The following is a 72,089-nucleotide window of genomic DNA, read 5'->3' on the forward strand; positions in this document are numbered from 1 at the left end:
TGTATCTTCAGCTGCTGCTCTGATCGGTCTCTGACCTTATATACACACAAGAGGCATGTTCACTCGCATGGAATCCCCGCCCGTTTGGCCCCGCCCACACACACGCGGTGTGCACCGTCTTCCCGCCATTTACCCACTATGATGGACAGCTCACTCAAGGGACCCCTGCGCACTTCGGCGAGATTGCATAGTAACACACACATGGTCGCTGTAGACAACTCTCTGGCACTTTAGGCAGCTGTAGTGTAGTAAAAGCACTATACATTTACCCAACGAGGTAGCACTTACTGATTATCCAGTAGAAAGTACTCCAGTTGAGTAGAGGTATAGCACAAAACGGTGGCGTCTTCTTGAATAAATATGAAGGGCAGGGTCCATTCTGGCACGATGGTCCTGGCACAAAAATTAAACCTCAACAGGAAGCACTTACAGATATCATTACAGCATGTGCCCTAGTTGAAGCTTAAATTCAGTGACTCATTCATCAGCCCAAAAACAATCGTGAGCGTCGTGGAGGCTGGGCAGGTGTGCCTTCTTCCCAAATATACCATCGAAAATCAGCTGTGATGCTGGACAGAGGCATTTGCATCCTCGACTTTCACGAGCGCAATCCCTGTGCTGTTCCTGTGACCTCGAGCTTCTGTATCTTCAGCTGCTGCTCTGATCGGTCTCTGACCTTATATACACACAAGAGGCATGTTCACTCGCATGGAAGCCCCGCCCATTTGGCCCCGCCCACACACGAGGTGTGCACCCTCTTCCCGCCATTTACCCACTATGATGGACAGTTCACTCAAGGGACCCCTGCGCACTTCGGCGCGATTGCATAGTAACACACACTTGGTTGCTGGAACTAGTTGAAGCTCAAATGCAGTGACTCATTCATCAGCCCAAAAACAATTGTGAGCGTCGTGGAGGCTGGGCAGGTGTGCCTTCTTCCCAAATCTACCGTCGAAAATCAGCTGTGATGCTGGACAGAGGCCTTTCCATCCTTGACTTTCAAGAGCGCAATCCCTGTGCTGTTCCTGTGACCTCGAGCTTCTGTATCTTCAGCTGCTGCTCTGATCGGTCTCTGACCTTATATACACACAAGAGGCATGTTCACTCGCATGGAAGCCCCGCCCGTTTGGCCCCGCCCACACACACACGGTGTGCACCCTCTTCCCGCCATTTACCCACTATGATGGACAGCTCACTCAAGGGACCCCTGCGCACTTGGGCGCGAATGCATAGTAACACACACATGGTCGCTGTAGACAACTCTCTGGCACTTTAGGCAGCTGTAGTGTAGTAAAAGCACTATACATTTACCCAACGAGGTAGCACTTACTGATTATCCAGTAGAAAGTACTCCAGTTGAGTAGAGGTATGGCACAAAACGGTGGCGTCTTCTTGAATAAATATGAAGGGCAGGGTCCATTCTGGCACGATGGTCCTGGCACAAAAATTAAACCTCAACAGGAAGCACTTACAGATATCATTACAGCATGTGCCCTAGTTGAAGCTTAAATTCAGTGACTCATTCATCAGCCCAAAAACAATCGTGAGCGTCGTGGAGGCTGGGCAGGTGTGCCTTCTTCCCAAATCTACCGTCGAAAATCAGCTGTGATGCTGGACAGAGGCCTTTGCATCCTTGACTTTCACGAGCGCAATCCCTGTGCTGTTCCTGTGACCTCGAGCTTCTGTATCTTCAGCTGCTGCTCTGATCGGTCTCTGACCTTATATACACACAAGAGGCATGTTCACTCGCATGGAAGCCCCGCCCGTTTGGCCCCGCCCACACACACGTGGTGTGCACCGTCTTCCCGCCATTTACCCACTATGATGGACAGTTCACTCAAGGGACCCCTGCGCACTTCGGCGCGATTGCATAGTAACACACACTTGGTTGCTGGAACAAGTTGAAGCTTAAATTCAGTGACTCATTCATCAGCCCAAAAACAATCGTGAGCGTCGTGGAGGCTGGGCAGGTGTGCCTTCTTCCCAAATATACCATCGAAAATCAGCTGTGATGCTGGACAGAGGCATTTGCATCCTTGACTTTCACGAGCGCAATCCCTGTGCTGTTCCTGTGACCTCGAGCTTCTGTATCTTCAGCTGCTGCTCTGATCGGTCTCTGACCTTATATACACACAAGAGGCATGTTCACTCGTATGGAAGCCCCGCCCGTTTGGCCCCGCCCACACACACGAGGTGTGCACCCTCTTCCCGCCATTTACACACTATGATGGACAGCTTACTCAAGGGACCCCTGCGCACTTCGGCGAGATTGCATAGTAACACACATTGTCGCTGGAACTAGTTGAAGCTCAAATGCAGTGACTCATTCATCAGCCCAAAAACAATCGTGAGCGTTGGGAGGCTGGGCAGCTGTGCCTTCTTCCCAAATCTACCGTCGAAAATCAGCTGTGATGCTGGACAGAGGCCTTTGCATCCTTGACTTTCACGAGCGCAATCCCTGTGCTGTTCCTGTGCCCACGAGCTTCTGTATCTTCATCTGCTGCTCTGATCGGTCTCTGACCTTATATACACACATGGTCGCTGTAGACAACTCTCTGGCACTTTAGGCAGCTGTAGTGTAGTAAAAGCACTATACATTTACCCAACGAGGTAGCACTTACTGATTATCCAGTAGAAAGTACTCCAGTTGAGTAGAGGTATGGCACAAAACGGTGGCGTCTTCTTGAATAAATATGAAGGGCAGGGTCCATTCTGGCACGATGGTCCTGGCACAAAAATTAAACCTCAACAGGAAGCACTTACAGATATCATTACAGCATGTGCCCTAGTTGAAGCTTAAATTCAGTGACTCATTCATCAGCCCAAAAACAATCGTGAGCGTCGTGGAGGCTGGGCAGGTGTGCCTTCTTCCCAAATATACCATCGAAAATCAGCTGTGATGCTGGACAGAGGCATTTGCATCCTCGACTTTCACGAGCGCAATCCCTGTGCTGTTCCTGTGACCTCGAGCTTCTGTATCTTCAGCTGCTGCTCTGATCGGTCTCTGACCTTATATACACACAAGAGGCATGTTCACTCGCATGGAAGCCCCGCCCATTTGGCCCCGCCCACACACGAGGTGTGCACCCTCTTCCCGCCATTTACCCACTATGATGGACAGTTCACTCAAGGGACCCCTGCGCACTTCGGCGCGATTGCATAGTAACACACACTTGGTTGCTGGAACTAGTTGAAGCTCAAATGCAGTGACTCATTCATCAGCCCAAAAACAATTGTGAGCGTCGTGGAGGCTGGGCAGGTGTGCCTTCTTCCCAAATCTACCGTCGAAAATCAGCTGTGATGCTGGACAGAGGCCTTTCCATCCTTGACTTTCAAGAGCGCAATCCCTGTGCTGTTCCTGTGACCTCGAGCTTCTGTATCTTCAGCTGCTGCTCTGATCGGTCTCTGACCTTATATACACACAAGAGGCATGTTCACTCGCATGGAAGCCCCGCCCGTTTGGCCCCGCCCACACACACACGGTGTGCACCCTCTTCCCGCCATTTACCCACTATGATGGACAGCTCACTCAAGGGACCCCTGCGCACTTGGGCGCGAATGCATAGTAACACACACATGGTCGCTGTAGACAACTCTCTGGCACTTTAGGCAGCTGTAGTGTAGTAAAAGCACTATACATTTACCCAACGAGGTAGCACTTACTGATTATCCAGTAGAAAGTACTCCAGTTGAGTAGAGGTATGGCACAAAACGGTGGCGTCTTCTTGAATAAATATGAAGGGCAGGGTCCATTCTGGCACGATGGTCCTGGCACAAAAATTAAACCTCAACAGGAAGCACTTACAGATATCATTACAGCATGTGCCCTAGTTGAAGCTTAAATTCAGTGACTCATTCATCAGCCCAAAAACAATCGTGAGCGTCGTGGAGGCTGGGCAGGTGTGCCTTCTTCCCAAATCTACCGTCGAAAATCAGCTGTGATGCTGGACAGAGGCCTTTGCATCCTTGACTTTCACGAGCGCAATCCCTGTGCTGTTCCTGTGACCTCGAGCTTCTGTATCTTCAGCTGCTGCTCTGATCGGTCTCTGACCTTATATACACACAAGAGGCATGTTCACTCGCATGGAAGCCCCGCCCGTTTGGCCCCGCCCACACACACGTGGTGTGCACCGTCTTCCCGCCATTTACCCACTATGATGGACAGTTCACTCAAGGGACCCCTGCGCACTTCGGCGCGATTGCATAGTAACACACACTTGGTTGCTGGAACAAGTTGAAGCTTAAATTCAGTGACTCATTCATCAGCCCAAAAACAATCGTGAGCGTCGTGGAGGCTGGGCAGGTGTGCCTTCTTCCCAAATATACCATCGAAAATCAGCTGTGATGCTGGACAGAGGCATTTGCATCCTTGACTTTCACGAGCGCAATCCCTGTGCTGTTCCTGTGACCTCGAGCTTCTGTATCTTCAGCTGCTGCTCTGATCGGTCTCTGACCTTATATACACACAAGAGGCATGTTCACTCGTATGGAAGCCCCGCCCGTTTGGCCCCGCCCACACACACGAGGTGTGCACCCTCTTCCCGCCATTTACACACTATGATGGACAGCTTACTCAAGGGACCCCTGCGCACTTCGGCGAGATTGCATAGTAACACACATTGTCGCTGGAACTAGTTGAAGCTCAAATGCAGTGACTCATTCATCAGCCCAAAAACAATCGTGAGCGTTGGGAGGCTGGGCAGCTGTGCCTTCTTCCCAAATCTACCGTCGAAAATCAGCTGTGATGCTGGACAGAGGCCTTTGCATCCTTGACTTTCACGAGCGCAATCCCTGTGCTGTTCCTGTGCCCACGAGCTTCTGTATCTTCATCTGCTGCTCTGATCGGTCTCTGACCTTATATACACACATGGTCGCTGTAGACAACTCTCTGGCACTTTAGGCAGCTGTAGTGTAGTAAAAGCACTATACATTTACCCAACGAGGTAGCACTTACTGATTATCCAGTAGAAAGTACTCCAGTTGAGTAGAGGTATGGCACAAAACGGTGGCGTCTTCTTGAATAAATATGAAGGGCAGGGTCCATTCTGGCACGATGGTCCTGGCACAAAAATTAAACCTCAACAGGAAGCACTTACAGATATCATTACAGCATGTGCCCTAGTTGAAGCTTAAATTCAGTGACTCATTCATCAGCCCAAAAAAAATCGTGAGCGTTGGGAGGCTGGGCAGCTGTGCCTTCTTCCCAAATCTACCGTCAAAAATCAGCTGTGATGCTGGACAGAGGCCTTTGCATCCTTGACTTTCAAGAGCGCAATCCCTGTGCTGTTCCTGTGCCCACGAGCTTCTGTATCTTCATCTGCTGCTCTGATCGGTCTCTGACCTTATATACACACAAGAGGCATGTTCACTCGCATGGAAGCCCCGCCCGTTTGGCCCCGCCCACACACACGCGGTGTGCACCGTCTTCCCGCCATTTACCCACTATGATGGACAGCTCACTCAAGGGACCCCTGCGCACTTCGGCGAGATTGCATAGTAACACACACATTGTCGCTGGAACTAGTTGAAGCTCAAATGCAGTGACTCATTCATCAGCCCAAAAACAATCGTGAGCGTGGGGAGGCTGGGCAGCTGTGCCTTCTTCCCAAATATACCATCGAAAATAAGCTGTGATGCTGGACAGAGGCATTTGCATCCTTGACTTTCACAAGCGCAATCCCTGTGCTATTCCTGTGACCTCGAGCTTCTGTATCTTCAGCTGCTGCTCTGATCGGTCTCTGACCTTATATACACACAAGAGGCATGTTCACTCGCATGGAAGCCCCGCCCCTTTGGCCCCGCCCACACACACGAGGTGTGCACCCTCTTCCCGCCATTTACCCACTATGATGGACAGTTCACTCAAGGGACCCCTGCGCCCTTCGGCGAGATTGCATAGTAACACACATTGTCGCTGGAACTAGTTGAAGCTCAAATGCAGTGACTCATTCATCAGCCCAAAAACAATCGTGAGCGTTGGGAGGCTGGGCAGCTGTGCCTTCTTCCCAAATCTACCGTCAAAAATCAGCTGTGATGCTGGACAGAGGCCTTTGCATCCTTGACTTTCAAGAGCGCAATCCCTGTGCTGTTCCTGTGACCTCGAGCTTCTGTATCTTCAGCTGCTGCTCTGATCGGTCTCTGGCCTTATATACACACAAGAGGCATGTTCACTCGCATGGAATCCCCGCCCGTTTGGCCCCGCCCACACACACGCGGTGTGCACCGTCTTCCCGCCATTTACCCACTATGATGGACAGCTTACTCAAGGGACCCCTGCGCACTTCGGCGAGATTGCATAGTAACACACACATTGTCGCTGGAACTAGTTGAAGCTCAAATGCAGTGACTCATTCATCAGCCCAAAAACAATCGTGATCGTTGGGAGGCTGGGCAGCTGTGCCTTCTTCCCAAATCTACCGTCGAAAATCAGCTGTGATGCTGGACAGAGGCCTTTGCATCCTTGACTTTCACGAGCGCAATCCCTGTGCTGTTCCTGTGCCCACGAGCTTCTGTATCTTCAGCTGCTGCTCTGATCGGTCTCTGACCTTATATACACACAAGAGGCATGTTCACTCGCATGGAAGCCCCGCCCGTTTGGCCCCGCCCACACACACGAGGTGTGCACCCTCTTCCCGCCATTTACCCACTATGATGGACAGCTCACTCAAGGGACCCCTGCGCACTTGGGCGCGAATGCATAGTAACACACACATGGTCGCTGTAGACAACTCTCTGGCACTTTAGGCAGCTGTAGTGTAGTAAAAGCACTATACATTTACCCAACGAGGTAGCACTTACTGATTATCCAGTAGAAAGTACTCCAGTTGAGTAGAGGTATGGCACAAAACGGTGGCGTCTTCTTGAATAAATATGAAGGGCAGGGTCCATTCTGGCACGATGGTCCTGGCACAAAAATTAAACCTCAACAGGAAGCACTTACAGATATCATTACAGCATGTGCCCTAGTTGAAGCTTAAATTCAGTGACTCATTCATCAGCCCAAAAACAATCGTGAGCGTCGTGGAGGCTGGGCAGGTGTGCCTTCTTCCCAAATATACCATCGAAAATCAGCTGTGATGCTGGACAGAGGCCTTTGCATCCTTGACTTTCAAGAGCGCAATCCCTGTGCTGTTCCTGTGACCTCGAGCTTCTGTATCTTCAGCTGCTGCTCTGATCGGTCTCTGACCTTATATACACACAAGAGGCATGTTCACTCGCATGGAATCCCCGCCCGTTTGGCCCCGCCCACACACACGCGGTGTGCACCGTCTTCCCGCCATTTACCCACTATGATGGACAGCTCACTCAAGGGACCCCTGCGCACTTCGGCGAGATTGCATAGTAACACACACATGGTCGCTGTAGACAACTCTCTGGCACTTTAGGCAGCTGTAGTGTAGTAAAAGCACTATACATTTACCCAACGAGGTAGCACTTACTGATTATCCAGTAGAAAGTACTCCAGTTGAGTAGAGGTATAGCACAAAACGGTGGCGTCTTCTTGAATAAATATGAAGGGCAGGGTCCATTCTGGCACGATGGTCCTGGCACAAAAATTAAACCTCAACAGGAAGCACTTACAGATATCATTACAGCATGTGCCCTAGTTGAAGCTTAAATTCAGTGACTCATTCATCAGCCCAAAAACAATCGTGAGCGTCGTGGAGGCTGGGCAGGTGTGCCTTCTTCCCAAATATACCATCGAAAATCAGCTGTGATGCTGGACAGAGGCATTTGCATCCTCGACTTTCACGAGCGCAATCCCTGTGCTGTTCCTGTGACCTCGAGCTTCTGTATCTTCAGCTGCTGCTCTGATCGGTCTCTGACCTTATATACACACAAGAGGCATGTTCACTCGCATGGAAGCCCCGCCCATTTGGCCCCGCCCACACACGAGGTGTGCACCCTCTTCCCGCCATTTACCCACTATGATGGACAGTTCACTCAAGGGACCCCTGCGCCCTTCGGCGCGAATGCATAGTAACACACACATTGTCGCTGGAACAAGTTGAAGCTTAAATTCAGTGACTCATTCATCAGCCCAAAAACAATCGTGAGCGTCGTGGAGGCTGGGCAGGTGTGCCTTCTTCCCAAATATACCATCGAAAATCAGCTGTGATGCTGGACAGAGGCATTTGCATCCTTGACTTTCACGAGCGCAATCCCTGTGCTGTTCCTGTGACCTCGAGCTTCTGTATCTTCAGCTGCTGCTCTGATCGGTCTCTGACCTTATATACACACAAGAGGCATGTTCACTCACATGGAAGCCCCGCCCGTTTGGCCCCGCCCACACACACGCGGTGTGCACCGTCTTCCCGCCATTAACCCACTATGATGGACAGCTCACTCAAGGGACCCCTGCGCACTTCGGCGAGATTGCATAGTAACATACACATTGTCGCTGGAACTAGTTGAAGCTCAAATGCAGTGACTCATTCATCAGCCCAAAAACAATCGTGAGCGTTGGGAGGCTGGGCAGCTGTGCCTTCTTCCCAAATCTACCGTCGAAAATCAGCTGTGATGCTGGACAGAGGCCTTTGCATCCTTGACTTTCACGAGCGCAATCCCTGTGCTGTTCCTGTGCCCACGAGCTTCTGTATCTTCATCTGCTGCTCTGATCGGTCTCTGACCTTATATACACACAAGAGGCATGTTCACTCGCATGGAAGCCCAGCCCGTTTGGCCCCGCCCACACACACGAGGTGTGCACCCTCTTCCCGCCATTTACGCACTATGATGGACAGCTTACTCAAGGGACCCCTGCGCACTTCGGCGAGATTGCATAGTAACACACACATTGTCGCTGGAACTAGTTGAAGCTCAAATGCAGTGACTCATTCATCAGCCCAAAAACAATCGTGAGCGTTGGGAGGCTGGGCAGCTGTGCCTTCTTCCCAAATCTACCGTCGAAAATCAGCTGTGATGCTGGACAGAGGCCTTTGCATCCTTGACTTTCAAGAGCGCAATCCCTGTGCTGTTCCTGTGACCACGAGCTTCTGTATCTTCAGCTGCTGCTCTGATCGGTCTCTGACCTTATATACACACAAGAGGCATGTTCACTCGCATGGAAGCCCCGCCCGTTTGGCCCCGCCCACACACACGAGGTGTGCACCCTCTTCCCGCCATTTACACACTATGATGGACAGCTTACTCAAGGGACCCCTGCGCACTTCGGCGAGATTGCATAGTAACACACATTGTCGCTGGAACTAGTTGAAGCTCAAATGCAGTGACTCATTCATCAGCCCAAAAACAATCGTGAGCGTTGGGAGGCTGGGCAGCTGTGCCTTCTTCCCAAATCTACCGTCAAAAATCAGCTGTGATGCTGGACAGAGGCCTTTGCATCCTTGACTTTCAAGAGCGCAATCCCTGTGCTGTTCCTGTGACCTCGAGCTTCTGTATCTTCAGCTGCTGCTCTGATCGGTCTCTGACCATATATACACACAAGAGGCATGTTCACTCGCATGGAATCCCCGCCCGTTTGGCCCCGCCCACACACACGCGGTGTGCACCGTCTTCCCGCCATTTACCCACTATGATGGACAGCTTACTCAAGGGACCCCTGCGCACTTCGGCGAGATTGCATAGTAACACACACATTGTCGCTGGAACTAGTTGAAGCTCAAATGCAGTGACTCATTCATCAGCCCAAAAACAATCGTGAGCGTTGGGAGGCTGGGCAGCTGTGCCTTCTTCCCAAATCTACCGTCGAAAATCAGCTGTGATGCTGGACAGAGGCCTTTGCATCCTTGACTTTCACGAGCGCAATCCCTGTGCTGTTCCTGTGCCCACGAGCTTCTGTATCTTCATCTGCTGCTCTGATCGGTCTCTGACCTTATATACACACAAGAGGCATGTTCACTCGCATGGAAGCCCCGCACGTTTGGCCCCGCCCACACACACGCGGTGTGCACCGTCTTCCCGCCATTTACCCACTATGATGGACAGCTCACTCAAGGGACCCCTGCGCACTTCGGCGAGATTGCATAGTAACACACACATTGTCGCTGGAACTAGTTGAAGCTCAAATGCAGTGACTCATTCATCAGCCCAAAAACAATCGTGATCGTTGGGAGGCTGGGCAGCTGTGCCTTCTTCCCAAATCTACCGTCGAAAATCAGCTGTGATGCTGGACAGAGGCCTTTGCATCCTTGACTTTCACGAGCGCAATCCCTGTGCTGTTCCTGTGCCCACGAGCTTCTGTATCTTCAGCTGCTGCTCTGATCGGTCTCTGACCTTATATACACACAAGAGGCATGTTCACTCGCATGGAAGCCCCGCCCGTTTGGCCCCGCCCACACACACGAGGTGTGCACCCTCTTCCCGCCATTTACCCACTATGATGGACAGTTCACTCAAGGGACCCCTGCGCCCTTCGGCGCGAATGCATAGTAACACACACATTGTCGCTGGAACAAGTTGAAGCTTAAATTCAGTGACTCATTCATCAGCCCAAAAACAATCGTGAGCGTCGTGGAGGCTGGGCAGGTGTGCCTTCTTCCCAAATATACCATCGAAAATCAGCTGTGATGCTGGACAGAGGCATTTGCATCCTTGACTTTCACGAGCGCAATCCCTGTGCTGTTCCTGTGACCTCGAGCTTCTGTATCTTCAGCTGCTGCTCTGATCGGTCTCTGACCTTATATACACACAAGAGGCATGTTCACTCGCATGGAAGCCCCGCCCGTTTGGCCCCGCCCACACACACGAGGTGTGCACCCTCTTCCCGCCATTTACACACTATGATGGACAGCTTACTCAAGGGACCCCTGCGCACTTCGGCGAGATTGCATAGTAACACACATTGTCGCTGGAACTAGTTGAAGCTCAAATGCAGTGACTCATTCATCAGCCCAAAAACAATCGTGAGCGTTGGGAGGCTGGGCAGCTGTGCCTTCTTCCCAAATCTACCGTCAAAAATCAGCTGTGATGCTGGACAGAGGCCTTTGCATCCTTGACTTTCAAGAGCGCAATCCCTGTGCTGTTCCTGTGACCACGAGCTTCTGTATCTTCATCTGCTGCTCTGATCGGTCTCTGACCTTATATACACACAAGAGGCATGTTCACTCGCATGGAAGCCCCGCCCGTTTGGCCCCGCCCACACACACGCGGTGTGCACCGTCTTCCCGCCATTTACCCACTATGATGGACAGCTCACTCAAGGGACCCCTGCGCACTTCGGCGAGATTGCATAGTAACACACACATTGTCGCTGGAACTAGTTGAAGCTCAAATGCAGTGACTCATTCATCAGCCCAAAAACAATCGTGAGCGTTGGGAGGCTGGGCAGCTGTGCCTTCTTCCCAAATCTACCGTCAAAAATCAGCTGTGATGCTGGACAGAGGCCTTTGCATCCTTGACTTTCAAGAGCGCAATCCCTGTGCTGTTCCTGTGACCTCGAGCTTCTGTATCTTCAGCTGCTGCTCTGATCGGTCTCTGACCTTATATACACACAAGAGGCATGTTCACTCGCATGGAAGCCCCGCCCGTTTGGCCCCGCCCACACACACGCGGTGTGCACCGTCTTCCCGCCATTTACCCACTATGATGGACAGCTCACTCAAGGGACCCCTGCGCACTTCGGCGAGATTGCATAGTAACACACACATGGTCGCTGTAGACAACTCTCTGGCACTTTAGGCAGCTGTAGTGTAGTAAAAGCACTATACATTTACCCAACGAGGTAGCACTTACTGATTATCCAGTAGAAAGTACTCCAGTTGAGTAGAGGTATAGCACAAAACGGTGGCGTCTTCTTGAATAAATATGAAGGGCAGGGTCCATTCTGGCACGATGGTCCTGGCACAAAAATTAAACCTCAACAGGAAGCACTTACAGATATCATTACAGCATGTGCCCTAGTTGAAGCTTAAATTCAGTGACTCATTCATCAGCCCAAAAACAATCGTGAGCGTCGTGGAGGCTGGGCAGGTGTGCCTTCTTCCCAAATATACCATCGAAAATCAGCTGTGATGCTGGACAGAGGCATTTGCATCCTCGACTTTCACGAGCGCAATCCCTGTGCTGTTCCTGTGACCTCGAGCTTCTGTATCTTCAGCTGCTGCTCTGATCGGTCTCTGACCTTATATACACACAAGAGGCATGTTCACTCGCATGGAAGCCCCGCCCATTTGGCCCCGCCCACACACGAGGTGTGCACCCTCTTCCCGCCATTTACCCACTATGATGGACAGTTCACTCAAGGGACCCCTGCGCCCTTCGGCGCGAATGCATAGTAACACACACATTGTCGCTGGAACAAGTTGAAGCTTAAATTCAGTGACTCATTCATCAGCCCAAAAACAATCGTGAGCGTCGTGGAGGCTGGGCAGGTGTGCCTTCTTCCCAAATATACCATCGAAAATCAGCTGTGATGCTGGACAGAGGCATTTGCATCCTTGACTTTCACGAGCGCAATCCCTGTGCTGTTCCTGTGACCTCGAGCTTCTGTATCTTCAGCTGCTGCTCTGATCGGTCTCTGACCTTATATACACACAAGAGGCATGTTCACTCACATGGAAGCCCCGCCCGTTTGGCCCCGCCCACACACACGCGGTGTGCACCGTCTTCCCGCCATTTACCCACTATGATGGACAGCTCACTCAAGGGACCCCTGCGCACTTCGGCGAGATTGCATAGTAACATACACATTGTCGCTGGAACTAGTTGAAGCTCAAATGCAGTGACTCATTCATCAGCCCAAAAACAATCGTGAGCGTTGGGAGGCTGGGCAGCTGTGCCTTCTTCCCAAATCTACCGTCGAAAATCAGCTGTGATGCTGGACAGAGGCCTTTGCATCCTTGACTTTCACGAGCGCAATCCCTGTGCTGTTCCTGTGCCCACGAGCTTCTGTATCTTCATCTGCTGCTCTGATCGGTCTCTGACCTTATATACACACAAGAGGCATGTTCACTCGCATGGAAGCCCAGCCCGTTTGGCCCCGCCCACACACACGAGGTGTGCACCCTCTTCCCGCCATTTACGCACTATGATGGACAGCTTACTCAAGGGACCCCTGCGCACTTCGGCGAGATTGCATAGTAACACACACATTGTCGCTGGAACTAGTTGAAGCTCAAATGCAGTGACTCATTCATCAGCCCAAAAACAATCGTGAGCGTTGGGAGGCTGGGCAGCTGTGCCTTCTTCCCAAATCTACCGTCGAAAATCAGCTGTGATGCTGGACAGAGGCCTTTGCATCCTTGACTTTCAAGAGCGCAATCCCTGTGCTGTTCCTGTGACCACGAGCTTCTGTATCTTCAGCTGCTGCTCTGATCGGTCTCTGACCTTATATACACACAAGAGGCATGTTCACTCGCATGGAAGCCCCGCCCGTTTGGCCCCGCCCACACACACGAGGTGTGCACCCTCTTCCCGCCATTTACACACTATGATGGACAGCTTACTCAAGGGACCCCTGCGCACTTCGGCGAGATTGCATAGTAACACACATTGTCGCTGGAACTAGTTGAAGCTCAAATGCAGTGACTCATTCATCAGCCCAAAAACAATCGTGAGCGTTGGGAGGCTGGGCAGCTGTGCCTTCTTCCCAAATCTACCGTCAAAAATCAGCTGTGATGCTGGACAGAGGCCTTTGCATCCTTGACTTTCAAGAGCGCAATCCCTGTGCTGTTCCTGTGACCTCGAGCTTCTGTATCTTCAGCTGCTGCTCTGATCGGTCTCTGACCTTATATACACACAAGAGGCATGTTCACTCGCATGGAAGCCCCGCCCATTTGGCCCCGCCCACACACGAGGTGTGCACCCTCTTCCCGCCATTTACCCACTATGATGGACAGTTCACTCAAGGGACCCCTGCGCACTTCGGCGCGATTGCATAGTAACACACACTTGGTTGCTGGAACTAGTTGAAGCTCAAATGCAGTGACTCATTCATCAGCCCAAAAACAATTGTGAGCGTCGTGGAGGCTGGGCAGGTGTGCCTTCTTCCCAAATCTACCGTCGAAAATCAGCTGTGATGCTGGACAGAGGCCTTTCCATCCTTGACTTTCAAGAGCGCAATCCCTGTGCTGTTCCTGTGACCTCGAGCTTCTGTATCTTCAGCTGCTGCTCTGATCGGTCTCTGACCTTATATACACACAAGAGGCATGTTCACTCGCATGGAAGCCCCGCCCGTTTGGCCCCGCCCACACACACACGGTGTGCACCCTCTTCCCGCCATTTACCCACTATGATGGACAGCTCACTCAAGGGACCCCTGCGCACTTGGGCGCGAATGCATAGTAACACACACATGGTCGCTGTAGACAACTCTCTGGCACTTTAGGCAGCTGTAGTGTAGTAAAAGCACTATACATTTACCCAACGAGGTAGCACTTACTGATTATCCAGTAGAAAGTACTCCAGTTGAGTAGAGGTATGGCACAAAACGGTGGCGTCTTCTTGAATAAATATGAAGGGCAGGGTCCATTCTGGCACGATGGTCCTGGCACAAAAATTAAACCTCAACAGGAAGCACTTACAGATATCATTACAGCATGTGCCCTAGTTGAAGCTTAAATTCAGTGACTCATTCATCAGCCCAAAAACAATCGTGAGCGTCGTGGAGGCTGGGCAGGTGTGCCTTCTTCCCAAATCTACCGTCGAAAATCAGCTGTGATGCTGGACAGAGGCCTTTGCATCCTTGACTTTCACGAGCGCAATCCCTGTGCTGTTCCTGTGACCTCGAGCTTCTGTATCTTCAGCTGCTGCTCTGATCGGTCTCTGACCTTATATACACACAAGAGGCATGTTCACTCGCATGGAAGCCCCGCCCGTTTGGCCCCGCCCACACACACGTGGTGTGCACCGTCTTCCCGCCATTTACCCACTATGATGGACAGTTCACTCAAGGGACCCCTGCGCACTTCGGCGCGATTGCATAGTAACACACACTTGGTTGCTGGAACAAGTTGAAGCTTAAATTCAGTGACTCATTCATCAGCCCAAAAACAATCGTGAGCGTCGTGGAGGCTGGGCAGGTGTGCCTTCTTCCCAAATATACCATCGAAAATCAGCTGTGATGCTGGACAGAGGCATTTGCATCCTTGACTTTCACGAGCGCAATCCCTGTGCTGTTCCTGTGACCTCGAGCTTCTGTATCTTCAGCTGCTGCTCTGATCGGTCTCTGACCTTATATACACACAAGAGGCATGTTCACTCGTATGGAAGCCCCGCCCGTTTGGCCCCGCCCACACACACGAGGTGTGCACCCTCTTCCCGCCATTTACACACTATGATGGACAGCTTACTCAAGGGACCCCTGCGCACTTCGGCGAGATTGCATAGTAACACACATTGTCGCTGGAACTAGTTGAAGCTCAAATGCAGTGACTCATTCATCAGCCCAAAAACAATCGTGAGCGTTGGGAGGCTGGGCAGCTGTGCCTTCTTCCCAAATCTACCGTCGAAAATCAGCTGTGATGCTGGACAGAGGCCTTTGCATCCTTGACTTTCACGAGCGCAATCCCTGTGCTGTTCCTGTGCCCACGAGCTTCTGTATCTTCATCTGCTGCTCTGATCGGTCTCTGACCTTATATACACACATGGTCGCTGTAGACAACTCTCTGGCACTTTAGGCAGCTGTAGTGTAGTAAAAGCACTATACATTTACCCAACGAGGTAGCACTTACTGATTATCCAGTAGAAAGTACTCCAGTTGAGTAGAGGTATGGCACAAAACGGTGGCGTCTTCTTGAATAAATATGAAGGGCAGGGTCCATTCTGGCACGATGGTCCTGGCACAAAAATTAAACCTCAACAGGAAGCACTTACAGATATCATTACAGCATGTGCCCTAGTTGAAGCTTAAATTCAGTGACTCATTCATCAGCCCAAAAAAAATCGTGAGCGTTGGGAGGCTGGGCAGCTGTGCCTTCTTCCCAAATCTACCGTCAAAAATCAGCTGTGATGCTGGACAGAGGCCTTTGCATCCTTGACTTTCAAGAGCGCAATCCCTGTGCTGTTCCTGTGCCCACGAGCTTCTGTATCTTCATCTGCTGCTCTGATCGGTCTCTGACCTTATATACACACAAGAGGCATGTTCACTCGCATGGAAGCCCCGCCCGTTTGGCCCCGCCCACACACACGCGGTGTGCACCGTCTTCCCGCCATTTACCCACTATGATGGACAGCTCACTCAAGGGACCCCTGCGCACTTCGGCGAGATTGCATAGTAACACACACATTGTCGCTGGAACTAGTTGAAGCTCAAATGCAGTGACTCATTCATCAGCCCAAAAACAATCGTGAGCGTGGGGAGGCTGGGCAGCTGTGCCTTCTTCCCAAATATACCATCGAAAATAAGCTGTGATGCTGGACAGAGGCATTTGCATCCTTGACTTTCACAAGCGCAATCCCTGTGCTATTCCTGTGACCTCGAGCTTCTGTATCTTCAGCTGCTGCTCTGATCGGTCTCTGACCTTATATACACACAAGAGGCATGTTCACTCGCATGGAAGCCCCGCCCCTTTGGCCCCGCCCACACACACGAGGTGTGCACCCTCTTCCCGCCATTTACCCACTATGATGGACAGTTCACTCAAGGGACCCCTGCGCCCTTCGGCGAGATTGCATAGTAACACACATTGTCGCTGGAACTAGTTGAAGCTCAAATGCAGTGACTCATTCATCAGCCCAAAAACAATCGTGAGCGTTGGGAGGCTGGGCAGCTGTGCCTTCTTCCCAAATCTACCGTCAAAAATCAGCTGTGATGCTGGACAGAGGCCTTTGCATCCTTGACTTTCAAGAGCGCAATCCCTGTGCTGTTCCTGTGACCTCGAGCTTCTGTATCTTCAGCTGCTGCTCTGATCGGTCTCTGACCTTATATACACACAAGAGGCATGTTCACTCGCATGGAATCCCCGCCCGTTTGGCCCCGCCCACACACACGCGGTGTGCACCGTCTTCCCGCCATTTACCCACTATGATGGACAGCTTACTCAAGGGACCCCTGCGCACTTCGGCGAGATTGCATAGTAACACACACATTGTCGCTGGAACTAGTTGAAGCTCAAATGCAGTGACTCATTCATCAGCCCAAAAACAATCGTGAGCGTTGGGAGGCTGGGCAGCTGTGCCTTCTTCCCAAATCTACCGTCGAAAATCAGCTGTGATGCTGGACAGAGGCCTTTGCATCCTTGACTTTCACGAGCGCAATCCCTGTGCTGTTCCTGTGCCCACGAGCTTCTGTATCTTCATCTGCTGCTCTGATCGGTCTCTGACCTTATATACACACAAGAGGCATGTTCACTCGCATGGAAGCCCCGCACGTTTGGCCCCGCCCACACACACGCGGTGTGCACTGTCTTCCCGCCATTTACCCACTATGATGGACAGCTCACTCAAGGGACCCCTGCGCACTTCGGCGAGATTGCATAGTAACACACACATTGTCGCTGGAACTAGTTGAAGCTCAAATGCAGTGACTCATTCATCAGCCCAAAAACAATCGTGATCGTTGGGAGGCTGGGCAGCTGTGCCTTCTTCCCAAATCTACCGTCGAAAATCAGCTGTGATGCTGGACAGAGGCCTTTGCATCCTTGACTTTCACGAGCGCAATCCCTGTGCTGTTCCTGTGCCCACGAGCTTCTGTATCTTCAGCTGCTGCTCTGATCGGTCTCTGACCTTATATACACACAAGAGGCATGTTCACTCGCATGGAAGCCCCGCCCGTTTGGCCCCGCCCACACACACGAGGTGTGCACCCTCTTCCCGCCATTTACCCACTATGATGGACAGTTCACTCAAGGGACCCCTGCGCCCTTCGGCGCGAATGCATAGTAACACACACATTGTCGCTGGAACAAGTTGAAGCTTAAATTCAGTGACTCATTCATCAGCCCAAAAACAATCGTGAGCGTCGTGGAGGCTGGGCAGGTGTGCCTTCTTCCCAAATATACCATCGAAAATCAGCTGTGATGCTGGACAGAGGCCTTTGCATCCTTGACTTTCAAGAGCGCAATCCCTGTGCTGTTCCTGTGACCTCGAGCTTCTGTATCTTCAGCTGCTGCTCTGATCGGTCTCTGACCTTATATACACACAAGAGGCATGTTCACTCGCATGGAATCCCCGCCCGTTTGGCCCCGCCCACACACACGCGGTGTGCACCGTCTTCCCGCCATTTACCCACTATGATGGACAGCTCACTCAAGGGACCCCTGCGCACTTCGGCGAGATTGCATAGTAACACACACATGGTCGCTGTAGACAACTCTCTGGCACTTTAGGCAGCTGTAGTGTAGTAAAAGCACTATACATTTACCCAACGAGGTAGCACTTACTGATTATCCAGTAGAAAGTACTCCAGTTGAGTAGAGGTATAGCACAAAACGGTGGCGTCTTCTTGAATAAATATGAAGGGCAGGGTCCATTCTGGCACGATGGTCCTGGCACAAAAATTAAACCTCAACAGGAAGCACTTACAGATATCATTACAGCATGTGCCCTAGTTGAAGCTTAAATTCAGTGACTCATTCATCAGCCCAAAAACAATCGTGAGCGTCGTGGAGGCTGGGCAGGTGTGCCTTCTTCCCAAATATACCATCGAAAATCAGCTGTGATGCTGGACAGAGGCATTTGCATCCTCGACTTTCACGAGCGCAATCCCTGTGCTGTTCCTGTGACCTCGAGCTTCTGTATCTTCAGCTGCTGCTCTGATCGGTCTCTGACCTTATATACACACAAGAGGCATGTTCACTCGCATGGAAGCCCCGCCCATTTGGCCCCGCCCACACACGAGGTGTGCACCCTCTTCCCGCCATTTACCCACTATGATGGACAGTTCACTCAAGGGACCCCTGCGCCCTTCGGCGCGAATGCATAGTAACACACACATTGTCGCTGGAACAAGTTGAAGCTTAAATTCAGTGACTCATTCATCAGCCCAAAAACAATCGTGAGCGTCGTGGAGGCTGGGCAGGTGTGCCTTCTTCCCAAATATACCATCGAAAATCAGCTGTGATGCTGGACAGAGGCATTTGCATCCTTGACTTTCACGAGCGCAATCCCTGTGCTGTTCCTGTGACCTCGAGCTTCTGTATCTTCAGCTGCTGCTCTGATCGGTCTCTGACCTTATATACACACAAGAGGCATGTTCACTCACATGGAAGCCCCGCCCGTTTGGCCCCGCCCACACACACGCGGTGTGCACCGTCTTCCCGCCATTAACCCACTATGATGGACAGCTCACTCAAGGGACCCCTGCGCACTTCGGCGAGATTGCATAGTAACATACACATTGTCGCTGGAACTAGTTGAAGCTCAAATGCAGTGACTCATTCATCAGCCCAAAAACAATCGTGAGCGTTGGGAGGCTGGGCAGCTGTGCCTTCTTCCCAAATCTACCGTCGAAAATCAGCTGTGATGCTGGACAGAGGCCTTTGCATCCTTGACTTTCACGAGCGCAATCCCTGTGCTGTTCCTGTGCCCACGAGCTTCTGTATCTTCATCTGCTGCTCTGATCGGTCTCTGACCTTATATACACACAAGAGGCATGTTCACTCGCATGGAAGCCCAGCCCGTTTGGCCCCGCCCACACACACGAGGTGTGCACCCTCTTCCCGCCATTTACGCACTATGATGGACAGCTTACTCAAGGGACCCCTGCGCACTTCGGCGAGATTGCATAGTAACACACACATTGTCGCTGGAACTAGTTGAAGCTCAAATGCAGTGACTCATTCATCAGCCCAAAAACAATCGTGAGCGTTGGGAGGCTGGGCAGCTGTGCCTTCTTCCCAAATCTACCGTCGAAAATCAGCTGTGATGCTGGACAGAGGCCTTTGCATCCTTGACTTTCAAGAGCGCAATCCCTGTGCTGTTCCTGTGACCACGAGCTTCTGTATCTTCAGCTGCTGCTCTGATCGGTCTCTGACCTTATATACACACAAGAGGCATGTTCACTCGCATGGAAGCCCCGCCCGTTTGGCCCCGCCCACACACACGAGGTGTGCACCCTCTTCCCGCCATTTACACACTATGATGGACAGCTTACTCAAGGGACCCCTGCGCACTTCGGCGAGATTGCATAGTAACACACATTGTCGCTGGAACTAGTTGAAGCTCAAATGCAGTGACTCATTCATCAGCCCAAAAACAATCGTGAGCGTTGGGAGGCTGGGCAGCTGTGCCTTCTTCCCAAATCTACCGTCAAAAATCAGCTGTGATGCTGGACAGAGGCCTTTGCATCCTTGACTTTCAAGAGCGCAATCCCTGTGCTGTTCCTGTGACCTCGAGCTTCTGTATCTTCAGCTGCTGCTCTGATCGGTCTCTGACCATATATACACACAAGAGGCATGTTCACTCGCATGGAATCCCCGCCCGTTTGGCCCCGCCCACACACACGCGGTGTGCACCGTCTTCCCGCCATTTACCCACTATGATGGACAGCTTACTCAAGGGACCCCTGCGCACTTCGGCGAGATTGCATAGTAACACACACATTGTCGCTGGAACTAGTTGAAGCTCAAATGCAGTGACTCATTCATCAGCCCAAAAACAATCGTGAGCGTTGGGAGGCTGGGCAGCTGTGCCTTCTTCCCAAATCTACCGTCGAAAATCAGCTGTGATGCTGGACAGAGGCCTTTGCATCCTTGACTTTCACGAGCGCAATCCCTGTGCTGTTCCTGTGCCCACGAGCTTCTGTATCTTCATCTGCTGCTCTGATCGGTCTCTGACCTTATATACACACAAGAGGCATGTTCACTCGCATGGAAGCCCCGCACGTTTGGCCCCGCCCACACACACGCGGTGTGCACCGTCTTCCCGCCATTTACCCACTATGATGGACAGCTCACTCAAGGGACCCCTGCGCACTTCGGCGAGATTGCATAGTAACACACACATTGTCGCTGGAACTAGTTGAAGCTCAAATGCAGTGACTCATTCATCAGCCCAAAAACAATCGTGATCGTTGGGAGGCTGGGCAGCTGTGCCTTCTTCCCAAATCTACCGTCGAAAATCAGCTGTGATGCTGGACAGAGGCCTTTGCATCCTTGACTTTCACGAGCGCAATCCCTGTGCTGTTCCTGTGCCCACGAGCTTCTGTATCTTCAGCTGCTGCTCTGATCGGTCTCTGACCTTATATACACACAAGAGGCATGTTCACTCGCATGGAAGCCCCGCCCGTTTGGCCCCGCCCACACACACGAGGTGTGCACCCTCTTCCCGCCATTTACCCACTATGATGGACAGTTCACTCAAGGGACCCCTGCGCCCTTCGGCGCGAATGCATAGTAACACACACATTGTCGCTGGAACAAGTTGAAGCTTAAATTCAGTGACTCATTCATCAGCCCAAAAACAATCGTGAGCGTCGTGGAGGCTGGGCAGGTGTGCCTTCTTCCCAAATATACCATCGAAAATCAGCTGTGATGCTGGACAGAGGCATTTGCATCCTTGACTTTCACGAGCGCAATCCCTGTGCTGTTCCTGTGACCTCGAGCTTCTGTATCTTCAGCTGCTGCTCTGATCGGTCTCTGACCTTATATACACACAAGAGGCATGTTCACTCGCATGGAAGCCCCGCCCGTTTGGCCCCGCCCACACACACGAGGTGTGCACCCTCTTCCCGCCATTTACACACTATGATGGACAGCTTACTCAAGGGACCCCTGCGCACTTCGGCGAGATTGCATAGTAACACACATTGTCGCTGGAACTAGTTGAAGCTCAAATGCAGTGACTCATTCATCAGCCCAAAAACAATCGTGAGCGTTGGGAGGCTGGGCAGCTGTGCCTTCTTCCCAAATCTACCGTCAAAAATCAGCTGTGATGCTGGACAGAGGCCTTTGCATCCTTGACTTTCAAGAGCGCAATCCCTGTGCTGTTCCTGTGACCACGAGCTTCTGTATCTTCATCTGCTGCTCTGATCGGTCTCTGACCTTATATACACACAAGAGGCATGTTCACTCGCATGGAAGCCCCGCCCGTTTGGCCCCGCCCACACACACGCGGTGTGCACCGTCTTCCCGCCATTTACCCACTATGATGGACAGCTCACTCAAGGGACCCCTGCGCACTTCGGCGAGATTGCATAGTAACACACACATTGTCGCTGGAACTAGTTGAAGCTCAAATGCAGTGACTCATTCATCAGCCCAAAAACAATCGTGAGCGTTGGGAGGCTGGGCAGCTGTGCCTTCTTCCCAAATCTACCGTCAAAAATCAGCTGTGATGCTGGACAGAGGCCTTTGCATCCTTGACTTTCAAGAGCGCAATCCCTGTGCTGTTCCTGTGACCTCGAGCTTCTGTATCTTCAGCTGCTGCTCTGATCGGTCTCTGACCTTATATACACACAAGAGGCATGTTCACTCGCATGGAAGCCCCGCCCGTTTGGCCCCGCCCACACACACGCGGTGTGCACCGTCTTCCCGCCATTTACCCACTATGATGGACAGCTCACTCAAGGGACCCCTGCGCACTTCGGCGAGATTGCATAGTAACACACACATGGTCGCTGTAGACAACTCTCTGGCACTTTAGGCAGCTGTAGTGTAGTAAAAGCACTATACATTTACCCAACGAGGTAGCACTTACTGATTATCCAGTAGAAAGTACTCCAGTTGAGTAGAGGTATAGCACAAAACGGTGGCGTCTTCTTGAATAAATATGAAGGGCAGGGTCCATTCTGGCACGATGGTCCTGGCACAAAAATTAAACCTCAACAGGAAGCACTTACAGATATCATTACAGCATGTGCCCTAGTTGAAGCTTAAATTCAGTGACTCATTCATCAGCCCAAAAACAATCGTGAGCGTCGTGGAGGCTGGGCAGGTGTGCCTTCTTCCCAAATATACCATCGAAAATCAGCTGTGATGCTGGACAGAGGCATTTGCATCCTCGACTTTCACGAGCGCAATCCCTGTGCTGTTCCTGTGACCTCGAGCTTCTGTATCTTCAGCTGCTGCTCTGATCGGTCTCTGACCTTATATACACACAAGAGGCATGTTCACTCGCATGGAAGCCCCGCCCATTTGGCCCCGCCCACACACGAGGTGTGCACCCTCTTCCCGCCATTTACCCACTATGATGGACAGTTCACTCAAGGGACCCCTGCGCCCTTCGGCGCGAATGCATAGTAACACACACATTGTCGCTGGAACAAGTTGAAGCTTAAATTCAGTGACTCATTCATCAGCCCAAAAACAATCGTGAGCGTCGTGGAGGCTGGGCAGGTGTGCCTTCTTCCCAAATATACCATCGAAAATCAGCTGTGATGCTGGACAGAGGCATTTGCATCCTTGACTTTCACGAGCGCAATCCCTGTGCTGTTCCTGTGACCTCGAGCTTCTGTATCTTCAGCTGCTGCTCTGATCGGTCTCTGACCTTATATACACACAAGAGGCATGTTCACTCACATGGAAGCCCCGCCCGTTTGGCCCCGCCCACACACACGCGGTGTGCACCGTCTTCCCGCCATTTACCCACTATGATGGACAGCTCACTCAAGGGACCCCTGCGCACTTCGGCGAGATTGCATAGTAACATACACATTGTCGCTGGAACTAGTTGAAGCTCAAATGCAGTGACTCATTCATCAGCCCAAAAACAATCGTGAGCGTTGGGAGGCTGGGCAGCTGTGCCTTCTTCCCAAATCTACCGTCGAAAATCAGCTGTGATGCTGGACAGAGGCCTTTGCATCCTTGACTTTCACGAGCGCAATCCCTGTGCTGTTCCTGTGCCCACGAGCTTCTGTATCTTCATCTGCTGCTCTGATCGGTCTCTGACCTTATATACACACAAGAGGCATGTTCACTCGCATGGAAGCCCCGCCCGTTTGGCCCCGCCCACACACACGAGGTGTGCACCCTCTTCCCGCCATTTACGCACTATGATGGACAGCTTACTCAAGGGACCCCTGCGCACTTCGGCGAGATTGCATAGTAACACACACATTGTCGCTGGAACTAGTTGAAGCTCAAATGCAGTGACTCATTCATCAGCCCAAAAACAATCGTGAGCGTTGGGAGGCTGGGCAGCTGTGCCTTCTTCCCAAATCTACCGTCGAAAATCAGCTGTGATGCTGGACAGAGGCCTTTGCATCCTTGACTTTCAAGAGCGCAATCCCTGTGCTGTTCCTGTGACCACGAGCTTCTGTATCTTCAGCTGCTGCTCTGATCGGTCTCTGACCTTATATACACACAAGAGGCATGTTCACTCGCATGGAAGCCCCGCCCGTTTGGCCCCGCCCACACACACGAGGTGTGCACCCTCTTCCCGCCATTTACACACTATGATGGACAGCTTACTCAAGGGACCCCTGCGCACTTCGGCGAGATTGCATAGTAACACACATTGTCGCTGGAACTAGTTGAAGCTCAAATGCAGTGACTCATTCATCAGCCCAAAAACAATCGTGAGCGTTGGGAGGCTGGGCAGCTGTGCCTTCTTCCCAAATCTACCGTCAAAAATCAGCTGTGATGCTGGACAGAGGCCTTTGCATCCTTGACTTTCAAGAGCGCAATCCCTGTGCTGTTCCTGTGACCTCGAGCTTCTGTATCTTCAGCTGCTGCTCTGATCGGTCTCTGACCTTATATACACACAAGAGGCATGTTCACTCGCATGGAATCCCCGCCCGTTTGGCCCCGCCCACACACACGCGGTGTGCACCGTCTTCCCGCCATTTACCCACTATGATGGACAGCTTACTCAAGGGACCCCTGCGCACTTCGGCGAGATTGCATAGTAACACACACATTGTCGCTGGAACTAGTTGAAGCTCAAATGCAGTGACTCATTCATCAGCCCAAAAACAATCGTGAGCGTTGGGAGGCTGGGCAGCTGTGCCTTCTTCCCAAATCTACCGTCGAAAATCAGCTGTGATGCTGGACAGAGGCCTTTGCATCCTTGACTTTCACGAGCGCAATCCCTGTGCTGTTCCTGTGCCCACGAGCTTCTGTATCTTCATCTGCTGCTCTGATCGGTCTCTGACCTTATATACACACAAGAGGCATGTTCACTCGCATGGAAGCCCCGCACGTTTGGCCCCGCCCACACACACGCGGTGTGCACCGTCTTCCCGCCATTTACCCACTATGATGGACAGCTCACTCAAGGGACCCCTGCGCACTTCGGCGAGATTGCATAGTAACACACACATTGTCGCTGGAACTAGTTGAAGCTCAAATGCAGTGACTCATTCATCAGCCCAAAAACAATCGTGATCGTTGGGAGGCTGGGCAGCTGTGCCTTCTTCCCAAATCTACCGTCGAAAATCAGCTGTGATGCTGGACAGAGGCCTTTGCATCCTTGACTTTCACGAGCGCAATCCCTGTGCTGTTCCTGTGCCCACGAGCTTCTGTATCTTCAGCTGCTGCTCTGATCGGTCTCTGACCTTATATACACACAAGAGGCATGTTCACTCGCATGGAAGCCCCGCCCGTTTGGCCCCGCCCACACACACGAGGTGTGCACCCTCTTCCCGCCATTTACACACTATGATGGACAGCTTACTCAAGGGACCCCTGCGCACTTCGGCGAGATTGCATAGTAACACACATTGTCGCTGGAACTAGTTGAAGCTCAAATGCAGTGACTCATTCATCAGCCCAAAAACAATCGTGAGCGTCGTGGAGGCTGGGCAGCTGTGCCTTCTTCCCAAATCTACCGTCAAAAATCAGCTGTGATGCTGGACAGAGGCCTTTGCATCCTTGACTTTCAAGAGCGCAATCCCTGTGCTGTTCCTGTGACCTCGAGCTTCTGTATCTTCAGCTGCTGCTCTGATCGGTCTCTGACCTTATATACACACAAGAGGCATGTTCACTCGCATGGAAGCCCCGCCCGTTTGGCCCCGCCCACACACACACGGTGTGCACCCTCTTCCCGCCATTTACCCACTATGATGGACAGCTCACTCAAGGGACCCCTGCGCACTTGGGCGCGAATGCATAGTAACACACACATGGTCGCTGTAGACAACTCTCTGGCACTTTAGGCAGCTGTAGTGTAGTAAAAGCACTATACATTTACCCAACGAGGTAGCACTTACTGATTATCCAGTAGAAAGTACTCCAGTTGAGTAGAGGTATGGCACAAAACGGTGGCGTCTTCTTGAATAAATATGAAGGGCAGGGTCCATTCTGGCAAGATGGTCCTGGCACAAAAATTAAACCTCAACAGGAAGCACTTACAGATATCATTACAGCATGTGCCCTAGTTGAAGCTTAAATTCAGTGACTCATTCATCAGCCCAAAAACAATCGTGAGCGTCGTGGAGGCTGGGCAGGTGTGCCTTCTTCCCAAATATACCATCGAAAATAAGCTGTGATGCTGGACAGAGGCATTTGCATCCTTGACTTTCACGAGCGCAATCCCTGTGCTGTTCCTGTGACCTCGAGCTTCTGTATCTTCAGCTGCTGCTCTGATCGGTCTCTGACCTTATATACACACAAGAGGCATGTTCACTCGCATGGAAGCCCCGCCCATTTGGCCCCGCCCACACACACGCGGTGTGCACCGTCTTCCCGCCATTTACCCACTATGATGGACAGCTTACTCAAGGGACCCCTGCGCACTTCGGCGAGATTGCATAGTAACACACACATTGTCGCTGGAACTAGTTGAAGCTCAAATGCAGTGACTCATTCATCAGCCCAAAAACAATCGTGAGCGTTGGGAGGCTGGGCAGCTGTGCCTTCTTCCCAAATCTACCGTCGAAAATCAGCTGTGATGCTGGACAGAGGCCTTTGCATCCTTGACTTTCACGAGCGCAATCCCTGTGCTGTTCCTGTGCCCACGAGCTTCTGTATCTTCATCTGCTGCTCTGATCGGTCTCTGACCTTATATACACACAAGAGGCATGTTCACTCGCATGGAAGCCCCGCACGTTTGGCCCCGCCCACACACACGCGGTGTGCACCGTCTTCCCGCCATTTACCCACTATGATGGACAGCTCACTCAAGGGACCCCTGCGCACTTCGGCGAGATTGCATAGTAACACACACATTGTCGCTGGAACTAGTTGAAGCTCAAATGCAGTGACTCATTCATCAGCCCAAAAACAATCGTGATCGTTGGGAGGCTGGGCAGCTGTGCCTTCTTCCCAAATCTACCGTCGAAAATCAGCTGTGATGCTGGACAGAGGCCTTTGCATCCTTGACTTTCACGAGCGCAATCCCTGTGCTGTTCCTGTGCCCACGAGCTTCTGTATCTTCAGCTGCTGCTCTGATCGGTCTCTGACCTTATATACACACAAGAGGCATGTTCACTCGCATGGAAGCCCCGCCCGTTTGGCCCCGCCCACACACACGAGGTGTGCACCCTCTTCCCGCCATTTACACACTATGATGGACAGCTTACTCAAGGGACCCCTGCGCACTTCGGCGAGATTGCATAGTAACACACATTGTCGCTGGAACTAGTTGAAGCTCAAATGCAGTGACTCATTCATCAGCCCAAAAACAATCGTGAGCGTCGTGGAGGCTGGGCAGCTGTGCCTTCTTCCCAAATCTACCGTCAAAAATCAGCTGTGATGCTGGACAGAGGCCTTTGCATCCTTGACTTTCAAGAGCGCAATCCCTGTGCTGTTCCTGTGACCTCGAGCTTCTGTATCTTCAGCTGCTGCTCTGATCGGTCTCTGACCTTATATACACACAAGAGGCATGTTCACTCGCATGGAAGCCCCGCCCGTTTGGCCCCGCCCACACACACACGGTGTGCACCCTCTTCCCGCCATTTACCCACTATGATGGACAGCTCACTCAAGGGACCCCTGCGCACTTGGGCGCGAATGCATAGTAACACACACATGGTCGCTGTAGACAACTCTCTGGCACTTTAGGCAGCTGTAGTGTAGTAAAAGCACTATACATTTACCCAACGAGGTAGCACTTACTGATTATCCAGTAGAAAGTACTCCAGTTGAGTAGAGGTATGGCACAAAACGGTGGCGTCTTCTTGAATAAATATGAAGGGCAGGGTCCATTCTGGCAAGATGGTCCTGGCACAAAAATTAAACCTCAACAGGAAGCACTTACAGATATCATTACAGCATGTGCCCTAGTTGAAGCTTAAATTCAGTGACTCATTCATCAGCCCAAAAACAATCGTGAGCGTCGTGGAGGCTGGGCAGGTGTGCCTTCTTCCCAAATATACCATCGAAAATAAGCTGTGATGCTGGACAGAGGCATTTGCATCCTTGACTTTCACGAGCGCAATCCCTGTGCTGTTCCTGTGACCTCGAGCTTCTGTATCTTCAGCTGCTGCTCTGATCGGTCTCTGACCTTATATACACACAAGAGGCATGTTCACTCGCATGGAAGCCCCGCCCATTTGGCCCCGCCCACACACACGAGGTGTGCACCCTCTTCCCGCCATTTACCCACTATGATGGACAGCTCACTCAAGGGACCCCTGCGCACTTCGGCGAGATTGCATAGTAACACACACATTGTCGCTGGAACTAGTTGAAGCTCAAATGCAGTGACTCATTCATCAGCCCAAAAACAATCGTGAGCGTTGGGAGGCTGGGCAGCTGTGCCTTCTTCCCAAATCTACCGTCGAAAATCAGCTGTGATGCTGGACAGAGGCCTTTGCATCCTTGACTTTCACGAGCGCAATCCCTGTGCTGTTCCTGTGCCCACGAGCTTCTGTATCTTCATCTGCTGATCTGATCGGTCTCTGACCTTATATACACACAAGAGGCATGTTCACTCGCATGGAAGCCCCGCCCGTTTGGCCCCGCCCACACACACGAGGTGTGCACCCTCTTCCCGCCATTTACACACTATGATGGACAGCTTACTCAAGGGACCCCTGCGCACTTCGGCGAGATTGCATAGTAACACACATTGTCGCTGGAACTAGTTGAAGCTCAAATGCAGTGACTCATTCATCAGCCCAAAAACAATCGTGAGCGTTGGGAGGCTGGGCAGCTGTGCCTTCTTCCCAAATCTACCGTCAAAAATCAGCTGTGATGCTGGACAGAGGCCTTTGCATCCTTGACTTTCAAGAGCACAATCCCTGTGCTGTTCCTGTGACCTCGAGCTTCTGTATCTTCAGCTGCTGCTCTGATCGGTCTCTGACCTTATATACACACAAGAGGCATGTTCACTCGCATGGAATCCCCGCCCGTTTGGCCCCGCCCACACACACGCGGTGTGCACCGTCTTCCCGCCATTTACCCACTATGATGGACAGCTCACTCAAGGGACCCCTGCGCACTTCGGCGAGATTGCATAGTAACACACACATTGTCGCTGGAACTAGTTGAAGCTCAAATGCAGTGACTCATTCATCAGCCCAAAAACAATTGTGAGCGTCGTGGAGGCTGGGCAGGTGTGCCTTCTTCCCAAATCTACCGTCGAAAATCAGCTGTGATGCTGGACAGAGGCCTTTGCATCCTTGACTTTCAAGAGCGCAATCCCTGTGCTGTTCCTGTGACCTCGAGCTTCTGTATCTTCAGCTGCTGCTCTGATCGGTCTCTGACCTTATATACACACAAGAGGCATGTTCACTCGCATGGAAGCCCCGCCCGTTTGGCCCCGCCCACACACACGAGGTGTGCACCCTCTTCCCGCCATTTACACACTATGATGGACAGCTCACTCAAGGGACCCCTGCGCACTTGGGCGCGAATGCATAGTAACACACACATGGTCGCTGTAGACAACTCTCTGGCACTTTAGGCAGCTGTAGTGTAGTAAAAGCACTATACATTTACCCAACGAGGTAGCACTTACTGATTATCCAGTAGAAAGTACTCCAGTTGAGTAGAGGTATGGCACAAAACGGTGGCGTCTTCTTGAATAAATATGAAGGGCAGGGTCCATTCTGGCACGATGGTCCTGGCACAAAAATTAAACCTCAACAGGAAGCACTTACAGATATCATTACAGCATGTGCCCTAGTTGAAGCTTAAATTCAGTGACTCATTCATCAGCCCAAAAACAATCGTGAGCGTCGTGGAGGCTGGGCAGGTGTGCCTTCTTCCCAAATCTACCATCGAAAATCAGCTGTGATGCTGGACAGAGGCATTTGCATCCTTGACTTTCACGAGCGCAATCCCTGTGCTGTTCCTGTGACCTCGAGCTTCTGTATCTTCAGCTGCTGCTCTGATCGGTCTCTGACCTTATATACACACAAGAGGCATGTTCACTCGCATGGAAGCCCCGCCCGTTTGGCCCCGCCCACACACACGAGGTGTGCACCCTCTTCCCGCCATTTACACACTATGATGGACAGCTTACTCAAGGGACCCCTGCGCACTTCGGCGAGATTGCATAGTAACACACATTGTCGATGGAACTAGTTGAAGCTCAAATGCAGTGACTCATTCATCAGCCCAAAAACAATCGTGAGCGTTGGGAGGCTGGGCAGCTGTGCCTTCTTCCCAAATCTACCTTCAAAAATCAGCTGTGATGCTGGACAGAGGCCTTTGCATCCTTGACTTTCAAGAGCGCAATCCCTGTGCTGTTCCTGTGACCACGAGCTTCTGTATCTTCAGCTGCTGCTCTGATCGGTCTCTGACCTTATACACACACAAGAGGCATGTTCACTCGCATGGAAGCCCCGCCCGTTTGGCCCCGCCCACACACACGCGGTGTGCACCGTCTTCCCGCCATTTACCCACTATGATGGACAGCTCACTCAAGGGACCCCTGCGCACTTCGGCGAGATTGCATAGTAACACACACATTGTCGCTGGAACTAGTTGAAGCTCAAATGCAGTGACTCATTCATCAGCCCAAAAACAATCGTGAGCGTTGGGAGGCTGGGCAGCTGTGCCTTCTTCCCAAATCTACCGTCGAAAATCAGCTGTGATGCTGGACAGAGGCCTTTGCATCCTTGACTTTCACGAGCGCAATCCCTGTGCTGTTCCTGTGCCCACGAGCTTCTGTATCTTCATCTGCTGCTCTGATCGGTCTCTGACCTTATATACACACAAGAGGCATGTTCACTCGCATGGAAGCCCTGCCCGTTTGGCCCCGCCCACACACACGTGGTGTGCACCGTCTTCCCGCCATTTACCCACTATGATGGACAGTTCACTCAAGGGACCCCTGCGCACTTCGGCGCGATTGCATAGTAACACACACTTGGTTGCTGGAACAAGTTGAAGCTTAAATTCAGTGACTCATTCATCAGCCCAAAAACAATCGTGAGCGTCGTGGAGGCTGGGCAGGTGTGCCTTCTTCCCAAATATACCATCGAAAATCAGCTGTGATGCTGGACAGAGGCATTTGCATCCTTGACTTTCACGAGCGCAATCCCTGTGCTGTTCCTGTGACCTCGAGCTTCTGTATCTTCAGCTGCTGCTCTGATCGGTCTCTGACCTTATATACACACAAGAGGCATGTTCACTCGCATGGAAGCCCCGCCCGTTTGGCCCCGCCCACACACACGAGGTGTGCACCCTCTTCCCGCCATTTACACACTATGATGGACAGCTTACTCAAGGGACCCCTGCGCACTTCGGCGAGATTGCATAGTAACACACATTGTCGCTGGAACTAGTTGAAGCTCAAATGCAGTGACTCATTCATCAGCCCAAAAACAATCGTGAGCGTTGGGAGGCTGGGCAGCTGTGCCTTCTTCCCAAATCTACCGTCAAAAATCAGCTGTGATGCTGGACAGAGGCCTTTGCATCCTTGACTTTCAAGAGCGCAATCCCTGTGCTGTTCCTGTGACCTCGAGCTTCTGTATCTTCAGCTGCTGCTCTGATCGGTCTCTGACCTTATATACACACAAGAGGCATGTTCACTCGCATGGAATCCCCGCCCGTTTGGCCCCGCCCACACACACACGGTGTGCACCCTCTTCCCGCCATTTACCCACTATGATGGACAGCTCACTCAAGGGACCCCTGCGCACTTCGGCGCGAATGCATAGTAACACACACATTGTCCCTGGAACTAGTTGAAGCTCAAATGCAGTGACTCATTCATCAGCCCAAAAACAATCGTGAGCGTTGGGAGGCTGGGCAGCTGTGCCTTCTTCCCAAATCTACCGTCAAAAATCAGCTGTGATGCTGGACAGAGGCCTTTGCATCCTTGACTTTCAAGAGCGCAATCCCTGTGCTGTTCCTGTGCCCAGGAGCTTCTGTATCTTCATCTGCTGCTCTGATCGGTCTCTGACCTTATATACACACAAGAGGCATGTTCACTCGCATGGCAGCCCCGCCCGTTTGGCCCCGCCCACACACACGCGGTGTGCACCGTCTTCCCGCCATTTACCCACTATGATGGACAGCTCACTCAAGGGACCCCTGCGCACTTCGGCGAGATTGCATAGTAACACACACATTGTCGCTGGAACTAGTTGAAGCTCAAATGCAGTGACTCATTCATCAGCCCAAAAACAATCGTGAGCGTTGGGAGGCTGGGCAGCTGTGCCTTCTTCCCAAATCTACCGTCGAAAATCAGCTGTGATGCTGGACAGAGGGCTTTGCATCCTTGACTTTCACGAGCGCAATCCCTGTGCTGTTCCTGTGCCCACGAGCTTCTGTATCTTCATCTGCTGCTCTGATCGGTCTCTGACCTTATATACACACAAGAGGCATGTTCACTCGCATGGAAGCCCCACCCGTTTGGCCCCGCCCACACACACGTGGTGTGCACCGTCTTCCCGCCATTTACCCACTATGATGGACAGTTCACTCAAGGGACCCCTGCGCACTTCGGCGCGATTGCATAGTAACACACACTTGGTTGCTGGAACTAGTTGAAGCTCAAATGCAGTGACTCATTCATCAGCCCAAAAACAATTGTGAGCGTCGTGGAGGCTGGGCAGGTGTGCCTTCTTCCCAAATCTACCGTCGAAAATCAGCTGTGATGCTGGACAGAGGCCTTTCCATCCTTGACTTTCAAGAGCGCAATCCCTGTGCTGTTCCTGTGACCTCGAGCTTCTGTATCTTCAGCTGCTGCTCTGATCGGTCTCTGACCTTATATACACACAAGAGGCATGTTCACTCGCATGGAAGCCCCGCCCGTTTGGCCCCGCCCACACACACACGGTGTGCACCCTCTTCCCGCCATTTACCCACTATGATGGACAGCTCACTCAAGGGACCCCTGCGCACTTGGGCGCGAATGCATAGTAACACACACATGGTCGCTGTAGACAACTCTCTGGCACTTTAGGCAGCTGTAGTGTAGTAAAAGCACTATACATTTACCCAACGAGGTAGCACTTACTGATTATCCAGTAGAAAGTACTCCAGTTGAGTAGAGGTATGGCACAAAACGGTGGCGTCTTCTTGAATAAATATGAAGGGCAGGGTCCATTCTGGCACGATGGTCCTGGCACAAAAATTAAACCTCAACAGGAAGCACTTACAGATATCATTACAGCATGTGCCCTAGTTGAAGCTTAAATTCAGTGACTCATTCATCAGCCCAAAAACAATCGTGAGCGTCGTGGAGGCTGGGCAGGTGTGCCTTCTTCCCAAATCTACCGTCGAAAATCAGCTGTGATGCTGGACAGAGGCCTTTGCATCCTTGACTTTCACGAGCGCAATCCCTGTGCTGTTCCTGTGCCCACGAGCTTCTGTATCTTCATCTGCTGCTCTGATCGGTCTCTGACCTTATATACACACAAGAGGCATGTTCACTCGCATGGAAGCCCCGCCCGTTTGGCCCCGCCCACACACACGTGGTGTGCACCGTCTTCCCGCCATTTACCCACTATGATGGACAGTTCACTCAAGGGACCCCTGCGCACTTCGGCGCGATTGCATAGTAACACACACTTGGTTGCTGGAACAAGTTGAAGCTTAAATTCAGTGACTCATTCATCAGCCCAAAAACAATCGTGAGCGTCGTGGAGGCTGGGCAGGTGTGCCTTCTTCCCAAATATACCATCGAAAATCAGCTGTGATGCTGGACAGAGGCATTTGCATCCTTGACTTTCACGAGCGCAATCCCTGTGCTGTTCCTGTGACCTCGAGCTTCTGTATCTTCAGCTGCTGCTCTGATCGGTCTCTGACCTTATATACACACAAGAGGCATGTTCACTCGCATGGAAGCCCCGCCCGTTTGGCCCCGCCCACACACACGAGGTGTGCACCCTCTTCCCGCCATTTACACACTATGATGGACAGCTTACTCAAGGGACCCCTGCGCACTTCGGCGAGATTGCATAGTAACACACATTGTCGCTGGAACTAGTTGAAGCTCAAATGCAGTGACTCATTCATCAGCCCAAAAACAATCGTGAGCGTTGGGAGGCTGGGCAGCTGTGCCTTCTTCCCAAATCTACCGTCGAAAATCAGCTGTGATGCTGGACAGAGGCCTTTGCATCCTTGACTTTCACGAGCGCAATCCCTGTGCTGTTCCTGTGCCCACGAGCTTCTGTATCTTCATCTGCTGCTCTGATCGGTCTCTGACCTTATATACACACATGGTCGCTGTAGACAACTCTCTGGCACTTTAGGCAGCTGTAGTGTAGTAAAAGCACTATACATTTACCCAACGAGGTAGCACTTACTGATTATCCAGTAGAAAGTACTCCAGTTGAGTAGAGGTATGGCACAAAACGGTGGCGTCTTCTTGAATAAATATGAAGGGCAGGGTCCATTCTGGCACGATGGTCCTGGCACAAAAATTAAACCTCAACAGGAAGCACTTACAGATATCATTACAGCCTGTGCCCTAGTTGAAGCTTAAATTCAGTGACTCATTCATCAGCCCAAAAACAATCGTGAGCGTTGGGAGGCTGGGCAGCTGTGCCTTCTTCCCAAATCTACCGTCAAAAATCAGCTGTGATGCTGGACAGAGGCCTTTGCATCCTTGACTTTCAAGAGCGCAATCCCTGTGCTGTTCCTGTGCCCACGAGCTTCTGTATCTTCATCTGCTGCTCTGATCGGTCTCTGACCTTATATACACACAAGAGGCATGTTCACTCGCATGGAAGCCCCGCCCGTTTGGCCCCGCCCACACACACGCGGTGTGCACCGTCTTCCCGCCATTTACCCACTATGATGGACAGCTCACTCAAGGGACCCCTGCGCACTTCGGCGAGATTGCATAGTAACACACACATTGTCGCTGGAACTAGTTGAAGCTCAAATGCAGTGACTCATTCATCAGCCCAAAAACAATCGTGAGCGTGGGGAGGCTGGGCAGCTGTGCCTTCTTCCCAAATATACCATCGAAAATAAGCTGTGATGCTGGACAGAGGCATTTGCATCCTTGACTTTCACAAGCGCAATCCCTGTGCTATTCCTGTGACCTCGAGCTTCTGTATCTTCAGCTGCTGCTCTGATCGGTCTCTGACCTTATATACACACAAGAGGCATGTTCACTCGCATGGAAGCCCCGCCCCTTTGGCCCCGCCCACACACACGAGGTGTGCACCCTCTTCCCGCCATTTACCCACTATGATGGACAGTTCACTCAAGGGACCCCTGCGCCCATCGGCGCGAATGCATAGTAACACACACATTGTCGCTGGAACAAGTTGAAGCTTAAATTCAGTGACTCATTCATCAGCCCAAAAACAATCGTGAGCGTCGTGGAGGCTGGGCAGGTGTGCCTTCTTCCCAAATATACCATCGAAAATCAGCTGTGATGCTGGACAGAGGCATTTGCATCCTTGACTTTCACGAGCGCAATCCCTGTGCTGTTCCTGTGACCTCGAGCTTCTGTATCTTCAGCTGCTGCTCTGATCGGTCTCTGACCTTATATACACACAAGAGGCATGTTCACTCGCATGGAAGCCCCGCCCGTTTGGCCCCGCCCACACACACGAGGTGTGCACCCTCTTCCCGCCATTTACACACTATGATGGACAGCTTACTCAAGGGACCCCTGCGCACTTCGGCGAGATTGCATAGTAACACACATTGTCGCTGGAACTAGTTGAAGCTCAAATGCAGTGACTCATTCATCAGCCCAAAAACAATCGTGAGCGTTGGGAGGCTGGGCAGCTGTGCCTTCTTCCCAAATCTACCGTCAAAAATCAGCTGTGATGCTGGACAGAGGCCTTTGCATCCTTGACTTTCAAGAGCGCAATCCCTGTGCTGTTCCTGTGACCACGAGCTTCTGTATCTTCATCTGCTGCTCTGATCGGTCTCTGACCTTATATACACACAAGAGGCATGTTCACTCGCATGGAAGCCCCGCCCGTTTGGCCCCGCCCACACACACGCGGTGTGCACCGTCTTCCCGCCATTTACCCACTATGATGGACAGCTCACTCAAGGGACCCCTGCGCACTTCGGCGAGATTGCATAGTAACACACACATTGTCGCTGGAACTAGTTGAAGCTCAAATGCAGTGACTCATTCATCAGCCCAAAAACAATCGTGAGCGTTGGGAGGCTGGGCAGCTGTGCCTTCTTCCCAAATCTACCGTCGAAAATCAGCTGTGATGCTGGACAGAGGCCTTTGCATCCTTGACTTTCAAGAGCGCAATCCCTGTGCTGTTCCTGTGACCTCGAGCTTCTGTATCTTCAGCTGCTGCTCTGATCGGTCTCTGACCTTATATACACACAAGAGGCATGTTCACTCGCATGGAATCCCCGCCCGTTTGGCCCCGCCCACACACACGCGGTGTGCACCGTCTTCCCGCCATTTACCCACTATGATGGACAGCTCACTCAAGGGACCCCTGCGCACTTCGGCGAGATTGCATAGTAACACACACATGGTCGCTGTAGACAACTCTCTGGCACTTTAGGCAGCTGTAGTGTAGTAAAAGCACTATACATTTACCCAACGAGGTAGCACTTACTGATTATCCAGTAGAAAGTACTCCAGTTGAGTAGAGGTATAGCACAAAACGGTGGCGTCTTCTTGAATAAATATGAAGGGCAGGGTCCATTCTGGCACGATGGTCCTGGCACAAAAATTAAACCTCAACAGGAAGCACTTACAGATATCATTACAGCATGTGCCCTAGTTGAAGCTTAAATTCAGTGACTCATTCATCAGCCCAAAAACAATCGTGAGCGTCGTGGAGGCTGGGCAGGTGTGCCTTCTTCCCAAATATACCATCGAAAATCAGCTGTGATGCTGGACAGAGGCATTTGCATCCTCGACTTTCACGAGCGCAATCCCTGTGCTGTTCCTGTGACCTCGAGCTTCTGTATCTTCAGCTGCTGCTCTGATCGGTCTCTGACCTTATATACACACAAGAGGCATGTTCACTCGCATGGAAGCCCCGCCCATTTGGCCCCGCCCACACACGAGGTGTGCACCCTCTTCCCGCCATTTACCCACTATGATGGACAGTTCACTCAAGGGACCCCTGCGCCCTTCGGCGCGAATGCATAGTAACACACACATTGTCGCTGGAACAAGTTGAAGCTTAAATTCAGTGACTCATTCATCAGCCCAAAAACAATCGTGAGCGTCGTGGAGGCTGGGCAGGTGTGCCTTCTTCCCAAATATACCATCGAAAATCAGCTGTGATGCTGGACAGAGGCATTTGCATCCTTGACTTTCACGAGCGCAATCCCTGTGCTGTTCCTGTGACCTCGAGCTTCTGTATCTTCAGCTGCTGCTCTGATCGGTCTCTGACCTTATATACACACAAGAGGCATGTTCACTCACATGGAAGCCCCGCCCGTTTGGCCCCGCCCACACACACGCGGTGTGCACCGTCTTCCCGCCATTTACCCACTATGATGGACAGCTCACTCAAGGGACCCCTGCGCACTTCGGCGAGATTGCATAGTAACATACACATTGTCGCTGGAACTAGTTGAAGCTCAAATGCAGTGACTCATTCATCAGCCCAAAAACAATCGTGAGCGTTGGGAGGCTGGGCAGCTGTGCCTTCTTCCCAAATCTACCGTCGAAAATCAGCTGTGATGCTGGACAGAGGCCTTTGCATCCTTGACTTTCACGAGCGCAATCCCTGTGCTGTTCCTGTGCCCACGAGCTTCTGTATCTTCATCTGCTGCTCTGATCGGTCTCTGACCTTATATACACACAAGAGGCATGTTCACTCGCATGGAAGCCCCGCCCGTTTGGCCCCGCCCACACACACGAGGTGTGCACCCTCTTCCCGCCATTTACGCACTATGATGGACAGCTTACTCAAGGGACCCCTGCGCACTTCGGCGAGATTGCATAGTAACACACACATTGTCGCTGGAACTAGTTGAAGCTCAAATGCAGTGACTCATTCATCAGCCCAAAAACAATCGTGAGCGTTGGGAGGCTGGGCAGCTGTGCCTTCTTCCCAAATCTACCGTCGAAAATCAGCTGTGATGCTGGACAGAGGCCTTTGCATCCTTGACTTTCAAGAGCGCAATCCCTGTGCTGTTCCTGTGACCACGAGCTTCTGTATCTTCAGCTGCTGCTCTGATCGGTCTCTGACCTTATATACACACAAGAGGCATGTTCACTCGCATGGAAGCCCCGCCCGTTTGGCCCCGCCCACACACACGAGGTGTGCACCCTCTTCCCGCCATTTACACACTATGATGGACAGCTTACTCAAGGGACCCCTGCGCACTTCGGCGAGATTGCATAGTAACACACATTGTCGCTGGAACTAGTTGAAGCTCAAATGCAGTGACTCATTCATCAGCCCAAAAACAATCGTGAGCGTTGGGAGGCTGGGCAGCTGTGCCTTCTTCCCAAATCTACCGTCAAAAATCAGCTGTGATGCTGGACAGAGGCCTTTGCATCCTTGACTTTCAAGAGCGCAATCCCTGTGCTGTTCCTGTGACCTCGAGCTTCTGTATCTTCAGCTGCTGCTCTGATCGGTCTCTGACCTTATATACACACAAGAGGCATGTTCACTCGCATGGAATCCCCGCCCGTTTGGCCCCGCCCACACACACGCGGTGTGCACCGTCTTCCCGCCATTTACCCACTATGATGGACAGCTTACTCAAGGGACCCCTGCGCACTTCGGCGAGATTGCATAGTAACACACACATTGTCGCTGGAACTAGTTGAAGCTCAAATGCAGTGACTCATTCATCAGCCCAAAAACAATCGTGAGCGTTGGGAGGCTGGGCAGCTGTGCCTTCTTCCCAAATCTACCGTCGAAAATCAGCTGTGATGCTGGACAGAGGCCTTTGCATCCTTGACTTTCACGAGCGCAATCCCTGTGCTGTTCCTGTGCCCACGAGCTTCTGTATCTTCATCTGCTGCTCTGATCGGTCTCTGACCTTATATACACACAAGAGGCATGTTCACTCGCATGGAAGCCCCGCACGTTTGGCCCCGCCCACACACACGCGGTGTGCACCGTCTTCCCGCCATTTACCCACTATGATGGACAGCTCACTCAAGGGACCCCTGCGCACTTCGGCGAGATTGCATAGTAACACACACATTGTCGCTGGAACTAGTTGAAGCTCAAATGCAGTGACTCATTCATCAGCCCAAAAACAATCGTGATCGTTGGGAGGCTGGGCAGCTGTGCCTTATTCCCAAATCTACCGTCGAAAATCAGCTGTGATGCTGGACAGAGGCCTTTGCATCCTTGACTTTCACGAGCGCAATCCCTGTGCTGTTCCTGTGCCCACGAGCTTCTGTATCTTCAGCTGCTGCTCTGATCGGTCTCTGACCTTATATACACACAAGAGGCATGTTCACTCGCATGGAAGCCCCGCCCGTTTGGCCCCGCCCACACACACGAGGTGTGCACCCTCTTCCCGCCATTTACACACTATGATGGACAGCTTACTCAAGGGACCCCTGCGCACTTCGGCGAGATTGCATAGTAACACACATTGTCGCTGGAACTAGTTGAAGCTCAAATGCAGTGACTCATTCATCAGCCCAAAAACAATCGTGAGCGTCGTGGAGGCTGGGCAGCTGTGCCTTCTTCCCAAATCTACCGTCAAAAATCAGCTGTGATGCTGGACAGAGGCCTTTGCATCCTTGACTTTCAAGAGCGCAATCCCTGTGCTGTTCCTGTGACCTCGAGCTTCTGTATCTTCAGCTGCTGCTCTGATCGGTCTCTGACCTTATATACACACAAGAGGCATGTTCACTCGCATGGAAGCCCCGCCCGTTTGGCCCCGCCCACACACACACGGTGTGCACCCTCTTCCCGCCATTTACCCACTATGATGGACAGCTCACTCAAGGGACCCCTGCGCACTTGGGCGCGAATGCATAGTAACACACACATGGTCGCTGTAGACAACTCTCTGGCACTTTAGGCAGCTGTAGTGTAGTAAAAGCACTATACATTTACCCAACGAGGTAGCACTTACTGATTATCCAGTAGAAAGTACTCCAGTTGAGTAGAGGTATGGCACAAAACGGTGGCGTCTTCTTGAATAAATATGAAGGGCAGGGTCCATTCTGGCACGATGGTCCTGGCACAAAAATTAAACCTCAACAGGAAGCACTTACAGATATCATTACAGCATGTGCCCTAGTTGAAGCTTAAATTCAGTGACTCATTCATCAGCCCAAAAACAATCGTGAGCGTCGTGGAGGCTGGGCAGGTGTGCCTTCTTCCCAAATATACCATCGAAAATCAGCTGTGATGCTGGACAGAGGCATTTGCATCCTTGACTTTCACGAGCGCAATCCCTGTGCTGTTCCTGTGACCTCGAGCTTCTGTATCTTCAGCTGCTGCTCTGATCGGTCTCTGACCTTATATACACACAAGAGGCATGTTCACTCGCATGGAAGCCCCACCCATTTGGCCCGCCCACACACACGAGGTGTGCACCCTCTTCCCGCCATTTACCCACTATGATGGACAGTTCACTCAAGGGACCCCTGCGCCCTTCGGCGCGAATGCATAGTAACACACACATTGTCGCTGGAACAAGTTGAAGCTTAAATTCAGTGACTCATTCATCAGCCCAAAAACAATCGTGAGCGTCGTGGAGGCTGGGCAGGTGTGCCTTCTTCCCAAATATACCATCGAAAATCAGCTGTGATGCTGGACAGAGGCATTTGCAGCCTTGACTTTCACGAGCGCAATCCCTGTGCTGTTCCTGTGACCTCGAGCTTCTGTATCTTCAGCTGCTGCTCTGATCGGTCTCTGACCTTATATACACACAAGAGGCATGTTCACTCGCATGGAAGCCCCGCCCGTTTGGCCCCGCCCACACACACGAGGTGTGCACCCTCTTCCCGCCATTTACACACTATGATGGACAGCTTACTCAAGGGACCCCTGCGCACTTCGGCGAGATTGCATAGTAACACACATTGTCGCTGGAACTAGTTGAAGCTCAAATGCAGTGACTCATTCATCAGCCCAAAAACAATCGTGAGCGTTGGGAGGCTGGGCAGCTGTGCCTTCTTCCCAAATCTACCGTCAAAAATCAGCTGTGATGCTGGACAGAGGCCTTTGCATCCTTGACTTTCAAGAGCGCAATCCCTGTGCTGTTCCTGTGACCTCGAGCTTCTGTATCTTCAGCTGCTGCTCTGATCGGTCTCTGACCTTATATACACACAAGAGGCATGTTCACTCGCATGGAATCCCCGCCCGTTTGGCCCCGCCCACACACACACGGTGTGCACCCTCTTCCCGCCATTTACCCACTATGATGGACAGCTCACTCAAGGGACCCCTGCGCACTTCGGCGCGAATGCATAGTAACACACACATTGTCCCTGGAACTAGTTGAAGCTCAAATGCAGTGACTCATTCATCAGCCCAAAAACAATCGTGAGCGTTGGGAGGCTGGGCAGCTGTGCCTTCTTCCCAAATCTACCGTCAACAATCAGCTGTGATGCTGGACAGAGGCCTTTGCATCCTTGACTTTCAAGAGCGCAATCCCTGTGCTGTTCCTGTGCCCACGAGCTTCTGTATCTTCATCTGCTGCTCTGATCGGTCTCTGACCTTATATACACACAAGAGGCATGTTCACTCGCATGGCAGCCCCGCCCGTTTGGCCCCGCCCACACACACGCGGTGTGCACCGTCTTCCCGCCATTTACCCACTATGATGGACAGCTCACTCAAGGGACCCCTGCGCACTTCGGCGAGATTGCATAGTAACACACACATTGTCGCTGGAACTAGTTGAAGCTCAAATGCAGTGACTCATTCATCAGCCCAAAAACAATCGTGAGCGTTGGGAGGCTGGGCAGCTGTGCCTTCTTCCCAAATCTACCGTCGAAAATCAGCTGTGATGCTGGACAGAGGGCTTTGCATCCTTGACTTTCACGAGCGCAATCCCTGTGCTGTTCCTGTGCCCACGAGCTTCTGTATCTTCATCTGCTGCTCTGATCGGTCTCTGACCTTATATACACACAAGAGGCATGTTCACTCGCATGGAAGCCCCACCCGTTTGGCCCCGCCCACACACACGTGGTGTGCACCGTCTTCCCGCCATTTACCCACTATGATGGACAGTTCACTCAAGGGACCCCTGCGCACTTCGGCGCGATTGCATAGTAACACACACTTGGTTGCTGGAACTAGTTGAAGCTCAAATGCAGTGACTCATTCATCAGCCCAAAAACAATTGTGAGCGTCGTGGAGGCTGGGCAGGTGTGCCTTCTTCCCAAATCTACCGTCGAAAATCAGCTGTGATGCTGGACAGAGGCCTTTCCATCCTTGACTTTCAAGAGCGCAATCCCTGTGCTGTTCCTGTGACCTCGAGCTTCTGTATCTTCAGCTGCTGCTCTGATCGGTCTCTGACCTTATATACACACAAGAGGCATGTTCACTCGCATGGAAGCCCCGCCCGTTTGGCCCCGCCCACACACACACGGTGTGCACCCTCTTCCCGCCATTTACCCACTATGATGGACAGCTCACTCAAGGGACCCCTGCGCACTTGGGCGCGAATGCATAGTAACACACACATGGTCGCTGTAGACAACTCTCTGGCACTTTAGGCAGCTGTAGTGTAGTAAAAGCACTATACATTTACCCAACGAGGTAGCACTTACTGATTATCCAGTAGAAAGTACTCCAGTTGAGTAGAGGTATGGCACAAAACGGTGGCGTCTTCTTGAATAAATATGAAGGGCAGGGTCCATTCTGGCACGATGGTCCTGGCACAAAAATTAAACCTCAACAGGAAGCACTTACAGATATCATTACAGCATGTGCCCTAGTTGAAGCTTAAATTCAGTGACTCATTCATCAGCCCAAAAACAATCGTGAGCGTCGTGGAGGCTGGGCAGGTGTGCCTTCTTCCCAAATATACCATCGAAAATCAGCTGTGATGCTGGACAGAGGCATTTGCATCCTTGACTTTCACGAGCGCAATCCCTGTGCTGTTCCTGTGACCTCGAGCTTCTGTATCTTCAGCTGCTGCTCTGATCGGTCTCTGACCTTATATACACACAAGAGGCATGTTCATTCGCATGGAAGCCCCGCCCGTTTGGCCCCGCCCACACACACGCGGTGTGCACCGTCTTCCCGCCATTTACCCACTATGATGGACAGCTCACTCAAGGGACCCCTGCGCACTTCGGCGCGATTGCATAGTAACACACACTTGGTTGCTGGAACAAGTTGAAGCTTAAATTCAGTGACTCATTCATCAGCCCAAAAACAATCGTGAGCGTCGTGGAGGCTGGGCAGGTGTGCCTTCTTCCCAAATATACCATCGAAAATCAGCTGTGATGCTGGACAGAGGCATTTGCATCCTTGACTTTCACGAGCGCAATCCCTGTGCTGTTCCTGTGACCTCGAGCTTCTGTATCTTCAGCTGCTGCTCTGATCGGTCTCTGACCTTATATACACACAAGAGGCATGTTCATTCGCATGGAAGCCCCGCCCGTTTGGCCCCGCCCACACACACGCGGTGTGCACCGTCTTCCCGCCATTTACCCACTATGATGGACAGCTCACTCAAGGGACCCCTGCGCACTTCGGCGAGATTGCATAGTAACACACACATTGTCGCTGGAACTAGTTGAAGCTCAAATGCAGTGACTCATTCATCAGCCCAAAAACAATCGTGAGCGTTGGGAGGCTGGGCAGCTGTGCCTTCTTCCCAAATCTACCGTCGAAAATCAGCTGTGATGCTGGACAGAGGCCTTTGCATCCTTGACTTTCAAGAGCGCAATCCCTGTGCTGTTCCTGTGACCTCGAGCTTCTGTATCTTCAGCTGCTGCTCTGATCGGTCTCTGACCTTATATACACACAAGAGGCATGTTCACTCGCATGGAAGCCCCACCCATTTGGCCCGCCCACACACACGAGGTGTGCACCCTCTTCCCGCCATTTACCCACTATGATGGACAGCTCACTCAAGGGACCCCTGCGCACTTCGGCGCGAATGCATAGTAACACACACATTGTCCCTGGAACTAGTTGAAGCTCAAATGCAGTGACTCATTCATCAGCCCAAAAACAATCGTGAGCGTTGGGAGGCTGGGCAGCTGTGCCTTCTTCCCAAATCTACCGTCAAAAATCAGCTGTGATGCTGGACAGAGGCCTTTGCATCCTTGACTTTCAAGAGCGCAATCCCTGTGCTGTTCCTGTGCCCACGAGCTTCTGTATCTTCATCTGCTGCTCTGATCGGTCTCTGACCTTATATACACACAAGAGGCATGTTCACTCGCATGGCAGCCCCGCCCGTTTGGCCCCGCCCACACACACGCGGTGTGCACCGTCTTCCCGCCATTTACCCACTATGATGGACAGCTCACTCAAGGGACCCCTGCGCACTTCGGCGAGATTGCATAGTAACACACACATTGTCGCTGGAACTAGTTGAAGCTCAAATGCAGTGACTCATTCATCAGCCCAAAAACAATCGTGAGCGTTGGGAGGCTGGGCAGCTGTGCCTTCTTCCCAAATCTACCGTCGAAAATCAGCTGTGATGCTGGACAGAGGGCTTTGCATCCTTGACTTTCACGAGCGCAATCCCTGTGCTGTTCCTGTGCCCACGAGCTTCTGTATCTTCATCTGCTGCTCTGATCGGTCTCTGACCTTATATACACACAAGAGGCATGTTCACTCGCATGGAAGCCCCGCCCGTTTGGCCCCGCCCACACACACGTGGTGTGCACCGTCTTCCCGCCATTTACCCACTATGATGGACAGTTCACTCAAGGGACCCCTGCGCACTTCGGCGCGATTGCATAGTAACACACACTTGGTTGCTGGAACTAGTTGAAGCTCAAATGCAGTGACTCATTCATCAGCCCAAAAACAATTGTGAGCGTCGTGGAGGCTGGGCAGGTGTGCCTTCTTCCCAAATCTACCGTCGAAAATCAGCTGTGATGCTGGACAGAGGCCTTTCCATCCTTGACTTTCAAGAGCGCAATCCCTGTGCTGTTCCTGTGACCTCGAGCTTCTGTATCTTCAGCTGCTGCTCTGATCGGTCTCTGACCTTATATACACACAAGAGGCATGTTCACTCGCATGGAAGCCCCGCCCGTTTGGCCCCGCCCACACACACACGGTGTGCACCCTCTTCCCGCCATTTACCCACTATGATGGACAGCTCACTCAAGGGACCCCTGCGCACTTGGGCGCGAATGCATAGTAACACACACATGGTCGCTGTAGACAACTCTCTGGCACTTTAGGCAGCTGTAGTGTAGTAAAAGCACTATACATTTACCCAACGAGGTAGCACTTACTGATTATCCAGTAGAAAGTACTCCAGTTGAGTAGAGGTATGGCACAAAACGGTGGCGTCTTCTTGAATAAATATGAAGGGCAGGGTCCATTCTGGCACGATGGTCCTGGCACAAAAATTAAACCTCAACAGGAAGCACTTACAGATATCATTACAGCATGTGCCCTAGTTGAAGCTTAAATTCAGTGACTCATTCATCAGCCCAAAAACAATCGTGAGCGTCGTGGAGGCTGGGCAGGTGTGCCTTCTTCCCAAATCTACCGTCGAAAATCAGCTGTGATGCTGGACAGAGGCCTTTGCATCCTTGACTTTCACAAGCGCAATCCCTGTGCTGTTCCTGTGCCCACGAGCTTCTGTATCTTCATCTGCTGCTCTGATCGGTCTCTGACCTTATATACACACAAGAGGCATGTTCACTCGCATGGAAGCCCCGCCTGTTTGGCCCCGCCCACACACACGTGGTGTGCACCGTCTTCCCGCCATTTACCCACTATGATGGACAGTTCACTCAAGGGACCCCTGCGCACTTCGGCGCGATTGCATAGTAACACACACTTGGTTGCTGGAACAAGTTGAAGCTTAAATTCAGTGACTCATTCATCAGCCCAAAAACAATCGTGAGCGTCGTGGAGGCTGGGCAGGTGTGCCTTCTTCCCAAATATACCATCGAAAATCAGCTGTGATGCTGGACAGAGGCATTTGCATCCTTGACTTTCACGAGCGCAATCCCTGTGCTGTTCCTGTGACCTCGAGCTTCTGTATCTTCAGCTGCTGCTCTGATCGGTCTCTGACCTTATATACACACAAGAGGCATGTTCACTCGCATGGAAGCCCCGCCCGTTTGGCCCCGCCCACACACACGAGGTGTGCACCCTCTTCCCGCCATTTACACACTATGATGGACAGCTTACTCAAGGGACCCCTGCGCACTTCGGCGAGATTGCATAGTAACACACATTGTCGCTGGAACTAGTTGAAGCTCAAATGCAGTGACTCATTCATCAGCCCAAAAACAATCGTGAGCGTTGGGAGGCTGGGCAGCTGTGCCTTCTTCCCAAATCTACCGTCGAAAATCAGCTGTGATGCTGGACAGAGGCCTTTGCATCCTTGACTTTCACGAGCGCAATCCCTGTGCTGTTCCTGTGCCCACGAGCTTCTGTATCTTCATCTGCTGCTCTGATCGGTCTCTGACCTTATATACACACATGGTCGCTGTAGACAACTCTCTGGCACTTTAGGCAGCTGTAGTGTAGTAAAAGCACTATACATTTACCCAACGAGGTAGCACTTACTGATTATCCAGTAGAAAGTACTCCAGTTGAGTAGAGGTATGGCACAAAACGGTGGCGTCTTCTTGAATAAATATGAAGGGCAGGGTCCATTCTGGCACGATGGTCCTGGCACAAAAATTAAACCTCAACAGGAAGCACTTACAGATATCATTACAGCATGTGCCCTAGTTGAAGCTCAAATGCAGTGACTCATTCATCAGCCCAAAAACAATCGTGAGCGTTGGGAGGCTGGGCAGCTGTGCCTTCTTCCCAAATCTACCGTCAAAAATCATGCTGGACAGAGGCCTTTGCATCCTTGACTTTCAAGAGCGCAATCCCTGTGCTGTTCCTGTGACCTCGAGCTTCTGTATCTTCAGCTGCTGCTCTGATCGGTCTCTGACCTTATATACACACAAGAGGCATGTTCACTCGCATGGAATCCCCGCCCGTTTGGCCCCGCCCACACACACGCGGTGTGCACCGTCTTCCCGCCATTTACCCACTATGATGGACAGCTCACTCAAGGGACCCCTGCGCACTTCGGCGAGATTGCATAGTAACACACACATTGTCGCTGGAACTAGTTGAAGCTCAAATGCAGTGACTCATTCATCAGCCCAAAAACAATTGTGAGCGTCGTGGAGGCTGGGCAGGTGTGCCTTCTTCCCAAATCTACCGTCGAAAATCAGCTGTGATGCTGGACAGAGGCCTTTGCATCCTTGACTTTCAAGAGCGCAATCCCTGTGCTGTTCCTGTGACCTCGAGCTTCTGTATCTTCAGCTGCTGCTCTGATCGGTCTCTGACCTTATATACACACAAGAGGCATGTTCACTCGCATGGAAGCCCCGCCCGTTTGGCCCCGCCCACACACACACGGTGTGCACCCTCTTCCCGCCATTTACCCACTATGATGGACAGCTCACTCAAGGGACCCCTGCGCACTTGGGCGCGAATGCATAGTAACACACACATGGTCGCTGTAGACAACTCTCTGGCACTTTAGGCAGCTGTAGTGTAGTAAAAGCACTATACATTTACCCAACGAGGTAGCACTTACTGATTATCCAGTAGAAAGTACTCCAGTTGAGTAGAGGTATGGCACAAAACGGTGGCGTCTTCTTGAATAAATATGAAGGGCAGGGTCCATTCTGGCACGATGGTCCTGGCACAAAAATTAAACCTCAACAGGAAGCACTTACAGATATCATTACAGCATGTGCCCTAGTTGAAGCTTAAATTCAGTGACTCATTCATCAGCCCAAAAACAATCGTGAGCGTCGTGGAGGCTGGGCAGGTGTGCCTTCTTCCCAAATATACCATCGAAAATCAGCTGTGATGCTGGACAGAGGCATTTGCATCCTTGACTTTCACGAGCGCAATCCCTGTGCTGTTCCTGTGACCTCGAGCTTCTGTATCTTCAGCTGCTGCTCTGATCGGTCTCTGACCTTATATACACACAAGAGGCATGTTCACTCGCATGGAAGCCCCACCCATTTGGCCCGCCCACACACACGAGGTGTGCACCCTCTTCCCGCCATTTACCCACTATGATGGACAGTTCACTCAAGGGACCCCTGCGCCCTTCGGCGCGAATGCATAGTAACACACACATTGTCGCTGGAACAAGTTGAAGCTTAAATTCAGTGACTCATTCATCAGCCCAAAAACAATCGTGAGCGTCGTGGAGGCTGGGCAGGTGTGCCTTCTTCCCAAATATACCATCGAAAATCAGCTGTGATGCTGGACAGAGGCATTTGCAGCCTTGACTTTCACGAGCGCAATCCCTGTGCTGTTCCTGTGACCTCGAGCTTCTGTATCTTCAGCTGCTGCTCTGATCGGTCTCTGACCTTATATACACACAAGAGGCATGTTCACTCGCATGGAAGCCCCGCCCGTTTGGCCCCGCCCACACACACGAGGTGTGCACCCTCTTCCCGCCATTTACACACTATGATGGACAGCTTACTCAAGGGACCCCTGCGCACTTCGGCGAGATTGCATAGTAACACACATTGTCGATGGAACTAGTTGAAGCTCAAATGCAGTGACTCATTCATCAGCCCAAAAACAATCGTGAGCGTTGGGAGGCTGGGCAGCTGTGCCTTCTTCCCAAATCTACCTTCAAAAATCAGCTGTGATGCTGGACAGAGACCTTTGCATCCTTGACTTTCAAGAGCGCAATCCCTGTGCTGTTCCTGTGACCACGAGCTTCTGTATCTTCAGCTGCTGCTCTGATCGGTCTCTGACCTTATACACACACAAGAGGCATGTTCACTCGCATGGAAGCCCCGCCCGTTTGGCCCCGCCCACACACACGTGGTGTGCACCGTCTTCCCGCCATTTACCCACTATGATGGACAGCTCACTCAAGGGACCCCTGCGCACTTCGGCGAGATTGCATAGTAACACACACATTGTCGCTGGAACTAGTTGAAGCTCAAATGCAGTGACTCATTCATCAGCCCAAAAACAATCGTGAGCGTTGGGAGGCTGGGCAGCTGTGCCTTCTTCCCAAATCTACCGTCGAAAATCAGCTGTGATGCTGGACAGAGGCCTTTGCATCCTTGACTTTCACGAGCGCAATCCCTGTGCTGTTCCTGTGCCCACGAGCTTCTGTATCTTCATCTGCTGCTCTGATCGGTCTCTGACCTTATATACACACAAGAGGCATGTTCACTCGCATGGAAGCCCTGCCCGTTTGGCCCCGCCCACACACACGTGGTGTGCACCGTCTTCCCGCCATTTACCCACTATGATGGACAGTTCACTCAAGGGACCCCTGCGCACTTCGGCGCGATTGCATAGTAACACACACTTGGTTGCTGGAACAAGTTGAAGCTTAAATTCAGTGACTCATTCATCAGCCCAAAAACAATCGTGAGCGTCGTGGAGGCTGGGCAGGTGTGCCTTCTTCCCAAATATACCATCGAAAATCAGCTGTGATGCTGGACAGAGGCATATGCATCCTTGACTTTCACGAGCGCAATCCCTGTGCTGTTCCTGTGACCTCGAGCTTCTGTATCTTCAGCTGCTGCTCTGATCGGTCTCTGACCTTATATACACACAAGAGGCATGTTCACTCGCATGGAAGCCCCGCCCGTTTGGCCCCGCCCACACACACGAGGTGTGCACCCTCTTCCCGCCATTTACACACTATGATGGACAGCTTACTCAAGGGTCCCCTGCGCACTTCGGCGAGATTGCATAGTAACACACATTGTCGCTGGAACTAGTTGAAGCTCAAATGCAGTGACTCATTCATCAGCCCAAAAACAATCGTGAGCGTTGGGAGGCTGGGCAGCTGTGCCTTCTTCCCAAATCTACCGTCAAAAATCAGCTGTGATGCTGGACAGAGGCCTTTGCATCCTTGACTTTCAAGAGCGCAATCCCTGTGCTGTTCCTGTGACCACGAGCTTCTGTATCTTCATCTGCTGCTCTGATCGGTCTCTGACCTTATATACACACAAGAGGCATGTTCACTCGCATGGAAGCCCCGCCCACACACACGCGGTGTGCACCGTCTTCCCGCCATTTACCCACTATGATGGACAGCTCACTCAAGGGACCCCTGCGCACTTCGGCGCGATTGCATAGTAACACACACTTGGTTGCTGGAACTAGTTGAAGCTCAAATGCAGTGACTCATTCATCAGCCCAAAAACAATTGTGAGCGTCGTGGAGGCTGGGCAGGTGTGCCTTCTTCCCAAATCTACCGTCGAAAATCAGCTGTGATGCTGGACAGAGGCCTTTCCATCCTTGACTTTCAAGAGCGCAATCCCTGTGCTGTTCCTGTGACCTCGAGCTTCTGTATCTTCAGCTGCTGCTCTGATCGGTCTCTGACCTTATATACACACAAGAGGCATGTTCACTCGCATGGAAGCCCCGCCCGTTTGGCCCCGCCCACACACACACGGTGTGCACCCTCTTCCCGCCATTTACCCACTATGATGGACAGCTCACTCAAGGGACCCCTGCGCACTTGGGCGCGAATGCATAGTAACACACACATGGTCGCTGTAGACAACTCTCTGGCACTTTAGGCAGCTGTAGTGTAGTAAAAGCACTATACATTTACCCAACGAGGTAGCACTTACTGATTATCCAGTAGAAAGTACTCCAGTTGAGTAGAGGTATGGCACAAAACGGTGGCGTCTTCTTGAATAAATATGAAGGGCAGGGTCCATTCTGGCACGATGGTCCTGGCACAAAAATTAAACCTCAACAGGAAGCACTTACAGATATCATTACAGCATGTGCCCTAGTTGAAGCTTAAATTCAGTGACTCATTCATCAGCCCAAAAACAATCGTGAGCGTCGTGGAGGCTGGGCAGGTGTGCCTTCTTCCCAAATATACCATCGAAAATCAGCTGTGATGCTGGACAGAGGCATTTGCATCCTTGACTTTCACGAGCGCAATCCCTGTGCTGTTCCTGTGACCTCGAGCTTCTGTATCTTCAGCTGCTGCTCTGATCGGTCTCTGACCTTATATACACACAAGAGGCATGTTCACTCGCATGGAAGCCCCACCCATTTGGCCCGCCCACACACACGAGGTGTGCACCCTCTTCCCGCCATTTACCCACTATGATGGACAGTTCACTCAAGGGACCCCTGCGCCCTTCGGCGCGAATGCATAGTAACACACACATTGTCGCTGGAACAAGTTGAAGCTTAAATTCAGTGACTCATTCATCAGCCCAAAAACAATCGTGAGCGTCGTGGAGGCTGGGCAGGTGTGCCTTCTTCCCAAATATACCATCGAAAATCAGCTGTGATGCTGGACAGAGGCATTTGCAGCCTTGACTTTCACGAGCGCAATCCCTGTGCTGTTCCTGTGACCTCGAGCTTCTGTATCTTCAGCTGCTGCTCTGATCGGTCTCTGACCTTATATACACACAAGAGGCATGTTCACTCGCATGGAAGCCCCGCCCGTTTGGCCCCGCCCACACACACGAGGTGTGCACCCTCTTCCCGCCATTTACACACTATGATGGACAGCTTACTCAAGGGACCCCTGCGCACTTCGGCGAGATTGCATAGTAACACACATTGTCGATGGAACTAGTTGAAGCTCAAATGCAGTGACTCATTCATCAGCCCAAAAACAATCGTGAGCGTTGGGAGGCTGGGCAGCTGTGCCTTCTTCCCAAATCTACCTTCAAAAATCAGCTGTGATGCTGGACAGAGACCTTTGCATCCTTGACTTTCAAGAGCGCAATCCCTGTGCTGTTCCTGTGACCACGAGCTTCTGTATCTTCAGCTGCTGCTCTGATCGGTCTCTGACCTTATACACACACAAGAGGCATGTTCACTCGCATGGAAGCCCCGCCCGTTTGGCCCCGCCCACACACACGTGGTGTGCACCGTCTTCCCGCCATTTACCCACTATGATGGACAGCTCACTCAAGGGACCCCTGCGCACTTCGGCGAGATTGCATAGTAACACACACATTGTCGCTGGAACTAGTTGAAGCTCAAATGCAGTGACTCATTCATCAGCCCAAAAACAATCGTGAGCGTTGGGAGGCTGGGCAGCTGTGCCTTCTTCCCAAATCTACCGTCGAAAATCAGCTGTGATGCTGGACAGAGGCCTTTGCATCCTTGACTTTCACGAGCGCAATCCCTGTGCTGTTCCTGTGCCCACGAGCTTCTGTATCTTCATCTGCTGCTCTGATCGGTCTCTGACCTTATATACACACAAGAGGCATGTTCACTCGCATGGAAGCCCTGCCCGTTTGGCCCCGCCCACACACACGTGGTGTGCACCGTCTTCCCGCCATTTACCCACTATGATGGACAGTTCACTCAAGGGACCCCTGCGCACTTCGGCGCGATTGCATAGTAACACACACTTGGTTGCTGGAACAAGTTGAAGCTTAAATTCAGTGACTCATTCATCAGCCCAAAAACAATCGTGAGCGTCGTGGAGGCTGGGCAGGTGTGCCTTCTTCCCAAATATACCATCGAAAATCAGCTGTGATGCTGGACAGAGGCATATGCATCCTTGACTTTCACGAGCGCAATCCCTGTGCTGTTCCTGTGACCTCGAGCTTCTGTATCTTCAGCTGCTGCTCTGATCGGTCTCTGACCTTATATACACACAAGAGGCATGTTCACTCGCATGGAAGCCCCGCCCGTTTGGCCCCGCCCACACACACGAGGTGTGCACCCTCTTCCCGCCATTTACACACTATGATGGACAGCTTACTCAAGGGTCCCCTGCGCACTTCGGCGAGATTGCATAGTAACACACATTGTCGCTGGAACTAGTTGAAGCTCAAATGCAGTGACTCATTCATCAGCCCAAAAACAATCGTGAGCGTTGGGAGGCTGGGCAGCTGTGCCTTCTTCCCAAATCTACCGTCAAAAATCAGCTGTGATGCTGGACAGAGGCCTTTGCATCCTTGACTTTCAAGAGCGCAATCCCTGTGCTGTTCCTGTGACCACGAGCTTCTGTATCTTCATCTGCTGCTCTGATCGGTCTCTGACCTTATATACACACAAGAGGCATGTTCACTCGCATGGAAGCCCCGCCCACACACACGCGGTGTGCACCGTCTTCCCGCCATTTACCCACTATGATGGACAGCTCACTCAAGGGACCCCTGCGCACTTCGGCGCGATTGCATAGTAACACACACTTGGTTGCTGGAACTAGTTGAAGCTCAAATGCAGTGACTCATTCATCAGCCCAAAAACAATTGTGAGCGTCGTGGAGGCTGGGCAGGTGTGCCTTCTTCCCAAATCTACCGTCGAAAATCAGCTGTGATGCTGGACAGAGGCCTTTCCATCCTTGACTTTCAAGAGCGCAATCCCTGTGCTGTTCCTGTGACCTCGAGCTTCTGTATCTTCAGCTGCTGCTCTGATCGGTCTCTGACCTTATATACACACAAGAGGCATGTTCACTCGCATGGAAGCCCCGCCCGTTTGGCCCCGCCCACACACACACGGTGTGCACCCTCTTCCCGCCATTTACCCACTATGATGGACAGCTCACTCAAGGGACCCCTGCGCACTTGGGCGCGAATGCATAGTAACACACACATGGTCGCTGTAGACAACTCTCTGGCACTTTAGGCAGCTGTAGTGTAGTAAAAGCACTATACATTTACCCAACGAGGTAGCACTTACTGATTATCCAGTAGAAAGTACTCCAGTTGAGTAGAGGTATGGCACAAAACGGTGGCGTCTTCTTGAATAAATATGAAGGGCAGGGTCCATTCTGGCACGATGGTCCTGGCACAAAAATTAAACCTCAACAGGAAGCACTTACAGATATCATTACAGCATGTGCCCTAGTTGAAGCTTAAATTCAGTGACTCATTCATCAGCCCAAAAACAATCGTGAGCGTCGTGGAGGCTGGGCAGGTGTGCCTTCTTCCCAAATCTACCGTCGAAAATCAGCTGTGATGCTGGACAGAGGCCTTTGCATCCTTGACTTTCACGAGCGCAATCCCTGTGCTGTTCCTGTGCCCACGAGCTTCTGTATCTTCATCTGCTGCTCTGATCGGTCTCTGACCTTATATACACACAAGAGGCATGTTCACTCGCATGGAAGCCCCGCCCGTTTGGCCCCGCCCACACACACGTGGTGTGCACCGTCTTCCCGCCATTTACCCACTATGATGGACAGTTCACTCAAGGGACCCCTGCGCACTTCGGCGCGATTGCATAGTAACACACACTTGGTTGCTGGAACAAGTTGAAGCTTAAATTCAGTGACTCATTCATCAGCCCAAAAACAATCGTGAGCGTCGTGGAGGCTGGGCAGGTGTGCCTTCTTCCCAAATATACCATCGAAAATCAGCTGTGATGCTGGACAGAGGCATTTGCATCCTTGACTTTCACGAACGCAATCCCTGTGCTGTTCCTGTGACCTCGAGCTTCTGTATCTTCAGCTGCTGCTCTGATCGGTCTCTGACCTTATATACACACAAGAGGCATGTTCACTCGCATGGAAGCCCCGCCCGTTTGGCCCCGCCCACACACACGAGGTGTGCACCCTCTTCCCGCCATTTACACACTATGATGGACAGCTTACTCAAGGGACCCCTGCGCACTTCGGCGAGATTGCATAGTAACACACATTGTCGCTGGAACTAGTTGAAGCTCAAATGCAGTGACTCATTCATCAGCCCAAAAACAATCGTGAGCGTTGGGAGGCTGGGCAGCTGTGCCTTCTTCCCAAATCTACCGTCGAAAATCAGCTGTGATGCTGGACAGAGGCCTTTGCATCCTTGACTTTCACGAGCGCAATCCCTGTGCTGTTCCTGTGCCCACGAGCTTCTGTATCTTCATCTGCTGCTCTGATCGGTCTCTGACCTTATATACACACATGGTCGCTGTAGACAACTCTCTGGCACTTTAGGCAGCTGTAGTGTAGTAAAAGCACTATACATTTACCCAACGAGGTAGCACTTACTGATTATCCAGTAGAAAGTACTCCAGTTGAGTAGAGGTATGGCACAAAACGGTGGCGTCTTCTTGAATAAATATGAAGGGCAGGGTCCATTCTGGCACGATGGTCCTGGCACAAAAATTAAACCTCAACAGGAAGCACTTACAGATATCATTACAGCATGTGCCCTAGTTGAAGCTTAAATTCAGTGACTCATTCATCAGCCCAAAAAAAATCGTGAGCGTTGGGAGGCTGGGCAGCTGTGCCTTCTTCCCAAATCTACCGTCAAAAATCAGCTGTGATGCTGGACAGAGGCCTTTGCATCCTTGACTTTCAAGAGCGCAATCCCTGTGCTGTTCCTGTGCCCACGAGCTTCTGTATCTTCATCTGCTGCTCTGATCGGTCTCTGACCTTATATACACACAAGAGGCATGTTCACTCGCATGGAAGCCCCGCCCGTTTGGCCCCGCCCACACACACGCGGTGTGCACCGTCTTCCCGCCATTTACCCACTATGATGGACAGCTCACTCAAGGGACCCCTGCGCACTTCGGCGAGATTGCATAGTAACACACACATTGTCGCTGGAACTAGTTGAAGCTCAAATGCAGTGACTCATTCATCAGCCCAAAAACAATCGTGAGCGTGGGGAGGCTGGGCAGCTGTGCCTTCTTCCCAAATATACCATCGAAAATAAGCTGTGATGCTGGACAGAGGCATTTGCATCCTTGACTTTCACAAGCGCAATCCCTGTGCTATTCCTGTGACCTCGAGCTTCTGTATCTTCAGCTGCTGCTCTGATCGGTCTCTGACCTTATATACACACAAGAGGCATGTTCACTCGCATGGAAGCCCCGCCCCTTTGGCCCCGCCCACACACACGAGGTGTGCACCCTCTTCCCGCCATTTACCCACTATGATGGACAGTTCACTCAAGGGACCCCTGCGCCCTTCGGCGAGATTGCATAGTAACACACATTGTCGCTGGAACTAGTTGAAGCTCAAATGCAGTGACTCATTCATCAGCCCAAAAACAATCGTGAGCGTTGGGAGGCTGGGCAGCTGTGCCTTCTTCCCAAATCTACCGTCAAAAATCAGCTGTGATGCTGGACAGAGGCCTTTGCATCCTTGACTTTCAAGAGCGCAATCCCTGTGCTGTTCCTGTGACCTCGAGCTTCTGTATCTTCAGCTGCTGCTCTGATCGGTCTCTGACCTTATATACACACAAGAGGCATGTTCACTCGCATGGAATCCCCGCCCGTTTGGCCCCGCCCACACACACGCGGTGTGCACCGTCTTCCCGCCATTTACCCACTATGATGGACAGCTTACTCAAGGGACCCCTGCGCACTTCGGCGAGATTGCATAGTAACACACACATTGTCGCTGGAACTAGTTGAAGCTCAAATGCAGTGACTCATTCATCAGCCCAAAAACAATCGTGAGCGTTGGGAGGCTGGGCAGCTGTGCCTTCTTCCCAAATCTACCGTCGAAAATCAGCTGTGATGCTGGACAGAGGCCTTTGCATCCTTGACTTTCACGAGCGCAATCCCTGTGCTGTTCCTGTGCCCACGAGCTTCTGTATCTTCATCTGCTGCTCTGATCGGTCTCTGACCTTATATACACACAAGAGGCATGTTCACTCGCATGGAAGCCCCGCACGTTTGGCCCCGCCCACACACACGCGGTGTGCACCGTCTTCCCGCCATTTACCCACTATGATGGACAGCTCACTCAAGGGACCCCTGCGCACTTCGGCGAGATTGCATAGTAACACACACATTGTCGCTGGAACTAGTTGAAGCTCAAATGCAGTGACTCATTCATCAGCCCAAAAACAATCGTGATCGTTGGGAGGCTGGGCAGCTGTGCCTTCTTCCCAAATCTACCGTCGAAAATCAGCTGTGATGCTGGACAGAGGCCTTTGCATCCTTGACTTTCACGAGCGCAATCCCTGTGCTGTTCCTGTGCCCACGAGCTTCTGTATCTTCAGCTGCTGCTCTGATCGGTCTCTGACCTTATATACACACAAGAGGCATGTTCACTCGCATGGAAGCCCCGCCCGTTTGGCCCCGCCCACACACACGAGGTGTGCACCCTCTTCCCGCCATTTACCCACTATGATGGACAGTTCACTCAAGGGACCCCTGCGCCCTTCGGCGCGAATGCATAGTAACACACACATTGTCGCTGGAACAAGTTGAAGCTTAAATTCAGTGACTCATTCATCAGCCCAAAAACAATCGTGAGCGTCGTGGAGGCTGGGCAGGTGTGCCTTCTTCCCAAATATACCATCGAAAATCAGCTGTGATGCTGGACAGAGGCCTTTGCATCCTTGACTTTCAAGAGCGCAATCCCTGTGCTGTTCCTGTGACCTCGAGCTTCTGTATCTTCAGCTGCTGCTCTGATCGGTCTCTGACCTTATATACACACAAGAGGCATGTTCACTCGCATGGAATCCCCGCCCGTTTGGCCCCGCCCACACACACGCGGTGTGCACCGTCTTCCCGCCATTTACCCACTATGATGGACAGCTCACTCAAGGGACCCCTGCGCACTTCGGCGAGATTGCATAGTAACACACACATGGTCGCTGTAGACAACTCTCTGGCACTTTAGGCAGCTGTAGTGTAGTAAAAGCACTATACATTTACCCAACGAGGTAGCACTTACTGATTATCCAGTAGAAAGTACTCCAGTTGAGTAGAGGTATAGCACAAAACGGTGGCGTCTTCTTGAATAAATATGAAGGGCAGGGTCCATTCTGGCACGATGGTCCTGGCACAAAAATTAAACCTCAACAGGAAGCACTTACAGATATCATTACAGCATGTGCCCTAGTTGAAGCTTAAATTCAGTGACTCATTCATCAGCCCAAAAACAATCGTGAGCGTCGTGGAGGCTGGGCAGGTGTGCCTTCTTCCCAAATATACCATCGAAAATCAGCTGTGATGCTGGACAGAGGCATTTGCATCCTCGACTTTCACGAGCGCAATCCCTGTGCTGTTCCTGTGACCTCGAGCTTCTGTATCTTCAGCTGCTGCTCTGATCGGTCTCTGACCTTATATACACACAAGAGGCATGTTCACTCGCATGGAAGCCCCGCCCATTTGGCCCCGCCCACACACGAGGTGTGCACCCTCTTCCCGCCATTTACCCACTATGATGGACAGTTCACTCAAGGGACCCCTGCGCCCTTCGGCGCGAATGCATAGTAACACACACATTGTCGCTGGAACAAGTTGAAGCTTAAATTCAGTGACTCATTCATCAGCCCAAAAACAATCGTGAGCGTCGTGGAGGCTGGGCAGGTGTGCCTTCTTCCCAAATATACCATTGAAAATCAGCTGTGATGCTGGACAGAGGCATTTGCATCCTTGACTTTCACGAGCGCAATCCCTGTGCTGTTCCTGTGACCTCGAGCTTCTGTATCTTCAGCTGCTGCTCTGATCGGTCTCTGACCTTATATACACACAAGAGGCATGTTCACTCACATGGAAGCCCCGCCCGTTTGGCCCCGCCCACACACACGCGGTGTGCACCGTCTTCCCGCCATTAACCCACTATGATGGACAGCTCACTCAAGGGACCCCTGCGCACTTCGGCGAGATTGCATAGTAACATACACATTGTCGCTGGAACTAGTTGAAGCTCAAATGCAGTGACTCATTCATCAGCCCAAAAACAATCGTGAGCGTTGGGAGGCTGGGCAGCTGTGCCTTCTTCCCAAATCTACCGTCGAAAATCAGCTGTGATGCTGGACAGAGGCCTTTGCATCCTTGACTTTCACGAGCGCAATCCCTGTGCTGTTCCTGTGCCCACGAGCTTCTGTATCTTCATCTGCTGCTCTGATCGGTCTCTGACCTTATATACACACAAGAGGCATGTTCACTCGCATGGAAGCCCAGCCCGTTTGGCCCCGCCCACACACACGAGGTGTGCACCCTCTTCCCGCCATTTACGCACTATGATGGACAGCTTACTCAAGGGACCCCTGCGCACTTCGGCGAGATTGCATAGTAACACACACATTGTCGCTGGAACTAGTTGAAGCTCAAATGCAGTGACTCATTCATCAGCCCAAAAACAATCGTGAGCGTTGGGAGGCTGGGCAGCTGTGCCTTCTTCCCAAATCTACCGTCGAAAATCAGCTGTGATGCTGGACAGAGGCCTTTGCATCCTTGACTTTCAAGAGCGCAATCCCTGTGCTGTTCCTGTGACCACGAGCTTCTGTATCTTCAGCTGCTGCTCTGATCGGTCTCTGACCTTATATACACACAAGAGGCATGTTCACTCGCATGGAAGCCCCGCCCGTTTGGCCCCGCCCACACACACGAGGTGTGCACCCTCTTCCCGCCATTTACACACTATGATGGACAGCTTACTCAAGGGACCCCTGCGCACTTCGGCGAGATTGCATAGTAACACACATTGTCGCTGGAACTAGTTGAAGCTCAAATGCAGTGACTCATTCATCAGCCCAAAAACAATCGTGAGCGTTGGGAGGCTGGGCAGCTGTGCCTTCTTCCCAAATCTACCGTCGAAAATCAGCTGTGATGCTGGACAGAGGCCTTTGCATCCTTGACTTTCACGAGCGCAATCCCTGTGCTGTTCCTGTGCCCACGAGCTTCTGTATCTTCATCTGCTGCTCTGATCGGTCTCTGACCTTATATACACACAAGAGGCATGTTCACTCGCATGGCAGCCCCGCCCGTTTGGCCCCGCCCACACACACGCGGTGTGCACCGTCTTCCCGCCATTTACCCACTATGATGGACAGCTCACTCAAGGGACCCCTGCGCACTTCGGCGAGATTGCATAGTAACACACACATTGTCGCTGGAACTAGTTGAAGCTCAAATGCAGTGACTCATTCATCAGCCCAAAAACAATCGTGAGCGTTGGGAGGCTGGGCAGCTGTGCCTTCTTCCCAAATCTACCGTCGAAAATCAGCTGTGATGCTGGACAGAGGGCTTTGCATCCTTGACTTTCACGAGCGCAATCCCTGTGCTGTTCCTGTGCCCAGGAGCTTCTGTATCTTCATCTGCTGCTCTGATCGGTCTCTGACCTTATATACACACAAGAGGCATGTTCACTCGCATGGAAGCCCCACCCGTTTGGCCCCGCCCACACACACGTGGTGTGCACCGTCTTCCCGCCATTTACCCACTATGATGGACAGTTCACTCAAGGGACCCCTGCGCACTTCGGCGCGATTGCATAGTAACACACACTTGGTTGCTGGAACTAGTTGAAGCTCAAATGCAGTGACTCATTCATCAGCCCAAAAACAATTGTGAGCGTCGTGGAGGCTGGGCAGGTGTGCCTTCTTCCCAAATCTACCGTCGAAAATCAGCTGTGATGCTGGACAGAGGCCTTTCCATCCTTGACTTTCAAGAGCGCAATCCCTGTGCTGTTCCTGTGACCTCGAGCTTCTGTATCTTCAGCTGCTGCTCTGATCGGTCTCTGACCTTATATACACACAAGAGGCATGTTCACTCGCATGGAAGCCCCGCCCGTTTGGCCCCGCCCACACACACACGGTGTGCACCCTCTTCCCGCCATTTACCCACTATGATGGACAGCTCACTCAAGGGACCCCTGCGCACTTGGGCGCGAATGCATAGTAACACACACATGGTCGCTGTAGACAACTCTCTGGCACTTTAGGCAGCTGTAGTGTAGTAAAAGCACTATACATTTACCCAACGAGGTAGCACTTACTGATTATCCAGTAGAAAGTACTCCAGTTGAGTAGAGGTATGGCACAAAACGGTGGCGTCTTCTTGAATAAATATGAAGGGCAGGGTCCATTCTGGCACGATGGTCCTGGCACAAAAATTAAACCTCAACAGGAAGCACTTACAGATATCATTACAGCATGTGCCCTAGTTGAAGCTTAAATTCAGTGACTCATTCATCAGCCCAAAAACAATCGTGAGCGTCGTGGAGGCTGGGCAGGTGTGCCTTCTTCCCAAATATACCATCGAAAATCAGCTGTGATGCTGGACAGAGGCATTTGCATCCTTGACTTTCACGAGCGCAATCCCTGTGCTGTTCCTGTGACCTCGAGCTTCTGTATCTTCAGCTGCTGCTCTGATCGGTCTCTGACCTTATATACACACAAGAGGCATGTTCACTCGCATGGAAGCCCCGCCCGTTTGGCCCCGCCCACACACACGAGGTGTGCACCCTCTTCCCGCCATTTACACACTATGATGGACAGCTTACTCAAGGGACCCCTGCGCACTTCGGCGAGATTGCATAGTAACACACATTGTCGCTGGAACTAGTTGAAGCTCAAATGCAGTGACTCATTCATCAGCCCAAAAACAATCGTGAGCGTTGGGAGGCTGGGCAGCTGTGCCTTCTTCCCAAATCTACCGTCGAAAATCAGCTGTGATGCTGGACAGAGGCCTTTGCATCCTTGACTTTCACGAGCGCAATCCCTGTGCTGTTCCTGTGCCCACGAGCTTCTGTATCTTCATCTGCTGCTCTGATCGGTCTCTGACCTTATATACACACATGGTCGCTGTAGACAACTCTCTGGCACTTTAGGCAGCTGTAGTGTAGTAAAAGCACTATACATTTACCCAACGAGGTAGCACTTACTGATTATCCAGTAGAAAGTACTCCAGTTGAGTAGAGGTATGGCACAAAACGGTGGCGTCTTCTTGAATAAATATGAAGGGCAGGGTCCATTCTGGCACGATGGTCCTGGCACAAAAATTAAACCTCAACAGGAAGCACTTACAGATATCATTACAGCATGTGCCCTAGTTGAAGCTTAAATTCAGTGACTCATTCATCAGCCCAAAAAAAATCGTGAGCGTTGGGAGGCTGGGCAGCTGTGCCTTCTTCCCAAATCTACCGTCAAAAATCAGCTGTGATGCTGGACAGAGGCCTTTGCATCCTTGACTTTCAAGAGCGCAATCCCTGTGCTGTTCCTGTGCCCACGAGCTTCTGTATCTTCATCTGCTGCTCTGATCGGTCTCTGACCTTATATACACACAAGAGGCATGTTCACTCGCATGGAAGCCCCGCCCGTTTGGCCCCGCCCACACACACGCGGTGTGCACCGTCTTCCCGCCATTTACCCACTATGATGGACAGCTCACTCAAGGGACCCCTGCGCACTTCGGCGAGATTGCATAGTAACACACACATTGTCGCTGGAACTAGTTGAAGCTCAAATGCAGTGACTCATTCATCAGCCCAAAAACAATCGTGAGCGTGGGGAGGCTGGGCAGCTGTGCCTTCTTCCCAAATATACCATCGAAAATAAGCTGTGATGCTGGACAGAGGCATTTGCATCCTTGACTTTCACAAGCGCAATCCCTGTGCTATTCCTGTGACCTCGAGCTTCTGTATCTTCAGCTGCTGCTCTGATCGGTCTCTGACCTTATATACACACAAGAGGCATGTTCACTCGCATGGAAGCCCCGCCCCTTTGGCCCCGCCCACACACACGAGGTGTGCACCCTCTTCCCGCCATTTACCCACTATGATGGACAGTTCACTCAAGGGACCCCTGCGCCCTTCGGCGAGATTGCATAGTAACACACATTGTCGCTGGAACTAGTTGAAGCTCAAATGCAGTGACTCATTCATCAGCCCAAAAACAATCGTGAGCGTTGGGAGGCTGGGCAGCTGTGCCTTCTTCCCAAATCTACCGTCAAAAATCAGCTGTGATGCTGGACAGAGGCCTTTGCATCCTTGACTTTCAAGAGCGCAATCCCTGTGCTGTTCCTGTGACCTCGAGCTTCTGTATCTTCAGCTGCTGCTCTGATCGGTCTCTGACCTTATATACACACAAGAGGCATGTTCACTCGCATGGAATCCCCGCCCGTTTGGCCCCGCCCACACACACGCGGTGTGCACCGTCTTCCCGCCATTTACCCACTATGATGGACAGCTTACTCAAGGGACCCCTGCGCACTTCGGCGAGATTGCATAGTAACACACACATTGTCGCTGGAACTAGTTGAAGCTCAAATGCAGTGACTCATTCATCAGCCCAAAAACAATCGTGAGCGTTGGGAGGCTGGGCAGCTGTGCCTTCTTCCCAAATCTACCGTCGAAAATCAGCTGTGATGCTGGACAGAGGCCTTTGCATCCTTGACTTTCACGAGCGCAATCCCTGTGCTGTTCCTGTGCCCACGAGCTTCTGTATCTTCATCTGCTGCTCTGATCGGTCTCTGACCTTATATACACACAAGAGGCATGTTCACTCGCATGGAAGCCCCGCACGTTTGGCCCCGCCCACACACACGCGGTGTGCACCGTCTTCCCGCCATTTACCCACTATGATGGACAGCTCACTCAAGGGACCCCTGCGCACTTCGGCGAGATTGCATAGTAACACACACTTGGTTGCTGGAACAAGTTGAAGCTTAAATTCAGTGACTCATTCATCAGCCCAAAAACAATCGTGATCGTTGGGAGGCTGGGCAGCTGTGCCTTCTTCCCAAATCTACCGTCGAAAATCAGCTGTGATGCTGGACAGAGGCATATGCATCCTTGACTTTCACGAGCGCAATCCCTGTGCTGTTCCTGTGACCTCGAGCTTCTGTATCTTCAGCTGCTGCTCTGATCGGTCTCTGACCTTATATACACACAAGAGGCATGTTCACTCGCATGGAAGCCCCGCCCGTTTGGCCCCGCCCACACACACGAGGTGTGCACCCTCTTCCCGCCATTTACACACTATGATGGACAGCTTACTCAAGGGTCCCCTGCGCACTTCGGCGAGATTGCATAGTAACACACATTGTCGCTGGAACTAGTTGAAGCTCAAATGCAGTGACTCATTCATCAGCCCAAAAACAATCGTGAGCGTTGGGAGGCTGGGCAGCTGTGCCTTCTTCCCAAATCTACCGTCAAAAATCAGCTGTGATGCTGGACAGAGGCCTTTGCATCCTTGACTTTCAAGAGCGCAATCCCTGTGCTGTTCCTGTGACCACGAGCTTCTGTATCTTCATCTGCTGCTCTGATCGGTCTCTGACCTTATATACACACAAGAGGCATGTTCACTCGCATGGAAGCCCCGCCCACACACACGCGGTGTGCACCGTCTTCCCGCCATTTACCCACTATGATGGACAGCTCACTCAAGGGACCCCTGCGCACTTCGGCGCGATTGCATAGTAACACACACTTGGTTGCTGGAACTAGTTGAAGCTCAAATGCAGTGACTCATTCATCAGCCCAAAAACAATTGTGAGCGTCGTGGAGGCTGGGCAGGTGTGCCTTCTTCCCAAATCTACCGTCGAAAATCAGCTGTGATGCTGGACAGAGGCCTTTCCATCCTTGACTTTCAAGAGCGCAATCCCTGTGCTGTTCCTGTGACCTCGAGCTTCTGTATCTTCAGCTGCTGCTCTGATCGGTCTCTGACCTTATATACACACAAGAGGCATGTTCACTCGCATGGAAGCCCCGCCCGTTTGGCCCCGCCCACACACACACGGTGTGCACCCTCTTCCCGCCATTTACCCACTATGATGGACAGCTCACTCAAGGGACCCCTGCGCACTTGGGCGCGAATGCATAGTAACACACACATGGTCGCTGTAGACAACTCTCTGGCACTTTAGGCAGCTGTAGTGTAGTAAAAGCACTATACATTTACCCAACGAGGTAGCACTTACTGATTATCCAGTAGAAAGTACTCCAGTTGAGTAGAGGTATGGCACAAAACGGTGGCGTCTTCTTGAATAAATATGAAGGGCAGGGTCCATTCTGGCACGATGGTCCTGGCACAAAAATTAAACCTCAACAGGAAGCACTTACAGATATCATTACAGCATGTGCCCTAGTTGAAGCTTAAATTCAGTGACTCATTCATCAGCCCAAAAACAATCGTGAGCGTCGTGGAGGCTGGGCAGGTGTGCCTTCTTCCCAAATCTACCGTCGAAAATCAGCTGTGATGCTGGACAGAGGCCTTTGCATCCTTGACTTTCACGAGCGCAATCCCTGTGCTGTTCCTGTGCCCACGAGCTTCTGTATCTTCATCTGCTGCTCTGATCGGTCTCTGACCTTATATACACACAAGAGGCATGTTCACTCGCATGGAAGCCCCGCCCGTTTGGCCCCGCCCACACACACGTGGTGTGCACCGTCTTCCCGCCATTTACCCACTATGATGGACAGTTCACTCAAGGGACCCCTGCGCACTTCGGCGCGATTGCATAGTAACACACACTTGGTTGCTGGAACAAGTTGAAGCTTAAATTCAGTGACTCATTCATCAGCCCAAAAACAATCGTGAGCGTCGTGGAGGCTGGGCAGGTGTGCCTTCTTCCCAAATATACCATCGAAAATCAGCTGTGATGCTGGACAGAGGCATTTGCATCCTTGACTTTCACGAACGCAATCCCTGTGCTGTTCCTGTGACCTCGAGCTTCTGTATCTTCAGCTGCTGCTCTGATCGGTCTCTGACCTTATATACACACAAGAGGCATGTTCACTCGCATGGAAGCCCCGCCCGTTTGGCCCCGCCCACACACACGAGGTGTGCACCCTCTTCCCGCCATTTACACACTATGATGGACAGCTTACTCAAGGGACCCCTGCGCACTTCGGCGAGATTGCATAGTAACACACATTGTCGCTGGAACTAGTTGAAGCTCAAATGCAGTGACTCATTCATCAGCCCAAAAACAATCGTGAGCGTTGGGAGGCTGGGCAGCTGTGCCTTCTTCCCAAATCTACCGTCGAAAATCAGCTGTGATGCTGGACAGAGGCCTTTGCATCCTTGACTTTCACGAGCGCAATCCCTGTGCTGTTCCTGTGCCCACGAGCTTCTGTATCTTCATCTGCTGCTCTGATCGGTCTCTGACCTTATATACACACATGGTCGCTGTAGACAACTCTCTGGCACTTTAGGCAGCTGTAGTGTAGTAAAAGCACTATACATTTACCCAACGAGGTAGCACTTACTGATTATCCAGTAGAAAGTACTCCAGTTGAGTAGAGGTATGGCACAAAACGGTGGCGTCTTCTTGAATAAATATGAAGGGCAGGGTCCATTCTGGCACGATGGTCCTGGCACAAAAATTAAACCTCAACAGGAAGCACTTACAGATATCATTACAGCATGTGCCCTAGTTGAAGCTTAAATTCAGTGACTCATTCATCAGCCCAAAAAAAATCGTGAGCGTTGGGAGGCTGGGCAGCTGTGCCTTCTTCCCAAATCTACCGTCAAAAATCAGCTGTGATGCTGGACAGAGGCCTTTGCATCCTTGACTTTCAAGAGCGCAATCCCTGTGCTGTTCCTGTGCCCACGAGCTTCTGTATCTTCATCTGCTGCTCTGATCGGTCTCTGACCTTATATACACACAAGAGGCATGTTCACTCGCATGGAAGCCCCGCCCGTTTGGCCCCGCCCACACACACGCGGTGTGCACCGTCTTCCCGCCATTTACCCACTATGATGGACAGCTCACTCAAGGGACCCCTGCGCACTTCGGCGAGATTGCATAGTAACACACACATTGTCGCTGGAACTAGTTGAAGCTCAAATGCAGTGACTCATTCATCAGCCCAAAAACAATCGTGAGCGTGGGGAGGCTGGGCAGCTGTGCCTTCTTCCCAAATATACCATCGAAAATAAGCTGTGATGCTGGACAGAGGCATTTGCATCCTTGACTTTCACAAGCGCAATCCCTGTGCTATTCCTGTGACCTCGAGCTTCTGTATCTTCAGCTGCTGCTCTGATCGGTCTCTGACCTTATATACACACAAGAGGCATGTTCACTCGCATGGAAGCCCCGCCCCTTTGGCCCCGCCCACACACACGAGGTGTGCACCCTCTTCCCGCCATTTACCCACTATGATGGACAGTTCACTCAAGGGACCCCTGCGCCCTTCGGCGAGATTGCATAGTAACACACATTGTCGCTGGAACTAGTTGAAGCTCAAATGCAGTGACTCATTCATCAGCCCAAAAACAATCGTGAGCGTTGGGAGGCTGGGCAGCTGTGCCTTCTTCCCAAATCTACCGTCAAAAATCAGCTGTGATGCTGGACAGAGGCCTTTGCATCCTTGACTTTCAAGAGCGCAATCCCTGTGCTGTTCCTGTGACCTCGAGCTTCTGTATCTTCAGCTGCTGCTCTGATCGGTCTCTGACCTTATATACACACAAGAGGCATGTTCACTCGCATGGAATCCCCGCCCGTTTGGCCCCGCCCACACACACGCGGTGTGCACCGTCTTCCCGCCATTTACCCACTATGATGGACAGCTTACTCAAGGGACCCCTGCGCACTTCGGCGAGATTGCATAGTAACACACACATTGTCGCTGGAACTAGTTGAAGCTCAAATGCAGTGACTCATTCATCAGCCCAAAAACAATCGTGAGCGTTGGGAGGCTGGGCAGCTGTGCCTTCTTCCCAAATCTACCGTCGAAAATCAGCTGTGATGCTGGACAGAGGCCTTTGCATCCTTGACTTTCACGAGCGCAATCCCTGTGCTGTTCCTGTGCCCACGAGCTTCTGTATCTTCATCTGCTGCTCTGATCGGTCTCTGACCTTATATACACACAAGAGGCATGTTCACTCGCATGGAAGCCCCGCACGTTTGGCCCCGCCCACACACACGCGGTGTGCACCGTCTTCCCGCCATTTACCCACTATGATGGACAGCTCACTCAAGGGACCCCTGCGCACTTCGGCGAGATTGCATAGTAACACACACATTGTCGCTGGAACTAGTTGAAGCTCAAATGCAGTGACTCATTCATCAGCCCAAAAACAATCGTGATCGTTGGGAGGCTGGGCAGCTGTGCCTTCTTCCCAAATCTACCGTCGAAAATCAGCTGTGATGCTGGACAGAGGCCTTTGCATCCTTGACTTTCACGAGCGCAATCCCTGTGCTGTTCCTGTGCCCACGAGCTTCTGTATCTTCAGCTGCTGCTCTGATCGGTCTCTGACCTTATATACACACAAGAGGCATGTTCACTCGCATGGAAGCCCCGCCCGTTTGGCCCCGCCCACACACACGAGGTGTGCACCCTCTTCCCGCCATTTACCCACTATGATGGACAGTTCACTCAAGGGACCCCTGCGCCCTTCGGCGCGAATGCATAGTAACACACACATTGTCGCTGGAACAAGTTGAAGCTTAAATTCAGTGACTCATTCATCAGCCCAAAAACAATCGTGAGCGTCGTGGAGGCTGGGCAGGTGTGCCTTCTTCCCAAATATACCATCGAAAATCAGCTGTGATGCTGGACAGAGGCCTTTGCATCCTTGACTTTCAAGAGCGCAATCCCTGTGCTGTTCCTGTGACCTCGAGCTTCTGTATCTTCAGCTGCTGCTCTGATCGGTCTCTGACCTTATATACACACAAGAGGCATGTTCACTCGCATGGAATCCCCGCCCGTTTGGCCCCGCCCACACACACGCGGTGTGCACCGTCTTCCCGCCATTTACCCACTATGATGGACAGCTCACTCAAGGGACCCCTGCGCACTTCGGCGAGATTGCATAGTAACACACACATGGTCGCTGTAGACAACTCTCTGGCACTTTAGGCAGCTGTAGTGTAGTAAAAGCACTATACATTTACCCAACGAGGTAGCACTTACTGATTATCCAGTAGAAAGTACTCCAGTTGAGTAGAGGTATAGCACAAAACGGTGGCGTCTTCTTGAATAAATATGAAGGGCAGGGTCCATTCTGGCACGATGGTCCTGGCACAAAAATTAAACCTCAACAGGAAGCACTTACAGATATCATTACAGCATGTGCCCTAGTTGAAGCTTAAATTCAGTGACTCATTCATCAGCCCAAAAACAATCGTGAGCGTCGTGGAGGCTGGGCAGGTGTGCCTTCTTCCCAAATATACCATCGAAAATCAGCTGTGATGCTGGACAGAGGCATTTGCATCCTCGACTTTCACGAGCGCAATCCCTGTGCTGTTCCTGTGACCTCGAGCTTCTGTATCTTCAGCTGCTGCTCTGATCGGTCTCTGACCTTATATACACACAAGAGGCATGTTCACTCGCATGGAAGCCCCGCCCATTTGGCCCCGCCCACACACGAGGTGTGCACCCTCTTCCCGCCATTTACCCACTATGATGGACAGTTCACTCAAGGGACCCCTGCGCCCTTCGGCGCGAATGCATAGTAACACACACATTGTCGCTGGAACAAGTTGAAGCTTAAATTCAGTGACTCATTCATCAGCCCAAAAACAATCGTGAGCGTCGTGGAGGCTGGGCAGGTGTGCCTTCTTCCCAAATATACCATTGAAAATCAGCTGTGATGCTGGACAGAGGCATTTGCATCCTTGACTTTCACGAGCGCAATCCCTGTGCTGTTCCTGTGACCTCGAGCTTCTGTATCTTCAGCTGCTGCTCTGATCGGTCTCTGACCTTATATACACACAAGAGGCATGTTCACTCACATGGAAGCCCCGCCCGTTTGGCCCCGCCCACACACACGCGGTGTGCACCGTCTTCCCGCCATTAACCCACTATGATGGACAGCTCACTCAAGGGACCCCTGCGCACTTCGGCGAGATTGCATAGTAACATACACATTGTCGCTGGAACTAGTTGAAGCTCAAATGCAGTGACTCATTCATCAGCCCAAAAACAATCGTGAGCGTTGGGAGGCTGGGCAGCTGTGCCTTCTTCCCAAATCTACCGTCGAAAATCAGCTGTGATGCTGGACAGAGGCCTTTGCATCCTTGACTTTCACGAGCGCAATCCCTGTGCTGTTCCTGTGCCCACGAGCTTCTGTATCTTCATCTGCTGCTCTGATCGGTCTCTGACCTTATATACACACAAGAGGCATGTTCACTCGCATGGAAGCCCAGCCCGTTTGGCCCCGCCCACACACACGAGGTGTGCACCCTCTTCCCGCCATTTACGCACTATGATGGACAGCTTACTCAAGGGACCCCTGCGCACTTCGGCGAGATTGCATAGTAACACACACATTGTCGCTGGAACTAGTTGAAGCTCAAATGCAGTGACTCATTCATCAGCCCAAAAACAATCGTGAGCGTTGGGAGGCTGGGCAGCTGTGCCTTCTTCCCAAATCTACCGTCGAAAATCAGCTGTGATGCTGGACAGAGGCCTTTGCATCCTTGACTTTCAAGAGCGCAATCCCTGTGCTGTTCCTGTGACCACGAGCTTCTGTATCTTCAGCTGCTGCTCTGATCGGTCTCTGACCTTATATACACACAAGAGGCATGTTCACTCGCATGGAAGCCCCGCCCGTTTGGCCCCGCCCACACACACGAGGTGTGCACCCTCTTCCCGCCATTTACACACTATGATGGACAGCTTACTCAAGGGACCCCTGCGCACTTCGGCGAGATTGCATAGTAACACACATTGTCGCTGGAACTAGTTGAAGCTCAAATGCAGTGACTCATTCATCAGCCCAAAAACAATCGTGAGCGTTGGGAGGCTGGGCAGCTGTGCCTTCTTCCCAAATCTACCGTCGAAAATCAGCTGTGATGCTGGACAGAGGCCTTTGCATCCTTGACTTTCACGAGCGCAATCCCTGTGCTGTTCCTGTGCCCACGAGCTTCTGTATCTTCATCTGCTGCTCTGATCGGTCTCTGACCTTATATACACACAAGAGGCATGTTCACTCGCATGGCAGCCCCGCCCGTTTGGCCCCGCCCACACACACGCGGTGTGCACCGTCTTCCCGCCATTTACCCACTATGATGGACAGCTCACTCAAGGGACCCCTGCGCACTTCGGCGAGATTGCATAGTAACACACACATTGTCGCTGGAACTAGTTGAAGCTCAAATGCAGTGACTCATTCATCAGCCCAAAAACAATCGTGAGCGTTGGGAGGCTGGGCAGCTGTGCCTTCTTCCCAAATCTACCGTCGAAAATCAGCTGTGATGCTGGACAGAGGGCTTTGCATCCTTGACTTTCACGAGCGCAATCCCTGTGCTGTTCCTGTGCCCAGGAGCTTCTGTATCTTCATCTGCTGCTCTGATCGGTCTCTGACCTTATATACACACAAGAGGCATGTTCACTCGCATGGAAGCCCCACCCGTTTGGCCCCGCCCACACACACGTGGTGTGCACCGTCTTCCCGCCATTTACCCACTATGATGGACAGTTCACTCAAGGGACCCCTGCGCACTTCGGCGCGATTGCATAGTAACACACACTTGGTTGCTGGAACTAGTTGAAGCTCAAATGCAGTGACTCATTCATCAGCCCAAAAACAATTGTGAGCGTCGTGGAGGCTGGGCAGGTGTGCCTTCTTCCCAAATCTACCGTCGAAAATCAGCTGTGATGCTGGACAGAGGCCTTTCCATCCTTGACTTTCAAGAGCGCAATCCCTGTGCTGTTCCTGTGACCTCGAGCTTCTGTATCTTCAGCTGCTGCTCTGATCGGTCTCTGACCTTATATACACACAAGAGGCATGTTCACTCGCATGGAAGCCCCGCCCGTTTGGCCCCGCCCACACACACACGGTGTGCACCCTCTTCCCGCCATTTACCCACTATGATGGACAGCTCACTCAAGGGACCCCTGCGCACTTGGGCGCGAATGCATAGTAACACACACATGGTCGCTGTAGACAACTCTCTGGCACTTTAGGCAGCTGTAGTGTAGTAAAAGCACTATACATTTACCCAACGAGGTAGCACTTACTGATTATCCAGTAGAAAGTACTCCAGTTGAGTAGAGGTATGGCACAAAACGGTGGCGTCTTCTTGAATAAATATGAAGGGCAGGGTCCATTCTGGCACGATGGTCCTGGCACAAAAATTAAACCTCAACAGGAAGCACTTACAGATATCATTACAGCATGTGCCCTAGTTGAAGCTTAAATTCAGTGACTCATTCATCAGCCCAAAAACAATCGTGAGCGTCGTGGAGGCTGGGCAGGTGTGCCTTCTTCCCAAATATACCATCGAAAATCAGCTGTGATGCTGGACAGAGGCATTTGCATCCTTGACTTTCACGAGCGCAATCCCTGTGCTGTTCCTGTGACCTCGAGCTTCTGTATCT

Source organism: Lissotriton helveticus, chromosome 8, assembly GCF_964261635.1.
Source record: "Lissotriton helveticus chromosome 8, aLisHel1.1, whole genome shotgun sequence".
Lineage (NCBI taxonomy): Eukaryota > Metazoa > Chordata > Amphibia > Caudata > Salamandridae > Lissotriton > Lissotriton helveticus.